Below are 72089 nucleotides of genomic sequence, written 5' to 3' on the forward strand. Positions count from 1 at the left end.
CAGACAAGCCCAGGAGTGTGCTTTTGGTTTTTTCATGATCTTGTATATAGAGTTTCGATAGATATGATCATTACACGGCTAACACACTGAAACATTTGAATCACCTTGTGGTTCTTTTCTCCTCCTTGGTGTATTGTATTGTATTGTATTGTATTACTCTTTGTCACAACAGATTTCTCTGTGAAATTCAGGCTCCTCTCACCAGGCTACAGTGCAGTACCACCCTGTCTTTCTGCCTACAGGTGTATTTGTTTTCCTATCACAGCACATTTTTATACAGAATTTTGTAAGGGACAACCCTTTGTTGCCATGGACTTTTATAACATGTACTGAATGCATGCTACACAAGGAACGTCAGTTTATTGTCTCATCTGAATGACTAGTCCAGACCACCGTTCGGAGTCAAGAGAAGGGGGAGAAAATACTGGTGAGTGTAGGATTTGAACCCTTGTGCTCAGTTTCTCTCGGTTCCTTGGCAGACACATTACTAGACCACCACTCTGCTGTAGCATGGACTTTGCACTGTGAACATTGTGTAGCATGCAAGCATTTATCTTTAGGTAGCATTTTGTCCCCTGAAGAAACTAGAACTGTAAAGATGAGTTATATCCCATGTCTACATGTTTTCTTCCACATCCGTAAGAATAATGTTCTTGGATATTTTCAGATAAGTATTCCTTCCTCTTTGATGTTTTTGGCAGCCACAGCAGTGTGTTTAATGTGCATGTGGAAAAACTAACCTACACGTTTGGCTTCCAGTTAACCACTGAACTCCTGATGTCTTTTTTTTTTAAATTTGAAACAGGTTTGGGAATGCAGGGTGGGAGGGGGATGGGGTGCTGGAGTAACTGACATGGGAAAGAGACAAATTCAAAAAAGAATTATGTCAGTTTATGAAGTGTTCAAAAACTTGGACAAGTGCAGCTATGTTGGCTGTGGGATACATTGGGATTCAGTCTGTTCCGTGAATGGGCACAAAGGTATGGTTCTGTTTTATTGCTGTGATAGTTTGAAACCGGTTTCTTGAGTTTGTCTGCACTTAAGAGTTACCAAACAGCATGGTATGTGTGATATTGCTTTCAGAAATACCTCTGATAATCTGTGGAATGATACATCACACACACACACACACACACAAGCACATGCACACACGACTTCCTACCAGGAAGAGGATCAGTGGTCAGACAGTCTCTCAGGTCCAGACTGTTCCTAGACTAGAAATGAAGAACTTTCAGAAGAAACGAAACAACTAACCTAACAGGAAATGGCCATGTTTTAGTCAGTTTGGGTTTGATTATTGAAAACTTGACCACGGACTGAGAGGTGGGGTGGGATGAAGGGGGTTTAATATATATATATATATAGAGAGAGAGAGAGGGGGGGGGGAGGAGAGAGAGATTTAATATCCAGTTTTAAAAAGGGATAAAAGTGTATGCATGCATAGACTCAAGGATGAAGGAAATAGTGAAGTGGGTTGTTCTGTCAGCAAGATACAGTGCAGTACCACCTTTTTTCCTGTCTGCCACTGTTTTCCTATCAAAGTGCTTTTTTTTTTTTTTTACAGAATTTTGCCAGGGACAGCCCTTTTAAAGTTTTGTTACCACAGAGTTTTTTCTGTGCACCAAATGCATGCTACATGAGTGACCATGGTTGATGGTTTCATTCCAATGACAAGATCATCACTCAAGGTCTAGTGGAGGGAGATAAATTCTGGCGAGTCTGGGATTTGATTTCATGTGCAGCAGGTTCTCTCACTTCCTAGGCTGATGTGTTACCACTGGGCAGCCACTGGACTTTAAGTAGATGTCAGATGAAGATAAAAAAAACTGTGGTATATTTGTTTCTAATAATCTCTTTATTGTATACAGTTTACTCCAGTTCAAGAGACAGTGTTGCTTGTGTCAGTTCATCTTCGGACTATTCAAACTCCAGAAGTTCACCTCAATGACATTATTTAATGTTCAAGTGGAGAGGATCTAATTCCTCCAAAAGTTCACCTCAATGACATTATTAAATGTTCAAGTGGAAAGGATCTATTCTGACTCCTCCAAAAGTTCACCTGAATGACATAAACCAGCCGAGTGCCTATAAGACATCAGCTGACGTCCTGCATAAAGTGTTCCCAAATGCCTATAAGACATCCACTAATGACTTCATGTATTTTGATTTTTCTTTCGTTGGATTTTGGTTCAATGTACATAAAACAGACTCTAAATGGTTAGTTTAATGTGTCTGGATTATAAACATACCATTTAAGAGAGTATTCGTCAGGTAGCAAACCCTTTTTTTTTTTTTCAATACTGATTTGCTTACTGGACCACTTGGAGTGTGCATGTATTTTGACAGAATCCCTGTTTGTCATTGTTGGTACAGTTATTCACTTGCATGTTTACAAGTGTTGTGACTGTCATCATAAACATATAACCTGTTGTATTTTCTTCTACAGGTATAATCTGACTATAAGCATGCTCTTTCCAGTTGTATTTTGTTTGTTTGCTTTTCAGATGTCGTTCTATGGAGGTAGAATTAGACGTTTCTGGTGCATAAAAATTATTAACACCACTTTGACATGCTTGAATAATTATCTGTAATCAAAATTGGGGGAAAAGCTCAGATCCATTCACATTCATTTTCCATCACAAAATAATTACTTCTGTATCTTGTATAGTTTATGTACAAGAATTTAAAAAAAAATATATATATATTGAATCCTCAGAATTCCCTGGCAAGGTGAGAGCACTTTTTCTTCTTAAAAAAAAAAAAATCCCTGGCACTCCTTCAAAAGTTCATCTGAATGACATTATTTAATGTTTTACTCGAGAGATTATCATGTGGAGTACCACAAGCCTTGGTATCTGCTAACTTAAGTGCCTGCAGTGAATGAGTTCAATGATTGAAAGAAGTTTCACCAGATTCGGGTGATGAATGAAGCACATCTGTCAATGCTGCCATGAAGTGTGTTTGTACAGTATGATGATGGTATCAAATAACTGATCGAATGAGTTGTACTATTTGTTGAAGCGTTCCAACTGATTGAATGTGTTGCACTATTTGTTGAAATTTGCCAAAACGAACGCATTTCTGTAAGATGATGTGTTATTTATGAACACTGGTTTTACGCACAAAGTGTATGTTGATGTGCTTTCTTGTTCTGCAGTTGTCTTCCCCAGATCTGTCTCCGTAATGTTGATAGGTCTATGCGACATCTTCATTTCCTGTAATGTTGACATTGGCCTAAGATTTGATTATTGTCCTATGTATCCTGAATTTCAAGCCAACATTACACAAAACAAGACATCACACAGATCTATCGAGACCACATACACACACACACACTAAAAAAAAGACCACACCACCATTGCACTTTTTAAGGTCATTTACTTCAATATGGCGAAAATTGAAAATGGTAAAACAAGACGAAACGCTGCAGATGCCGACAACAGTGGTACATGGAGTAGGAAGTATCAACTGCTATGGAAGAGAAGCCAACAAAATGCATTTAGCAGCAACGCACAATCACGGCTGATGGCGCAGGCTATGTCAATGTATGTATGCAACAAAACAAACAACATGCTAAATAAAACAGGGCAAAACAAAATATTTTGATCTAAACATAGGGAAGGAACTCATTACACTGCTAAAAGTTACCAAGCAGACAATATACAAGCAACATCCTTACAGTTTTCAAAACATATTCATGATATTGAGCAATACAAGTGGGGGTGGGGGATTATAACCAAAACTCCCCTCTTCACCATCCTTCCATCCACACCCTCATAAAAAAGAAAAAGACAAAACACAAAAAAAACAGAAAAGAATCTACTCACACACACAAGGAGGGATGACAATAAAAGTTTGTTTTGTTTTTTAAGACAAATGAGACGACGTTTCAATGACTTCAAATGTAAATTGAGAAACAAGGCAGAAATTTCCTCAACCTATCAACTCCAGTCTTCACAGTCAACTCAAACTGAGGACTGAAAGTGAGGAGAGGAAGTGAAAAGAAAAAAAAAAAGTTTTATTTTTGCTTTGGTTTATCTGATGAAAGTGGGAGGGAAAAAAATGAACAGCCCAAAACAATCTTAGACTTCTTTCTCAATGTAGCTGATGATAGCTGGCGAGAAATACTACAACCCATACTGCAGGCTATTCTTCCTTGTCTCTCTTTTTCCAACAAGTATGTCGAACAATAGTGCTAAACAATGCCCCCATGCTTCCCTCCCTCCCTAACCCTTCCATCCCCCTTTTTCAATGTAATCGTGGTTTTCAAACAGGGGCACTATTCTGCCATTGTTCCCCACCATGCAGTCATGAGTACTTTGTGATCTTGAAGACACCTCTCTCCATTAACACTCACCACTTCTCTTTCAACATGAAATCCACGATCAACTTTTCTTACACTTGCACCCACATTTCAGTGCATTCCCATTTTGTCATATCAGTATATTCTATACTGAATCAATTGCGCTGATACTGAAAAAATACATATCTACATTTGTAATGTTTGTCGACTGAATCCAAATAGCGAGCCAGAACAATAAGAAGCAGTCAACTCAGCTACTGCACCAAGATCATGTCAGTCACCAAATGTTACCACAATGGGGCAAGTTTGAAGTCTAGCACAAAACTAATGTATTATTCTGCTGCCATTTTCAGATACTGGTCTTACATGAATGTTGAACCATATTCTGAGAGATGAGGGCGACTATGCAATATTTTTGGCAAACCTTCAACGAACATAATGAAACAGTCAACAGTGCAATTCTGTGATTTTACTCAAATTTACTATTGATGTGATCGATGGGATGTCATTATCACATTCATGTTTATTGCCAAAAATGTCAATAACATGTAAAATGAATGAGTGACAAACAATTCATCAAAATAATTTGACCGAGCCAACACCTTAGTTCCATTCACCCCCTCCTGTTGGCTTGGGGTGTGAGCAAGGGTCACAATGCTGAAATCATCTTCATGAACTAGCAATATTTTCATGGAAAAACAAAACAAAACTTCTCTCTTAATTTTGTTCATACTGCACTTGACATCAGAGTGTTCATGTTTCACTTGAATTTTCTTTGTTTTTCTGCTCTAAGGTCACACTACCACACACTGATTACGTCATTTCCACAGTTCTTTTCAGAAATTGATTTTTTTTTTCTCTCAATCAAATGCTATCACATTTGTTACAAGTTTACCACAATTTCAAACATATGTACAGACCCTTACTCCAGGTGAAGATTACAGCAATGAGAGGATCAACTCAAGTAATCAAGTCTTCACTATGACAGACATCCAACAAATTCTACACAAGTACACGTTTTTCCCATGCCCATCAATTATGTGGTTAATTTTAACAGGACAACATCTACTGGAAAACACTCCTATGCCCTGATCTCATATCAGTGGACTGAACATTTTATATATATATAAATAAAAAAAGAAGAGAATTTAATCTTAAATAGATTTTAACACACTGGCTAGCAGCCTGCACAAAATCTCATGAAGAGACCAATCCTTGATGATGACCTCTCCTTTGGAACCAAAGCTTTTTTGGAGCTTTAAACTTGTGATTGTCACAAGAACTGTGTCTGAAATTATGGAAAAGAATCCTGCCACCAAAACAATAAATTAGTGTGAAGTATGACCATTTCACTGAAAGATATGAGTAAAGAAGCAAGTATAAAGTACATCTAACAATAAAAAAAGATATATAAAAAAAAAAAAAAAAAAGATTCTGTCCTGCAAAATTCTCTTTGGAAAAAAAGTTTGAAAAAAAAAAAATCAATATCATTTTGCTGCCATTCTGATGTGAGGTCAAGACATCTACGCACATAAAATGAGTGTTTTGATTACCTGCCGTTCAAGACGGGCACACATCTATTTTGCCCGAGTTCTTCCCCTTCCCCATCCTGTTCTTCCCTTTCTTTCTGCCGTTGTCATTTGCATTCTTCTTCCATTTGATGACAAGGGTCAAAACGTTTACCTTTATCGACATTTTGGTGGTGGGTGCTGGTTCGGAAGAAAAAAGAAGGGGGTGGGGTGGAGGGGGGGTAATGAGACTGTTGGGTTGTCAGAGGGCTGTGGGTCAGCAGAATAACACCTGAACGACTTTCAACGGTTGGGGCATCAACAGTCTCCTGGGGCAGGGCATTCCAGTCACGTACTGTTCATGGGAAGGTGTTCAGCTTAATGTCTGCTCTACATGGGATCCTGTCAAAGGTTTGCGTGTGGGCTCTTCTAGCACGTTGCTGTTGTTAGCAGAGGTATGGGCACCTTACTTTTGCAATATCCTGCTGATCTTAAAAAGCATGGACCATCTGGCCCTCTTCCTACAGCATTTCTGGGTAACCCACTGCAGATTGAGAGAAAAAAGATTTATCAAGAAAGTTTGTGGACAATTTTTTTTTCTTTCTTGTTTTTGTTGTTGTCTGGTTTGATTTGTACCTGAAATGGTGACAACACAAAACCTTCACTAGCAAGTTTCAACTGAACTAACTCAAACAAATTACATTTGAACAACAATTTGCCATTGATGTTAATTACATATTTTCCCTTCTTATTTCTTCTACAATGAATATTTATTAGCATGGGAAATCATGTGATCGCAGAGGTGCAAGTAAAGCGACATCCCAATCTTTCATGTTAAGTGCTTGCTTCTATGGATGTATGTTTGAAGTCCTATTGTAAAACAATTGTGTCATCTACTTTCTACCATTGCAAAAGTAACAAATACTGAAAACACATTCCACACACATTCTTTAAAAAAAAAACAAAAAAAAACCCACATGAAACATTTCAAACACAAGCATAAAAAGGGAGATCATCATTTGAAAAAACAGTATCTGGCAATTCAGTCATAGCGCTGAGTAGTGGTATGCGCATGGCTCTAAGCATCATGTGCATGCATGAACGCTTTCCCACAACAAAAACTTGCAACACATGTTTCGACAAATGACTGCTCAAGTCAGAATGTTCAACAAAGAATTATATTTTTAGCAGCTTGCATTTTTTTTAAAATTAAAATACACTGGCAAAACTTTCCCCAAACTTAATGAAAGGTCAGTTCTCAGACTGTTGACAGCAGAGCAGGGTGTGATGGGAGAGAAGTCTCATTGGAGACAAGAGGCACAAACAAAGACCACTTTCTATCCCTCCATATGCCCCACATGACAGTCAAGCAGTTAATACACCACCTCAACACGACCCTCTATACCAACCACCCTCTAACCCCCCTCAAAACTTTTTCAAGGGTTCAAATACCATTTTAACTCTTTCCATACGAATGGCGAAAGAGACGACGTTAACAGCGTTTCACCCCAATTACTTATACTGAAGACGTGAATGTGGACAAAGAATACCACAATTCTGATGACGGAAGCTAAAGGTTGGGTCATCCAGACACCCACTGGACATCCAAGGGGTCTGTGTAGAGGAGAAGAGAGGACTGGCCGTACTGAGTGAGTGAATCGTAGAAAGCAGAAAGTGGGTTTCAATATGAACTTTTTTTTTCAACTTCCACAATAACTATTTACGACTCGCTAAGTCGTGGAGCCAGACTGAGTGAATGGCCCCCGCCCCCGCCCCCGCCCCCAGAGTGGAGACTGCCACCATGTCCCTCCAGCAAAAGCCCCCCCCATGAATATGTGGACACCAAAGACCTTGAAAGGACTAACCCCGAGCATGGAAGGGGATGGAAACTGAGGTCACTATGACAGCAGAGCGTAAAAGAGTCCGACACGAATGAATAAAACTCACTCCCAGAGACTCATGGAATGTGGGAGGTGCAGACTCCAGAGTTGCCAGTCCACTGGCTGTATGTTTCTGGACAACTGCAGCCCACCAGACAGTGTTAAAAAAATGTATACTGAAAAAAGAGAAAAAACCGAAAACTGACAGCATTTCTTGTGACTTATTTATCAAGCTCTCTTTTTTTCTTTTTCAAAAATTCAACTCGGGGGAAAGTTTCGCCCATGTGAATGGAATACAAATTTGTACATTCCACAATACCAACACTTTAAATCAACATAAAAAGAACCCAGCAAAAGAATGAAATAATGACATACTGCAGTAACATAATGTACACACAATGGGGGATCATTCACTCATACTAAAATTACTCCATCAGTTTAGAAAACACTACACAACATTAACAGGATAAAAAACAAAACATCTCCTCCTCCTTGACAAGTACAAGTACACTTTTTTCCCCACCACAACACAAGTGTGCATTTCAAGTGCAAACTACACACAGCAGACTCTCTTGTGATGTGCTGCACACATGAACACTTTCTATGTCATGGCTAAGACAGTAAAAATGTCAATAATCAGAGGTAAATGACCAGAAGAGTTGGTACCAAATAAAAGAGAAATGATACCATTCTATTTTGTACAATGATAGGTGGAAGAGGGAAAGGAAAATTAAACTTATGTGTGGAAAAAAAGTTTTTTCTTTTTAACATTCTCCTATCATTCAACATATTCAAGCCCACCTTGCCTTGTGAAGTGTTGATTATCTTCCATTAGACTTGTATGTTTTCATGCCAAATTTCACATTGCAGCAACATTATATCAAGTCTATGGAAATCTAAGTTCCTAGCTATTAAATGCAAATAATATTTTTTATGAAATATATCCTAGGACTCATTTTGACAAAATAAAGCCGAGAAATGTTTTGCCCCAAAGGAAGACCTATTTTTGATTGAATACAGTCTAGTGTTCTTGTATCCCCGATTAACTCCTACACGAACTCTTTTTGACAGAATACAGTCCAGAACTCTTCTATCCTAGACCGCTATGATAGAACTCTTTTTTTTCTTTCTTTTTTTTAAAAGAATACAGTCTCAAACTATTACATCCAAGAAATCATTTTTGATAGAATACATCTACATCGCAGAATAAATCCAAAACTTTTTGCCAGAACATGTCCTACACTCTTTGCTGGAGTACATGCTAGAACTCTTAACTCTCATGCACAAGACAAATTAACATTAAAAACTGCCAGTCAACCTTCAATGCACACCTACACAGACTGCTGTTCTATAGTGTCAAACAACTCTCAGAAAGTCCTCAACAGTATATGTAGTATATATACATATTGAAACTTAACATTCCACGTTTACAGACAATACACTAGAATACAGATTAATCAAACTGACATTTATCACTTTGATACCAGCTTCCATCTTTTCTCTTTTTTTTCTTCTTACCTCCCATCCCACCTTCAAATCCCACACATCCGCACCCCAAAAACTAATAAGCCCAACACCACCCTCACATTCCCATTTTTTTTAAAAACTGTATTCAGTTTTGTTTGAGGAATGAAGACAAGGGAACACACACAACAATGCAGGCAAGTGTGACAGAATGTCATGCTGCCAACCCCTATATTTCCATACTGATGAAAGATGATGTGGTTATGACAATGCTGCTATGGGGGTCCATTCAGATTTGGGACTACCGGACAAGACTGTACTCTCATAGCATATCTTGGCATCAACCAAAAAGAGAAAGCCATGTGCACCTTTCATTTTATTATTTCTATTAATGCTAATCAGGTGTTGTGTCCCATCAGGCACATATGTCAATACAGGGCTGACATGACTGTGGACCAATAAAAACTGAGCATCCTTGGATGTCTTACTGGTGAAAAGGAGCATCTCCACAGAGAGACATGGAAAACACCTGCCAGGCATGTGACAGAAATACACAGCTATATCACCTCAAAAGATGTGCAACAGTTAATATTTTGTGCCAGTGTATGTCTCAGTACACACAGACATCTAATCTTCACACAGAAGTAAGTAAACATTCCAAGCAGAATAAATGCAAAAAAGTTCTGATACCGTTTCCCTTCTCCACTACATGAATACAATGATTTAGCAATGATGAACAAGGGAAAAACAGTAATGATGAACAGGGGGAAAAATGATCACAAGATAACCACTGAAAGAGAACAGGTAAAAATCACCAGGATATATATACATCTGTACAACACTTAATTAATAATCCAGTTCAAGATTTAAGTATCACAAATGAGCAACGATAGAAAAATATGTTTTCAAATTGTGCTGCTGAGCATGGGGAAAAAATAGGGTACAGGCTGGGAGGGGAAGGTGGTAACTAGTCCATTTAATTAATACCAAGAAACAGCAACACAGTTTAAAAAAAAAAAAAAAAAAAAAAAAAGCTGCACCTTCATTCATAGACTTGACACTTGACATGAACAGGCAACTGTTTCATGTTCTGCTGTCCATTCCATCAGTATTTCGTAGAAAAGAAGAATTCTCCATCAAACAGAAGCTTGCAAATGGATTCACAAAGAAGATAAAATGCTTTCAAAAAAGCAGCGTATGTGGTTGTGCATCAATCTCAAATATTTCACTAGTTGTTGTGGGGAAAAAAAGAGAGGAAATATAAACTTCTAAAATGTTTTGTTTCCATCTATGAAAATTTGGCACTTCAAGAAAAAACATTCAAAGTGATTTCTTCCACAAAATATTAATACTGTGTTCTTCCACACAGTGCTGTTTGGCACTTTTAGAACCTCAAAAATACACTCTTATAACTGATCAGAATTCTCATCAAAACCTACTGCTGCAGTGTTAATACTCCTATCTAGACTGAAGTCGATTTCTTTTAAAAATGTTCAAAAGATAAAAGATATCAATAAAAAATTTTTAATGAAATAAATAAAAAGTTCTCAACATCTTAAAACCATACTACTCAGCAGGAAGTTTATTTCCATGTTTGTGGACCAGGATCTATTGTTAAGATTGAAAATCCCAGTCTTTTAATATGGCCATCACAGCATCAGGGAAGTGAATTCATATCCGCTGTGTCTACGGCTCCTTGTACCGGTGTGAAAATCCACAGAAGTTATGGCCATTTGACCTTCTGCTGTTACAACTTCTTGACACGACAGATAATGAAATTGTAAAAGGAGAAAATAGTCTAACAGAAATGTCATAACATATCTTTATTCTTCCAATTACTTTTGAGGAAAATGAAATATTTTCTTACGTGCTTGGTATAGACATTCCAATTCTTTTTTTTTTTCTTTTTCTTTTTTTTTTTTTCTAATTTCAAATCCAGTCCCAGTTCATGACTGAAATGTAGTGATGTGACTGCTCTTGTCACTGAGACCTTAGACCTCTGAAATATGCCCACTTTGAGATGGAAACATGCACATAGTGTTTGACTGATGTCATTTTACACTTAGCTGTTTTGGATCGCTTAAAAGTTAAACAACTTAATTCAATCATTTCACATGCACATACAAACGTAGCTGCTGTACAAATCATTGCATTTGTTTCAGTTTGTTAGAAAAAAAAATGTTTAAAAAAAAAGAAGTCATTTTTACATTTGAATTCAATCTAAATGTTGCAAACTGCAGTTTTGAACACACATTTCTTTTTCATAGCACCCATCTTTGATTCATTCAAAATATATCACTGGAATGTTTCTGAACGACCAAACATCTTTATACCCCTGCTCACTCTAACCCTGTACATGGACAAAGGACCAAAGGAAACCAAGATTGATTCACATCACCTGTTTAACATTGACTGGCCTTTGTCACAATCCCTGAAAATTCTCATTTTTATCATCTTACCCTTATACCCCCAATTCAAGTAAGGTGTAATTATTAAAGTCCTTCCTATTTCATTTGTTAATTATGTAAATTTCTAGCATCCAGTTTTATTTGAAAATTATTTTGCACGCAAATTTTAACATACTTTGCCACTTGCAATGTGTGTTCACACACCTGCTAATAAAATGGCTTCTCTCTCTTTCTCTCTCAATCTCACACACATTCACAATAATCTTTCCAAATGCAAGTCTCAGCAACAAAACCACAAGACAAACTGAAATACTGTAGGGTGTGATGCACAATTCCATCAGCTTACCAATCCAGTCAAATGCAAGGAAAGAAGAAAAATACCCACACAAGTGCAGACATCAATCAATAAATGCATCTGCAGGATGAAACTACTGGACTGAAAGCCTCAATATTTCTGCACACTCAATGGACACACTGAAATATGGAAAGTTTCAGGTACCTATTGAAACAAAAGTTACATATCCTCCACACACAAAAAAAAAGCAAACAGCTCTTCTCCATAACCCCTGTGGCATTAAGTCAACAACACATATTCCCAAATCAGGAAAGTCTACAAGCTAGCTATCTTGGTGTTGAGATCACAGTGCAACTTCACTAAGAGTAAGACAGGAACTTGAACACAGTTACCATACCAAAACATACAAACCCTACAATTTTGTCTTCACCATATTCCGAAAAGAACATCACAATAATTTCAGTGTGAACACTTCTTCAAAGAATCCAACAATAAAGGGAAAGGAATCACATTAAAAGTAAGCTTGATGACAACAATGATAAAATGTAAAGAGCATCTCAAAGCCATTTGGCATGATCACCGTTCATCATATGCAAGAAGGGGTGGCAGGACAATTAATCCTATATGTCATCATCTATCCTATCTCATCAATACAATATTTACACATTAACATCATTCTCTTCTTCTTTTTTCTTCTTTTTTTTAAAATGTGCTTCGGGAAGAGAAAATTGTATCCGAATTATTTCATTATTGAATAATACAGCTGCCAATATCAGTTTGTACATTTTCACATAATGTGCATCATCATGACAACAGCACTCCAAACTTCAAATACGATTTCAATCAATTTGTTATCCACTAAGACTGAAAACTGACACCGGCATTACCAACAGTCTTCTTCTATCCCCAAAACAGAACCAGGTAATAAATGTTTCAGTTCCAAAGCCATGAGGTAAAGTCACCAACATGTATGATTAGCTAGCTTTCAAAAAGAACTATAACAAAAAGTAATGTCCTGAAGCCTCATGTGTGTGACACCACACTCCACTTTTCTTCCAAGCTGGGACTCTAATTCCACATCTTCCACTGGCTTCAGGATTTCCACCCCACAGAAACTTCCTGAACTGATGCAGGGGGTACAATTTTCCACAGTACTGGTGCAGGTGACATGAAAATAAATACACTGGCAGCATTTACACACGCATGATCCTAGGGAAGCTTTGTCTTATGTTTTCAATGGTCTTACAAGCTGACTGACCCAGGCATGATCATAGCTCTTCTGAAACATGCCTCTGTGCTCCATAATTCTACCACATCCTATAAGGACACTGTGTTCAAAACCTGGACTGTGCTTCTCACTACAAATGACAACTAGGGACAATTATTTGGACATAACTGCTTTGAACAATTAAAATCAAATTTCACATAACAAGTTTCAACAACACTGTGATGTCCAGACACAATAATCAAGGCTTGGAGGTAATCTTTCAAGGAAAATAGTAATGTGGAAATGGACAGATATTCTGCAACCCCAAAAATGAAAAGTTAGATTACTTCAAGCCATGTCAATGTTTTCCAGCTCACACTTTCAGATGGGCACAGTTTCTGTATTTGGCACTGCCCTGAAAGCAAACTAATGGCAGAAAAATAGGTAACATTTTTGAACTTTTTCAAACAGGCCTTTGGGCAACCAGTAACTCTCTAATTAAAAAAACAACAACAAAAACTGAGACTAATATCAGTTTCACACATTACATGCCAGTTCAAAAGCAACAACTTTGTTAATCTTACAACAGGCTTTTATACAGTTCTGTTTAGAATGACAGCCAGAGCAAAAAACGTGCAGACTTTGAACCAAGATGAATATCACAACAATGATTCTGAAATTATGTTTGTAATTTGTACAACGATATACAGATAACCTGTGCACACAGGCAGACCTGACAGCTCTTCAGTCAGTGTTCAGAACAAAGGTCTGAGCTCTGGTAACCTGTAACTGTGATTTTGTATGTCAACTTTCACTGATATCATAAGAACGGTTCTTGAGAAATAAGCAAACATGCTAAAACAGTCTCTGGATTTTAATACCTTGAACACAGTCAAATTTACTTCTTTTTTTTCTAGTATATGTTTAAATGAATTGTTCAATGATGCCAGCTGAATCAAAACAAGTTCAGCAGCAAGAAAGCATTCTTCACCAGTGGAGAGATATACACATGTGCACAAGACACAGCTCCCATTTGTGTCATTCTTGAGAACCCAAACCAGGAATGCCTTTGACCAGAATACCTTTTATACTCATTCCCAAATCAGTAATACTCTTAACCAGAATAGCTTATACTCATTCCCTGACAAGGAATGGCCTTAATTGGAATAGGTTATGTTCATTCTCAGATCAGAAATGCCCTTACCCAGAATAGCTTTTTCCCACTCCCAAATCAGGAATGATGCCCTTGCTCACAATAGCTCATGCACTCATTCCCAAACCCAAAACCTCAAACTGAAAACTTTCAAATTGTGAACAGAATTATATTCGTCCAGTGCTGTTGGTTTTTTCAATTGTTTAAAAATAAATGCTGTTTGAAAACTTGCCAACACACGGTGACAAGCAAAAATGATTTAGAATTTAGATTCTGAAGTTAAATAACTAACTGAACAAAATAAATAAAACATATACAAATAATAAACTCATTGCTGCATTTAACTATCATTCTAGCATAAACAAACCAAATACCTAAATAAGTAAATTACTTAACATAACCTATAAGGTGCATGACATGCATACAAATGTATCTATGTGAGAGAGAGAGAGTTTGATTTTTACATTCCTAAAACTGTTGAACTTTCAAAGAATTAAAGATACACCATTTACATGATAAATTTAATAGAAAAGGCTGTAAAACAATCATCATAATATCAGTCAAGAAGTGTTTAAAAAAACAACTCAATAATATAATGCAATTTTATCACCTACGTACATTATTCAAAAGAAGAAAAAATAAACAAAAAAGGGGTGGGGGAGGGGGGTGGGGAGACAGAGGAAATCATTCAGCAATCAACACTTCAAAGAGACAAACAGCGAAGCTATTCTTAACACCATAAGCTTCATCAGCAACTGCAAATGGTTATCAAAAAACTGTGGAACACATAACAAACTGAAAATGTTCAACAAGGGACGCAATCATTTTGAGCTGAAGTGCTGAAGAAAAGAAAAAAAAACACAAAAAAACAAAGACATGTCATGAACTGCTGCTCAAAGTAGAACTCAAACTGGAGTGCAAAACAGAAGTTTGAAACACAACTGCATGGCAAAATAGCAATTAACACACTGGCAGTAAATAGTTTTTTTTAAATAATCCAGCTTGAACACATTCAAAGAGTTTCTCTGGCATCACAGGCTACCATTATACTGCTGGCTCAGTCCAGACCAGTCTGTCATGTGCGCATCTCAGATAACAACAAAGTTTTGTTAAAAAATAACAAAAAGGCAATGCAAGAGCTAGACATCTTGAGTTGTTTTGGGGTTGCTTTTTTTCTCTCTATTCTTTTTTTTTCTTCTTTCTTTCTTTAACATGTAACTGATTTCTCAGTTCAACGTTAGCTACTTTAGAAAATGAAGTTTACACAATCTTGGATAACCTGTGAAGTATGAAGTTTACATAATTCTGGATAATCTGTGAAGTATAATCATGACTTAAAAGGCCTCTGATCAATGATATCAGAAGCAAACAGCTCACACCATCTGCCAATAAAACTAATAATGAAACATATTTTGAAGTTCAGAACTTTGCCAGCCAATGTAACAGATCACAGTCACAGATTTTCAGCTCCACTGACAAGTATCACACTCTTCTAATCCATCAGCAAGAAAAGTAATCAATCAGTAACACTGAAAGTCCAACAGGTCAGAAGAATACTTTACATACTGGGGCACACAAATTGTACTGAAGCAAAAGTTCATGACTTCAATGTTTTACTTCTCATTTCAACATTTCTGAATTCTTTCCCTTGTCTAGTCACCTGCAAACACAAAGAACTGATCACAAGATACTCAAACATAAATGTTGTGCCATTGTTATCACATGATATTCAAATATATATGATGTTATAAATGTTGTGCCTTTCTTCATCTCTTTCGAATTACCCTATAATAACAAATGAAATCAAAGTGATGCTGTCAACGCTTACATATGCAGAGAGAAAACATTTTCGAAGAGACGGTTAAAAAGGTGCACGTCACTTTTTAGTGTGTATGTACCCTGAGAGGGCCTGCCCAACATGATTGTGATTGCACTGGTCTGAGTACAAAATAGAGGTGCGCTTGTACTTAGCAGTATACAGCGACAGCCAGTCTGTCAGCTTTCACCTCTTTCAACTCAACAGGTGATGCTCAATGTGCAATTACATTTGTAACTGTTAGCAGACGTCCACTCACCAACCCACACATCCCCATTCTGTTTTTTTCCTATCCCTACCTGCTACTGTTATTCTTCATGTAAGTACATATTATGATATGTATGTGTAATTTATACTTGTGTATAAATATATGCTTATTCCTGTTTTTAAAAAATTCCAGGCACAAGAAGCCAGTATGTAGATTCATTGCCATTATATTACCATTAATTCTGCCTTTTTTCAACAGACTGTCCTGGCTTTGCTCTCAGCATCACTGTTGGATGAGTTGTAGAACAAACTGCTTCTGGGTACCTCAAAACCCAGAGTTTGGTTGCTTAAAACAAGGAGATAAAATACAGTCGCACAGGTAAAAAGCCCATCCAAAGGAAGCCAACATGAGACTGGGAGGTGCAGCCCACAAACACTTAAAGAAGAAGCAGCCACAATAAATAGATGCCAACTGCTTGCAAGTAAAAAAATGCAAATAAAACAGACACCGTCAAAAGTCTGTTATTTATCCATCACATCAGAAGGTAGCTTTCTGACGAAAGGACTGGCACCATGCTGTAAACCCTTCCCTATGCTTAACAATGTGAATAGATCAATAGCACATATATATCCCCGAGTGGTGCTTACAACTGTGTATACAAGTCAGAATATATGCACTGTAATAAGAATGCAAAGACACCACTGACATACAAAAACCTTGACATCCTTTTCAATGATAGTAAACAACAGCACTTACTTTAAAATTAAAAAAAAGAAAATAAAAAAACCATAATGAAACCAATCACACAATAAACCAACCAGTTGCAACACATTCTAACATAAAATGCTAAACCAACCAATACCAGTTTACTACATGGTATCACATTAAACTAGCCTAAAAATGTCACTGCACCAAAAGCTAAAAATCAAATCAAAATGTCTCCAACCAGTATCCTTTCACTCTCTCTTGGCACTTGAAGCTTACTGAAAAAAAGCAGTTCCAAACATTTAAAATTCAATCTGCCTTCACTCTATCTCTTGGCACATTAAACTTACTGAAAACAAAACTATACCAAACACTGAACTTCAAACTATCTCCAAGACACATCACGCTAACAATATAACCCATTTCACACTGCCTAGACTAGACTGTTCTCGTCATGTTTCAATGCAATAAACCTGTAAATGTATGCACAGGTCCAGTCCTAGAATTAACACAGAAGCCATCGTTCACAGGTATGTATAATACACACAGGAACTTTCACAGCTGTAGATAAGAAGATACACAAGCAATAAACAAGCCAGAAAATGGGAATCATACTTGGTGACTGAATTTCACATTGTTTGTGAGACAAATGTTACCCATTAAATTTCACCACAAACCTTTATTCTATTACTATTTCAAGCTTTCCAGAAAAATCCCAATGTCTTATCTGCATAATTCTCCTCTCTACTGAACAGTAAATTTATTTGACAACCGAGGTTAAAGGTTTTCTATTTAACAAAAATTGATTTCCAGGAAAATTGTTTCATTATTATCACTCATCTCTTCAACAGAATACCAGATAAAACAGCAGGTGTGTTTTTCCTTACCATGAAAAAAGGCATCGAGTTGATACTAAGGGTGAAGGGGAGGTGGGGATCAAGGGGAGGGCAAGAGACATCTATACAATCTAACTGAAATGCTGATCACTGTGTTCCTGCAGTGTAGTTCATCTGTTTTAAACATTTGTTTTGAGTAAGCTTTCACTCAGAATGTTAACACTTCAGATATGACATTCGTCGAACTGCAACAGGACAAACTCTCCTCACAGACCACCAGCTGAAAAAGACTGTCACAAGCACGTCCTGGTCCTTTATTACTCCTGTTCCTCAACATGACAAGGTAACCCAGACGTCCAAATCGACACGTCTTGGCCAATCCATATCTGCAGCAAGTGTGCATGTACACCATTCTCAAAACTCAGTCTGTGCATCTCTTCTAACAATGCAGCCATCAGGTGTGTAGCACAAGACGTCACACGATGAAAACAAACTGATGTCACACATTACTTGAAAACAAACTCTATTCAAAAGGAGGAGTTTGTATTATACTCCATGTCTGGTGATACATATACTTACCATGTCAAACTGATGCAAACTAGGCCTATCAGTTTGCTCTGCTTGGCCAAATTTCATGCGGCTAACTGTGAAAAGACGACCCGTCTTAAAAGGACAGTTTGAAACCAACTTGAAGTGATGTTTCTCCCCCTGTTCATTGCTGTGACATTTCCAACAAAGGACATCTGAAACTGATCCTGTCAGACGATGAAATGCATGCCCCACCAATACCATGGCTCTTTCCAGGGGACAATTTTCAACCACCATTCTATAACCTGTCCAGCTTAAACGTGTCTTCTGTGGCAGGATCTGTGACCATGCTGGGGTCTGTCAACATCTGAAGTCCGTCCAGGTCTAAAGCGCCCAAGTCAGCCTTGAAGGCTTCATCACTGGACAGAAAGTCTGTGTCAAAACCGTCCGGCATCCCAATGATGGCATTGCCCAACTCCTTGGCAAAGTCCAGTGGTGTTCGACCAAATGCATCGTCAGCACCTGCAAGCACACCATAGTTGTCAGAGCCTTCTCATGAGAAAGAATGAATTCATTTACTGAACTGTATGGTACTGCATTGTACTACTACAATGTGCTGTAGTGATACGTTGCATTATTGTGCTGTGCTGTGTCATGTATGCTTGAGTCTTTTTCCACCAGGAATGAACAGAAGAAATAAAAAGGGCTGAATTTCCTGCTAATGCAAGGCCTCTGCTACTGGCTCTGAAACAAGTTTTACAACTATACATGTTTGGCTAAATGCACTTACCATGCAATTCCAGCCAGTGTACTTGCTCTGTTTGACCGAATTTTGTGGTACAAGTTTCTCCAACTCATTCCTTTCTTTTAACAAGAGGCAAAGCCCTCATGACTCACTTCTGCTTTGTGCTTTATCCAGTAAAGGATTCATGAGGAGAAAAAAAAAGAGATTAAAAAATCGTTAAAAAATGTTCTATATTAAACATGATATATATATATATATATAAGCTTGTGGAAGAGAAAAATAAAGAAAAACAAAATGTGAGTGGGATCGAACCGTGCATGTTCAGTTCCAAAGCAAGCAGATTAATCCCCACTGCTGCGGCACATGTGACATCACTCAACTAAATATAATACTTAAAGCAATGTTGTTGCTTTCTTCTTCGTGCGATAGACGTGATTGTACTGGACGTGATATAGCCATTTAAATCATATTTTTTGAGTGTTTTATTATGTCTCAATTATTCTTTTATTTCGGTGGTAAAGGAGAGACGTTGCCATCGCTTCAAGCACATTGCAACACATGGCAGATCTCTAGATCTGCATGAACCAGTTTACAATAGGCTGACGAAGAAACGATCGATTCAATTTTTCTTTATGTTCATTCCAGTTAATTCAGTGTTCACTTTAGGATATTTGTATGCAGTAAACACATCAATAGTGTAGTTAGTATCACTGTATGTGTTCTGTCCAGAATTTTTATTTCTTTCCTTTTAACTGTGAAAAAGAAAAATGAGATCATGTCTTCTCACCAGACACAACCTACCTTCCAGCAATTCAGTGGGAAGCAGTTTTTAGAATTTTCGGATTTCTGAACGAACCTTAACAAAATAAAACTGTTAATGATACGGAAATACAGCTTAACTCGGGAGAATTACAACCTATTATTGGTATGACTGAAGATTTTTTTCCATACTATGTTTAAACTAAATTTGGTAATGGCAGTATTTCCAGAGAAAATGGCAATGTTAAAGTTTACCATGGACACACAGACACACACACACAGACAACCAAACACCGGGTTAAAACATACTCACTTTGTTTACACAAGCCAGTCAAAAATGACAACAAAAGGATGGAATGAAGGTAGTGTTATATCTTAAGGAAAAAACAAGAACAAAAAACCTGTAGACATGAGAAACTACGTGATTTTGGCAATAGCTGAGGGCATATATTTTTTTTTACTGTGAGTTGATAAAACTTTACCTGCATGAAAGTTTGTCATCACAAGTCACTGGAAATGATAAAGTTTTCGGCTTTTTACATTCATTACCAGATGTTTCTCTTGCTAAATCAATGTCTTCTCTTTTACCAAGTCCATTAAGTAATTTTCTTCATGTGTACTTTTATCCATTTCAAATATCCACCTTTGATTCTATCCGCCATTACTACCTTGTTTCCCCCAATTCACCAATCACTCCCCCCCCCTCCTCTCCTACCTTTTGAACAATTACATTCAAATGTGAAATATAATACTTTAAAAGAAAATATCTACAATCACCAGTATGTGTGATGGGATATTAAACAAAACTCCCCCTCCAAAGTGAGGCAGGATTCTTGTCTGCTGGTCCTTACTACATTTTACCCTACTCTGCACACTGTAGCACCATCTTTTCATCAAATCTAACACTGGAGACACGACACAGCCCCAGTGATGGTACAGCATGTTCTGCAAGACTGCTGTCCCTTCCTGACCCACAGAGTGTCAACCTGGGCTACAGAGACCACAGTACAGATGGTCCTCAGCTCTGAGGACAGTCTCCGCTGTACTGCCCACTTTATCACAGCCTTCAACACGCCTGTTTATTCAGAACAATTGTTCTTTTATTCAGAGCACCTGACAGAGAACACCACACTTTTCATTGTGGATTTTCTGGTTTTATGTGTGGCCAACATCTGTGATACTGTTCCATGACTTGCATAAGAATACCTGGAACATTTATGTTCTTTTCCCATTTTCTGCTGGTGAAATGGGTTATTCTCAGCGAAGAAGCCACATCCAACTTCAGTGCTTTGATCATCAATTGCTCACAGCCATCAGATGATGTTCCTCTGTGGGGGTGGCTTCAGGCCAGCCAACACTGACGGTTCACTGTGCCATACTGGCCCTGGCAATGGGGTGAAATGGGGCCTAGGGATTTGGGATTATGTTTATTCAGGTACTGAAACCCTCCCATTCATAAATGTATGCAGTCTCATTTAGACCTGGTTTCACCTAAAACAAATTTATTCTCACACAACTTCATTTTTTCACCCACAAACAAAGTCTGTACCACTATGCAACATTAGTGTAAACTGACTGACAAGGGCCTTACCTGTCAGTACAATATCAGGTATCTTGTTGCTGCCAGACGTGGGTACCATTTGAGGCAACTGACCAGGGATGTACCCCTGACCAAGGTCAAGGTCACTCAGCTGAGACAAGCCCTGCAGCATTTCTGCACTAAAGAAGTTGGGCAGGGGCTGCTGCTGAATTTGTTGTTGCTGTTGCTGCTGCTGTTGCTGCTGCTGCTGCTGTTGTTGCTGCTGCTGCTGCTCTTGTTGTTGTTGTTGTTGTTGTTGCTGTTGCTGGGAGGAGAGCTGTTGGAAGTCGATGCTACTGCCCAAGCCCTGCATGACAACCTGGGAGAAGGGCAGCGAGGTGTTCTGGGCCATCATCTGACTAGAACTCATGGTCTCCTTGCTCAGCACCATCTGGGACTCCATGATGGACGTGGGTGTGTTGTCCTGTGGGCAAACCAACACCACCTCATCACTTCTTTGGTATACTTCAGCCTGTGTATTGATATAAACTATACATCTTTCAGACATTGTTACACTTCAATCAGTGTACTGATAAAAACTATACAACTTTTTAGACTGTGGTACACTTCGATCTAAGTACTGATAAAAACTATATACAACTTGTAGATTTTGGTCCTCTTCTATGCGTGTACTGATAAAAACTACAACTTTCAGGCTTAAGTACATTTCAACATGTACTGAGTGTATTGATAAAAACTATACAACTTTTAGACACTTGTACACTTCTGTCTGTGTACTGGGGAAAAAACACTAAATAGTTTCCTGATTTTAATACACTTCATACCGTGTTTTGAAAAAAACTACACAACTTGTAGACTTCAGCACGCTTCTATCTGTGTAATAATAAAAACTAAACTTTTAAGCTCAAAATATGTTTTCCATTTTTCATCTTGATCTCAAAACTGCCATAATCATTTCAAAGAAAGAGATTAATTAAAACCAGGCAAGAAAAGGAAAAGAAATGGAGAGAAACAAAGCTAATTGTTGATCAAACAATGAAATATGTCATTTTAAAAGTGGAAAAAAAATTTTTAAAAGAGGAAATCATTCAAACTGAGAAACATGAAAACCAGTGGGGGGTTTTTCAACAGCTTCAGAGCTTAAAAAAAAAAAAGAGAGAGAGACGCAATTAGCACAAACAACAGTAGATGAAACAAAGTCTAGCTTGTATAATGTTTGGTAAACGTAAATTATCTGTGGAGGTGGAACAAATTTCTTTTCAAAATTATAAACTGTAAAGTTATGTGGCAAAAGTACAACATGGCAAGAAATATTTCTGAATATTATCTGATCAAAAATATTTCTAAGTAACTACCGTAAAGTTTGGGCTGTAAGTCGAGACTTTTTCTCCCAACTTCAATCTCTGCGGCTTATACAATGATGCGGCTTATTTGAGGATTTTAACGATCCCGGGAGTGTCACGTTCTCGTCTATTCTTAGCTGCCCTTCAACTCACCAAAAAGGAAATTTCTGTTCATGAATCTTTGGATAAGATTCAGGTTAGTGTGCTAACTGTTCACGTTTTAAAAATGAAATCCGCACACATTAAAGCCTTCAGATCAGCATTCAGTTCTAACAAGCAGCTTTCAGAAGTTAACATGCCCACATGATTTATCTCAACACTTTTACAATGCCTGGCAGGTCTACATACATTGGCCATGAAGAAAATACCCACAGTATTTACACACTTCATCTGCTTCTTTTGCCACCCATCCTTTTAAATCAAAACAAATATCTCAGATTCAATTCAGTAGCAAGCACCTTGGCTTTGCAGACATCATCTTACACTCCTTAAATCAACCAAAATAATGTCACAATCTTAGGTAATGTTGTCTAACACTCCTAAAAACGTTAACAAAAATTATGTGGTAATCCAGAAGACAGAAACCCTTCATGACCCCTCACCATGTTGAACTGCTCAAACTGGTGCTGTAAAGCACTGGTCTGTTGCTGCTGCTGCTGCTGCTGCTGCACATAGTAGGCATCAGCAAAGGGAGAGCTGTTGAGGTTGGAGGGGGGCGGCAAGCCGGGTGACTGGATCGGGGAGTTGGAGGGGGCCGAGTGAGGGGAGGTGGGGGACTGGCAACCCTCAGCCACACTGTTGCGATACTGGGTCATCGACGGCTGTGAAAAACATCATGCATAAACAAAAATGAAAATAACAAAGTCATTCAAACACAAATCTTGTGACAGTTTTGAAGTGATGGACCAAAAAAGAATAAAGGGTAGTCTTGAAAGATTTGAGACGTTCTTCATTACACATCTTATGACACAGTTTTAAAGTGGTAGGTTATAAAGAATGAAGTGAAGTCTCAGAAAGATAAATATGTTTTTTTATCACAGGTCTTGTCACATAGTTTCAAACTGGTGGACTTTAAAATAACAAAGAGAAGTCTTCAAAAAGTAAAGACATTTTTCATCACAAATCTTGTGACAGTTTCAAAGCAGTGGGCTATAAGGAATAAAGTGCAAGTCTTAAAAAACGATTAAATTATTCATCACAAATCAAATGACATTGTGTTTAAAGTAGTGGACTATAATGAATGAAGCGAGGTCTTACAAAAAAAAATAATAATAACAACATTTCGAAGTGGTGGACTTTAAAAGAAAAAAGAAGTCTTAAAAAAAAAAAGAGATATATTTTTCATCATAAAATTAATCATGTGACACAGTTGCGAAGTTGTGGACAATAAAAGAACAAAGTAAAGTCTTTAAAAAAAAAAAAAATTTTAAGACATTTTTCATCATAACAAATCTTGTGACATCATTTTGAAGTGGGTGCTGTGTGGATTGGATTATTGTTGTCGTCATTACCTTTGATGCAGTGTCTTGTTTCAATTTGTCATGTCTGTTTCTTTGTTGGATCAGCCTACATATTTTAATGGATTATTATGTTGTTTTTTAATGGAACTATTGATATTGTAAAGCGACTGAAGCAAAATTATTTGATCAGGAGCTATGTAAATAAAATTAATATTAATATTATTATTCCCTTAAAAAATTCAGTGATACACTGAGACAGTTTGGTCTTCTACACTATGCAAATTCTAAAACCCAGTATCATATGGGTTTTCTGTGTATACAGTACACATTAAAATAATAAAACGCTCATCATTCTGTGCCAATAAATACACAATCACAAGTGCAAGATCAATGTAGGTCTTCAACTGAAATATATCTTCTTTAAAATAAGAAAAAAAAAGAACAAATCTTTAGAATTAAACAAAAAAGTCTTGTATGTACTTCATTGTACTGTATTCCTATTTGTCACAACAAATTTCTCTGAATGTAAGTAGGGCAGCTCTGCCCAGAGAGTGTGTGTCACTACAGCGCAGGGACACCCAAATTTTTTTTTTCATGTTTTATGCCTGCAAGAGTATTTGTTTTCTCATCAAAGTGTATCTTTCTGCAGAATTTTGCCAGGGTCACCCCTTTTGTTGCCATGGTTTCTTTTAAGTGCTGAAAGTGCATGCTGCACAAAGGACGCTGGTTTATTTGATGAGGAGAAAATACTCTCAAGTGTGTGATTTGATCCTGTATAGGCAGATTCTTTCACTTTCTAGGTGGATGTACTATCAGTTGGCAACCACTCCATCCAACAGAAACCACCTTTTTCAAATGCAAAACAAAAATGCCACACAAATGCATTAATGTATAAAAACATCAACAATGTGAAGTGCAGACGCATAAACTCACACCGATGCATGTGTACCTAGCCCAAAACTTCAGTCACTAAATTAACTTGTCCACACCACCTTTTGTTCATGTAGTCAGAACTACTTAAATACTATTAATAAAAAATTTTTTAAATAATAAAAAAATTAAATAAAAAATTAAAAAAGCCTAGTAAGGAGGAGTAGGGGAGAGGGGGAGGCATTATCACAGTCCAACAGATTATTTGTTCCCCCTCAGCCATCCTTTTCCATCATTCCCTCCCTCCATCCCTTTCTCACAGCACACACTGTCAAGTGCATTATGCAGCCACCAACAATTTCAATCAACCACCATTTTCACCCTTTTCATGCACCCCTCTTCTTGAACACTATGCTTTCAATTCAGCATTATATGATATGAATTTATCGTTTTAAATTTGTAAGTCATACCAGCAATAAACAAAAAAAAAAAGCATCTGTTACAGCAAGTGCATTAAAAACAGACGTTCCAAGGAAGAAACAACTGCAAAAAATGAAACAGCCAAACTATATACAACAATAAGATATGTTATTAAAAAGGCTGAAAATTCTGAAAGCAACAAACCATTAAGAAAAAACGAATAAAGGTTAGCCTGAATGCAGTCACTAAAATTATAAATTGGCTGTTATAGTGTTGAGCTTCAAGTCCAACATACTGTAAAATAAAAACAGGACGAACACTCACAGACAGAATGAAACAAAGAGTGACAGAATTCGGAATAAAATTCAACCATTACAAAAACAAATGTGAATGACTCAGCGTGAGTAATTATCAGAAGTTCTAACACAATACATTGTTGCTATGCTTCTACAAAAAGAATAACAACAGCAACAACAAAAAAGCAGACCATAGCTGCTCAGGAAGTCAAGACAAGAGAGACAAAGCCTTGCATGACTCAAGTGTGCCATTTACTAAACCAAGCACAGTCACTGTCTGGTGTTCTCTTCTCCCTATAAAGGATGAACTGACCAGAATGTCTGCTTTATCCTCCAAGCATTTAATGGTGAATAAACATAATCCACAGAAACAGTATATCTGAACAATGTTTGAATATTCAAGTTTTTACATTGTACTAAACACTGTAATTTCCAGTTGTTGCCATTGCCAAAACCAGCCTCTTGGTAACAATTTTCACTAGACACATCAATAAACACCTCCGATCTGATTCAGTTGTTAACTGCGATATCTTAACATTCTATGTGGCTGCACAAGTGTAGGAAACCAGGGCTGCTCTCAACTTAGGCACAAAATGCATCTTTTTCCTTCTTTTTCTTTCCACACAATCAAGGTTTTGTGATCTGAGCAGTGGAAGTGGAAGAAGGCAGATACCTCTCCCAGTGCCAATGGCCTCATATCTCAAGGCCTCATCAGCTCAGTTTTATGCCATGGTCAGGCATCTGCTGCTCTTTTTTTCACATGGATATGTGGTGTAGCATATATACTTATCAGTCCACACACTTAAGACACCTCCTTCAAACTGAAACAGGTCAATTAAAAAAAAAAAACAAAAAAAAAAAACTTTGGCATTTCATGTAGCCAAACTAATGCAAAAAGAAGCTATATGCACCTGTATTTAGTATGACCCTTTATTCTTCCACTTCTTGCTAAATCTTTCCTTGTTCTATATTTGGCTGTATATGAATACTGAACCATTGAAACAATATGATCCAATCTTGGTAGAATCTATTTTCCAACTTATAATAATGTTAATCTTCAGAATGATCACTTCAAAACTATGCTCATCAGTCTGTTCTGCAATATATAAGCATAACTGGCTTTCAGCAAATATCCACTTCAAAATATTGAAATTACCGCTGAAAAGTTTACTAAGACAGCTGGCATGACCACTCCATAAAATGGTCTTCCTGATACCTGCCATTCTGTCAGGTTTGGTTTTAATATCAACTGTGACTGCAAGGTAAATGCCAGTGTTATAGTCTACCAATTTCGCATACACACACACACACACACACATACACACACACAATCGACTGAATTAAAGACCATTTACAAAGACTCACTTTACTTAAACACACACAAGTCAAAAACCACAAGAGCTGCTCCATGAATTTAACACAAACAAAAAAGACAAAACAAAAACCCACTGAACCATCGAACCACCATCAGACAAGACAACAACAAAAAATAATCAAGGGAGGTAAGAACCCACCTGCTGCTGCTGCTGCTGCTGCTGAGAAAACTCACACGCTGTTATATGCACCTGAGGAAGCCCCTGGGATGACATACCTGCAGGGGGAGAACCCACCTGCCCTCCCTGCCCCACCGAGGTGGAGGCTGGCTGACCACTCTCCGACCCCATCCCCCCCACACCCACCCCACCAACAGCAGGAGACCCCACCCCGCCACTTTTGGCCACCCCGGCTTTGGTAGCCGCCAACTGCTGCTGGTGGGGGTGGTGGTGGTGGGGATGTTGGGGGTGGTAGTGGTGGTGGTGGTGGGAGCCCCTTTGACGCTGTTGGTGCATGTGCAACATGTACTGTTGGGCGATGCGGGGGTCCAAAGGCAATCTACTGGGGTCCACCTACAAACCAAAGGGCGGGACACTCACGACACGTGGGAGAGAGAAACAAAACCAAATACAGTTCACTACCAAAGCAGAGGAGGGAAAAAAAATTAATAGATAAATAAATAACCAGGAAGCACATATTGCTGAGCCACAGCACTGTAAACCTGCAAGCAAACCTTGGTTTTAAAAAAGAAACTAATCAAAACAAAGCTGCTGTTGTTGTTTTTTAAACAAAAGGCAAAAAAACAAAATTAAAATCAAACACTAATCAAACAAAAATAAAAATATGCATTAAGTCTAACTTTCTCATGATTCACAATATGCTGCTATTTTTTGTAATTTGCCCTCTCCTATTTGACGTTTATTTTAAACACCACCTCAGATTTAATACTGACTGTATTACTTCATCTTGAAACAGGTTCATAAGGTTATATCGTTTGATTATCCTAGACAACTGCTGATCTAACAATACAGAAAGGGGTGTTGTCACAAAAAACATTGACAGTAACAGACTTAGGTTAAAGGTTAAAGCACCCATCGCCTTTTATGGCCATCAAGGCAGTGCATTCATATTCACTGTGTCTAGGGCTCGGCTTAGTAAGGTAGGGTCCATTCCTCTCCCTCTGCTGTTTTAACTTTTGACAACTCAAGTCAGGTACCCATTCACACACCTGGGTGGGGTGAGTAAAATCAGGAGTAAGGTGCCTTTCCCGATCGACACAATATCATGATACTGACACTGAAGTATCACTGGTGAACACTGGAGTAGAAGTCCAAGGCTTAACACATTCTACCATGGTGCCTACTTGTCAACTATTGTGCAAAGAAATATCCAGCAAAAGGCTGATCTGTTTACTCTGTTCGTACAAGCCAGACAGCTCCACAACACCAGGAATGAATCCAGATCTCCAAAACATTTTTAAAAAGGGAGGATGGGGGGTGTGGGGTGGGGGGGGGGGGCAAGAACTAAACCAAAGTATCTGGTTTGCTTCTTTGTGAAGCAAGACAAATTTAAATCAATAAATAAACAATGAGAGAAACTGAAATGACTCTTTGCTTCCAAACAATTTTAAGCAGTTCTGTAATGTGAAAACAACATTACAAATATATTACAAAATGTATCTAATTCACTTGGTCCAATGATCTTGTTTTATACCAATTTCTTCTTTTCTTTTCATTAACTTGCTCTTTTTCTCTTGTACTGCCTGTTACTGCTAAGTTTTCATTAATATAAACTCCAACTTATCAATGGGAACCAAACTTCAATTTATACATCTCCATCATTCAATTCACTGTTTACATTATTCAGAAAGCATACTCCAAAGTTGTGGGGTACAATGTCAAAGTTCAGGAAGAGTATATCACCTTGTCATTTATAAACTGCTTCAACTTTTCCTTCAAAATTAACTTCTGAAAAGTAATTACATGTGCCAACCAAGCACCCAGCAGAGGTAGTTCCAGGACTTTAAATGACATGCTCCGATTCAGAATGGGAAACAGACCTTATGGCAAAAAATTAAAATTTTAAAAATATATAAAATCTGACAAATTTTTTAAATCAGATTTCTAGAACTTTAAAAGAATAACCTAAATACAAAAAAAAAACCACCACTTAATATTACTAATATAAAATTCTTAAAAATCTAGAGGAAGAAAAAAAAGTACCTTGAATAAAGCATCTCAGATCTTCTCATCTACCAAATGTTGTCTGCATAGCATACAAGCCACTACCGAATACCATCTTATACAAGTCCACTCTACAGCACAATGAATAGCATTCATCAACTCACAACAGACAAGCAGATTTAGATCTTGGGTTGGAAAACCACAAGGATTTGAGTCTTTTTTTTTTTTCTCAGGCACCGGTTTTTGTTGTTTTTGTTTGTTTTTGTCAATTGTTTTTCAACTTGTTACACTGCACTATTTTTTGTTTATTTATTAGTTCTTTACCTTTTTATTTTACACTGCATCCCTCACAATATCAACCAACAAAAAACAACTGAACCACAAACAAAACGCCAAACTTTCTATAGGGGACGGCAGGGAACAACATGCTTTTTAAGAGGCTTGGAGCACAGTGTCAGATGTTATGCATTTGTTTCAAACTTTTTTTTCTCTTCATTGCCGTAATTGAGACAGAAATATATTCAGAGTGATAGCTGGAAGATGCTAAAGAGGTTCGAGTTTGGATAGAAAATATTGGGATGTTTCCAGCTTAGAGACGAATAAAAAAAAAATTCCAATTTTTTTTTAAAAAACAGTACTGACTATGAAAGCCTTCAGTTTGAAAATAAATAAAAGAAGAAATATTAAATTGCCATTATCTGAATTAACTACAACTAAAGAATACAGAAAATATACTATTATTAATTTCCACCAAAACGAAAAATACAACAGGAAATGTTTCAAACAAATCCAGACAAAATAACTTTCATTTGGGAGGGGGCAAAAAAGTCGAAATCTGGATTTTAAGCAGTTTAGTGTGTTCATTATGTATATTCTCTACCTCTCTTCCATGGGATGGTAGTGGGGAGGGTGGGGGGATGACAATTGTACGGGACAGATTTAACATGTAAAGAACTAGTTGTACCATGTAGCTGTACATACTAACATTGAACAATTCACAAATTCATGCACAGATGTAGCTTGTACATGCACACACAGACCTATGTATCTAAATCTACAAACACACACACACAAACTGTTTTATTTACAAAATTATTTTTCACTCACAACTCTTTAATACACTCCACAAAAACAACATGCTCAACAGCAAATCCGACAAAAACAGACAAGTACAGGTTTCAGTAATTAAAAAAAAAAAAAAAATCAGTCTCAGACAAAGCAGAAATCTACATACTTTGCCTAGTTCTCTATTACTGCCAAACTCTGGTTGTAAATCTAGCAAATACACACATACACACACACAAATGCAAGCACACAGACACACAGAGAAAACTCACTGGTGGTGACAGTGGAACCTGCATCTGCTGTGTGCCATTGTTGAGCACAAGAGGAGATGGGACTTGCTGCATGTGCCGACGGCGCTGGGCCGGGGACTGCTGACTCTGGGCCGGGGGGTGCATGGCCATGTGGTGGTGGGGGGAAGTGGGGGACAGGCTGGAGGGGGACCCGTTGCCCCCGTACCCCCCACCCCCACCGTCCTCAGGGTCCACAGGGGTGGTGAGGGGGGAGGGGAAGTGCAGCACAGTCAGATCAGGCAGGGAGCCAGTGTTGTTGGAGACAGGAATGTGTGAGCACATCTGATCTTGTTCTTGAGATGGGTAGATGCTGCGGGGGGGAAAAAATCATAGAATCATACCTACATCTATAATCTATGCATATCACTGCAAAAATGTCATTAACACTGCTTGTTGTGTTGTTGTTTTTCTCCACAGGGTTCTCACACTACACTATTTAACAAAATTACAATCTTTCTTCAAACTTTCAAATAACATCCTTAATCCCAAATTCCAAGATACGGTTTCAATGCAAACTCACTGATCAGAAGGAACAAAGGTAAGTGATGCCCAAGTAAAGGGAACTAACTTATACTTCCGTCAGAAACTAGAAGTGCTTAAAAATCCTTGCTTATTGCACATAATGCTGTATGAAGTACTTTAACCAAAGGAAAATAATTACAATGAATCTTCTGAAGTTGTATGAACATACTGAATCAAAACAGAAAACATGCAAGAAATAAATGCATGCTCATTTTTCACTGCTGACATTATCAAATATACAAATTCAAAAAATGTACCATTATAAAATACTGCTGAGTCAATCATCTTTCCACACAACCAGATGCAATAAACATCTCAAAAGTAAAATATTTTTCATCAAATCATATCAAATCAGTCAAACTAAAAAACAGAAATGATCTGTAACACTCATATTGCTGGGGTTTTTGAATTGGATGAAGACAGCAATTATTATACTTGTTAGCCTGATACAGCATTAGGCTGTATTCAGGGCTCGCACTTGGATGACAGACAACAGTTGGTAGCTTGCTGACAGCTCCACATGCAGTAATTCCCAAAACAGCTTAGGGAAAACACATATATTCTTCGGTCAGGCTGGTTTTTTGGTCATTTTTTCTTCAACCACCAAGGGAAAAATACAGCTCCCTCCAAATTAAAGAAGCAAAAAACAAAAAAAAACAAAAAAAAAAAAAAGAACACACACACACACACACACTCTCTCTCTCTCACTTGATATTTGGGACTTCACAGGACTTAGGTCGGGAAGATGCCACCATTTTCTTGGGGTCCCCCCAGTACCCTTTCATCTCTGGGGAATCCTCACCCACCATCTCCATGACTGAAAAATATTATCAAATAGGGAGACATAGGTTCAGTGCCATCACCATCAAAATGAAAGAAGACGGCAGTGTAACAGATTCAAAACAAACCAAATACAGTGTAATACATTCGCAACAAACCAAACACAATGTAAGCACAACACACACACCCTCTTCTTCACCCCCCCCCCGCCCCCCCATGTAAAGGGTGGAGATTTTTCCAATCTCCCAGGTCAACATATATGCAGACCTGCCAGTGCCTGAACCCCCTTCATGTGTATACACACGCAGAAGATCAAATACGCACGTTGAAGATCCTGTAAACCATGTCAGCGTTCGGTGGGTTATGGAAACAACAACATACCCAGCATGCACACCCCTGAAAATGGAGTATGGCTGCCTACATGGCGGAATAAATAAACAAAACGGTTATAAAATGTTAAATGTTATGTTTGTCTGAGTGTGTATGTTTGCGTGCCTGAAATCTGACTGAATGGCACAGGAAATGAATGATGAGTGCCCAATGGCAGCTGTCAGTCAGCTCTACCTCGGTAGGCAGCCTGTTGTGTAAATGACCCCATGTTTGTAAAGCGCTTAGAGCTTGGTCTCTGACTGAAGATAGGCGCTATAAAAGAATCCATATCAATCAATCAAAAATCCCCTGGCAACGGAAAGCACTCTTTTTTTTTTCTTCTTTTTTTTTATAATTACATAACTCCCTGGCAACTAGCAGGTTAATCACGTCTAAAATTGAGTCAAGAAACATTCATTTTAACCCAGACTTATTGATACTACCAAACAAACACACAAAGCAAGTCTCAGACCTAGTGAATCAAATGATTCTGGGGTTAATCACTGAAGTGACTGTAATTTCATGGTAAGTAATTATGCAGTTAATACTGAGAAATAGTAACTACTGTCCTCTCTCTCTCTTACAAAGAAGAATATGAGCAACAGTAAGATTTCTCAATAAATAAAATACATAAATAAATAAATAAACAAAGACACAAGCAAGATAATTCTTACTTTCTATAATGAATAAATAAAAAGCATGAATTGTGGTATGTCAGTGAATAAGGAACACTCTGTGTGTGTGTGTCTGTGTGTGTGTGTGTGTGTGTGTGTGTACATGCATGTGGTGTTTCCTTGCAAATCAACCACTTTGTCCGAACATGTAACTAAAAAAAACTGTCTTAAAAGAGCACTATGTATGACAAATTCGGTAGGAATGCTTTGTCTATACTATGTTCTTTCTTAGGTTGTCTTCTTGAGTCCTCTTCATGAAAAATCGGTAAAAAGAGATTTTTTTAATTCTTAAAGACAAAAAAAGGAGGATAAATCTTACTTCGTCTGTGAGTGGGTGGTGTGGTGGGTGAATGTCCGTACAGGTCCCCGGCGTTGGTGGCAGTAGCTGGTGCAGGACCCATAGCACTGGTGTGCAGAGCCGAGTCAGAATGTGTCCTGAAACCACACAGACACACAGCAAACCTTTATATCATCAATCAACTTTCATAATCTCACTTGTGATATAATCTCACTTGTGACACTCAGTAAACATAAAGATCAAATAACACATCAAGTTTACTGTGAAAACACATGACCAACAATGAAAACTTTGTGAAGGGGCTAAAAAAATATAAAAAAGGTGAAAACTTTGGCAGTGAAACCACTTTCTCCCTACATATTTCTTTCTTTCTTTCTTTTTTTTCCTCACTGCCTCATTGCAGTGAAAGCTGTGGGAGAAAAGAAAAGAAGAAGAGAATCAACCACCATGAAAAAAAAAGCACACGGCTGCAAAGAAACTTCTTTTTTCTCTCTTTCTGTTACCTTCTTTACCCTAAACCCTCTACTATAACCATCACTTCTGCTTCTTCTTTTTTTGCTTTTTTTTGGGGGGTAGAGGGGGGTGGGAGGTGGCAAGGGGTGTATGTGTAGGCCTCAGACGCTTGCATTCCATAGAGTATGCTGTCCTTCCAGGATGTTTCCAACCCATTAAACGCTTCATGGGTAATCCATCTCACAGCCCACAAGGCAGCAGTCAACACATAACCAGGTGTTACCAAACCAACGAATGCAAAGAGACCCTCTAATACTTGCAGCTATCGAACTGGATCATCACATTTAGTGTACAGCTGTGCCTTGACTCAAACTTAATATAACAAATGCAAGTGATGCTAAGTTTTCAGCATGTACTGACTGCTGACCATTGGAAAACTGCAATCATATAATTTCAGGTTCAGTGGCAAGATATCCATCCACACAAACACTACTGATATAATTTAAATGATTAAGAAATAACTGCACAATTCAGAAAGGAGGGGGTGGGGGCGTGGGGGCGTGGGGGGAATCCATCACATCATTCATTCACATCATTCTGTTTACATTCTGCAGACAGAGAGATCTGAAAGGCTAAAGGAACTGGTCATATCATTTCAGCAATATCGTTGCCAATCTGGATGACACTAACCTGCATGATCCCCATCTTTGACATTACCTAACACAATGAAAAAAAACTGTATGCATTGGCGGGATTCACTGTGCCAAACTATCTTTCAGTAATCAAAAGGACTGGATAAAACAAAACTTTATTTGAACACTCTCAACTTTGCTCTTAATAGGGAAGTAGTGCAAATCCATGTCCATCGGATTTTCATCGGGATTCCCTGTATATTTTTTAGCGAGAACCGTGTGCACATGTGCATCTCCATTGCCATGAAGAAAGGCAGTACACATCCAGAAACCCCCATGATGTCATATGACCTTTTTTGTCACTCTGCAAGCGATGAACTGTTCCCAACGAAAGCGTGTGCACTATCTCCCTATTATCTGCAACACAGACACACCAACACACATACAGACACAAACACACACCAACAGACACACACTGAAATCACGGTAAATTTGTCTTCTTCTTTTTATTTTTTATTATTTCTTTTAATTATAACAGCCACTTTAAATAATGGTGGGCCTGTTAACGTATCTAAGTATATGAAATAAAATTTTAAAAATACAAAAGACTGTTCCTTACCCTTCCATCCTAACCATGTTTTCTCACCAAATAAAGTGTAATTGTTGAACCAGAATTAGAACAGCTTAGTCACTTCCTAGAAAATCTCTATATTGGAAGGTATGACAGTACACTTTCATGTTCATGTGTGAAATGTTGTTTACTGAAGTACTATTTATTACTACTACCCCTGAGGGCATCTTGCATGTAGCTATTTCACCACTGTTATCATTAAAATTAGGCAACAAAATGTACAATGAGGGGAAACACAAAGACATTTTTGCATATTTTTTGTTCCTAATACGACAAGCAAAGCAATTTATACATTATTCCAAAATTACTGCACATAAACATGTCATGGCAACTTCATACAAATACAATACTCTCTCAGACTGTACACATGAAGAGACAATGACATCATCATCAGTCCACCCCCCACACACCCCCACCCTATCCCCCCTCTCCTTCTTCCTTCCTCCCCTCACATGCCTAAATTCCCTCACCTTTCCGTCAAAGAGTTCCCAACCCCATCCCACTTCTTCCAAAAATAAGCCTGCACTCATATGACAGACAACCACCCCCTTCAGATATGACAGATCTAACACCATCTTCAGATGTTTTCGAAGAGACTTTCTTTTTTCTTCTTTCATTAAAAAAAAAAAAAAAAAAAAATTCCCCATCCCACCTCCTACTCAATGAACATAGGGCATTGTGAGCCACAAGGGGCAGTAGTGACAGGTATGAAAAGATGTGCACCTGAACACTCCCAGTGTGTCCTGTAAGCAAGGCCAAGCCTACAGGGCAAAGACAACCTAGGTCAGGAGACACAACCTGTAAATTGGATGAACCCATCAAATCTTCACACTGGCTCATTTGTTATCCTTGTACATATATACAAAAGTTGTCTGTAACACGCAGTGCATGTGCCTGCTGAATGTGAAGGTTCTCTCTCTCTCTCTCTCTCTCTCTCTCACACACACACACACACACACACACACACAAACGCTAACACCCTTCCCCCTTTTTTCTCTCCTCACGTTCTTCCTTCTTTCCCACCCTCTCTCTACAAGGAACAATGACAAGGGTAACCACTGAAAAGTGAAAAGCACCAAAAAATAGAGACAGTGAAAATATGGCTACATGAAGCCACAACTCCACCTGAACACATTTACATTCATCATGAAATACACTTAACATTACTGCAAATAACCAAATGAGCAAAATCTTGGGAGGGTAGGGACAGGGGAGGGGGTTCAATAAAATCCTGAGGCAAAACAGTAGGGCAACAGGAGTAAGGTTACAATGGTTCTGTTGACAATGTGTTATTACAAACACAGATATGAAACGCCAATTCAGGACTAGTCCGGATTATTTGATAAAATCCATAATCAACATTAACAGATATCAAATGCACTCTTTATTACAAGATCAGTCTGCAAGGAATTAATATATCATTAGATTTTTCACACACACACACACACCCGCCCACCCATGTGTGTGTGTGTGTGTGTCTGTGTTTGTATGTATATTTTTTGTATGTATATATGTATGTATAAAATTATCTTTTTTTTTCTTTTTTTTTTAAACAACTCTGAACTGAATCCCTACCACCCCAAATCTTTTCAAAGACCGAACATTGATCAAAATGTGAATGGTACTGCAACTCTGTAAATGTGACATGTGCATAAATTAAATAGTGCATGAAATCAACACCTGCAGACATATCAATATCTACATTATCCTCTGTTAAGCAAAACTACAAGCAATACTTAAATAAAAAAAATAAAATTAAAAAAAACCACCACCACCAATGAACCAAAATGTTATTAACATGTATAAAATGACCTGCACATATATAGTCGGTCTAGCAGGGATGTGATTTTGTCAGCTGCTAAGCAACCAATGGCTGGCTGGCAAGAATGACAGCAGAACCCGAGTCTTTTTTCATCCGTGATGATTTCTGACTTGCATCATTTAGAAGACAAAAATGTTGCACGAAAACACTGCATGTTCACTTCAGTTCTGATAATCCTCACCAACTGTCCATTCCATTTCAAATTACAGACTGCATAATCTGAAAGCGTATTACAAACAGATCTTTGCTAACATCACCTCATAAGTATCTTTTTGAACAGAATTAGGCAGATGAACTGAGCTGTTCAATCAAACTATTTTACACTTAAAACCATTTCTTCATCTTCTTTTTTTTTTTTTTTTTAACCTTCATCTTACAGAACAGAAGTAAGCAGATGAACAAAGCTGTTCACTCAAATTATTTTACACTTAAAAACATTTCAGTTTTTAACCTTTATCTCACTGAAGAGAAGTATGCAGATGAACAGAGTTGTTCAATCAAAAATATCTTGCACTAAAAACCATTTCAGTTTTTAACCTTTATCTCACTGAACAGAAGTAAGCAGATTAACAGAGTTGTTCATCATCAAAAGTATTGTACTCTTAAAACCATTTCAGTTTTTAACTTCTATCTTACTGAACAGAAGAAAGCAGATGACCATAGTAGTTCAATCAAAAGTATTTTACACTTAAAACCATTTCAGTGTTTAACCTTTTTGACAGTTCTTTAAAACAAACATATAAACGCCCAAACCAAAGACATGAGGGATGGGATGGGAATGAAAATGGGGAAAAAAGTAATATGAAAGGAAAGGAAAGAGGAAAGGAACAACAGGGAGGACTGCACTGTCTTCATTAATTTCTCCTCTCCAACAGTTCTCTTGTGTGAGCTGTTTATTGCTTTAATTCTCCAGTTCACCAATTTGCTGTCACTACTCTTACAACTAAAACCATCATCATCATACAATAATGGTAATGATATAAAAAAAATTATATAAACAAAGATACAGATAATCATCATCATCATCATCATCATCATCATTATGACAATGATGATGATGATAGCAACAAAGTAAATCAATCAAGGAAATCAATAAATACATAAGTACAAAAAGAAAATAAACTTGAAAAAAAGAAAAGCTGTCAACCATCTTGATTTCTCCCTGTACTTAATGTCTTTTATCATTTTTATGCCTACATTATATTGAATGCAATGATAAAGGTACCACAGAGCTGTGTACAGTAAAGAAAAGAAAGGGATAGCTGCACAGTAATTCATGAAAAGATGCCTGATAGTAAAGATGGACAGAAACAGATAGACAGAGACAGAATAACCTCAGAAATCAAACTATCTATACAAAAATTCTCACTTATTCTGTTTGTGTTAAATTGTTTTATGTATCTATGTTTTTCATATGTGAGTAAATCTAACAGAAATCCTACAAAAAAAATACAAAAAAAACTGAAGAGGTGGTGGTTGTATCAATGAAAGTATGTGCGGTATAATGTGACAGTGTGTGTGTTTGTGAGAAAGACAGGAAGACAAAGAGACATTGAGTAGAAATGAGAGAGCAGCAGACAGACTGTATGATATTAAACATATCCATGGGTGCTGATATCTCTGCAGAGATACATGGAATGCATGCACAATACACCTAATCTATGTATGCTTATGTGCATGTGTGCGTATGTGTATGTGTGTATGTTCACACATGTACACATCTCTCCATGTATTTGTTTATGGATGTGACTGCCTACATAATACATGAATACTGAATACATGAAGATTATGCTGATTAAACACAACAAAATATTCAAAGAGAATTTTGAAAATAAATCAGAACACCACAAAAGAAAAGAACAGACAATTTTTTTTAATCTGTACTGTAAATATTTCAAAATATGTCTCAAAACACTCACAACCAATGGACTCTCATAGAGTCTCACTACCCCCAATCACCCTTTTCTCAAGAGCACATAATACATCAATCATTTCATTAAAACTGTGGGACAAAATTCAATGGTAATGTCAGCATAGTTTGCACAGGAAGCGATTTGGAAATGAGGACGGGGCATAAAAGGGGCAGGCAGGAGATAAAAATGACACGTCCACACAAGACAGTCTTTCCCAGAGAAGCCCGGCCACGCCACACCAAACCAGACAAAGACAAGACGTGTGTGGGCATCCACCAATGAAAGACATGTCCAGACAGGCGTAAACGGCACCTCACAGAACCCTCACTTCAATACACACAGATGAAAAGAAACCGATGGAGCGGAACAAGAGGGAAGGGTAAGGAACGGGCAAAAAGGTGGTGGTGGAGGCAAAGGAGAGGGAAGGGGCAGACGCAGTAAATGATTTCTCAAACCTAGGAAATGAATTCAAAACAGATGTCTTCCAGCACACACACACACACACGCACACACACACACACACACACACACACACACAAACACACACAGAGCATGGGAGTTGCTGACATAATTCCCATGTCACTTTTCCCTCTGCCACACACAAAAAAGAGGGAGAACTGAATAAAAATAAAATAAAATAAGAGGTGAAGAAGACTAAAGAAGGGGCAAGCAGCAATGGCAGAAGAAGGCTTTTGCATACAAAAAAGGATTGGGTCCTTAGGATTAGATGAACCAGAAGCTGATACTCTGAAAAGTAATCACCTCACCTATACAGGCGTGATCTACGCCCACCACAACACACAGGGTAACCCAACATTAGCCTGTGGTGAACACATAGGAATACATGGTGACAATTTCACAGCCTACTAGTCTGTAGTTGTACAACATACAGAAGCACAAAGTCTAATTTGAAGCAACATTACAAATGTGCTGTAAATTGTTAAACTTTTATTATGGAGAGGATTTTTTTTCCTAAACACACTTTCACTCAAATCAAACATTCTGATTACCATACTCTGACACGCTTCAATCACACCACATCATACACAAACCAGAAGATGCTGATGAGCATGGCACTCACACATTCCAGCAGAGGGCACTATTTTCATTCTCTCTGAAGCCAATATGACTCGTAACACTTGTCTTTAAAAAATATTTTTAAAAAGGCAGAACGTCAATACTGTATTTTTCCTTCCTTTCATTTCTGACAACCTATTTTTCTAATCTATCATACAAGGCTGGCTATACCCAGATTTATTACACACTGGCAACTTATCAATCAATCTCCCACAAATCTAAAGGCAGCAGCTGTGAGAAGAGGTGCTGATGAAAAATCTTAATGAAAGTGAACTGCAGCAATGTTCTCTTTTCCTGTCTTCTTTTCTATACATGTTTTCTTATTTCCCCCAACATTAACCCATTCAATCCTGGCGAGTTTACAACCTCGGCAGGCCTCCATGCCATACTGATGCAGGAAAAAAGCAGAAAATGTACTGTTTCTTCTCCAAATTACATGTAGACACGAACCAGAAATACTGCAGAAGTTAGTTCCTTTTCCTTACCGTTTATGCATATGTAGGAATGTGAAAAACAGTTTAAATTAGTCAAATTTTGACGCCAGGGCAATGCTCATTCGCAGGGTTGAATGAGTGAAGACAGGCAGACAGCCAGGCATGATTGATCAGTATCTCCCTAACTACATGCCACCCAAATCAATTTTCCTTTCCTGTCCCATTTCACTCCCCACACAACCTTCCCTTCGTCCTCTCTTACTCACCCTTTTTTTTTCCTGTCTTTCTATTTTCTGTTCAAAATGTAGCATACATTTTTTTTCCACATTTTGTGGATACACACACACGTACATGCTCACGAATATGTGTAAACAAACACAGCAATGTTTATGCATGTGTAGCTGCTTTCAAGTTTGTTCGCATCAGATACTATATGTTCTTAATTAAGTTAATACATTATTCATAATGCAAAATGTCACATATGGGGACTGATAAAGTGGTATCGTAATTGAATACAAGTGTTTATCCCAAAAGTGATATTGCACTGTGTACAAGTATGAAGCAACAAAAACAAAAGTAATGAACACCGGAAAAAAGGATAAAAGAGCTAAAACGTTTTTTTAATGAGAAAGAACAGTGCAAGTATATCCAATACAACAAATAAACACTGATAATCCCACTTCTTGTCTTGTTACAGTTAACAAAACTTTTAAAGGATGTGCTTTTCCCTTGACACTGAAATACATAACAATTGGAAAAAAAAACATTTCAGGAAAAAGTAAAAAGTACACTTTCATATATATCTAATTATCAAATGAATCAGAAAAGAAACACAATGTAACACAATTCCACTTATTTTAGTTATGAAAATGTATGGTTAACATACAATCTTTTTCTTCACAATTCCATAAGGCAAGTTAATATCTAGATTTTTTTTAAAGTATATTTTTGGTGTTAAAACTGTATTGATATAAATATGTACAAGGATTCTCTTTTTACCATTCCTATCTTCCTCTCCCCCTTCCATCTAACATAAACATCAAATGGCTGAGTGATGTAGACGAAGGGCAGGTTTTGTTCCCTTACTCAGATAAAAGTGCTGCACAGATCAGCCTTACCTGCTCTTGAGCACACTATCTAGATTTCAGCTTGAGTTTCCAGGTATGAACACTCTCCAAATTAAGTGTAATTAGCATGTATCACTAATCAGCCAAAGACCTACTGGCCACCACTGCCGATTCATGCAACAAAATCCCATGGAGGTCTACATTCTGAGGTCATTTTCTCCTTTTGTGAAGGATGAAGCCTTAGAAAGTTCAACCAGTCATGAACTATGTTACTCTGAGGTCAAGGCCAAACTCAAAGCCTAATTTCATTGGCCAATTATCACATGCATCAATCAACAGAAACAGCTGAGTACAAATGCCTGTACATAAACAAATTATCATCTTCCAACTCCCCTCCTTCCATACCTTAACTCACACTTTTAACAAATTATACCTTTTCTCTCTGTGCGTGCATGCGTGTGTGCGTGCATGTGTGTGTGTGTGCGTGCGTGTGTGTGTGAGAAAGAGTAAGAGTGTGTATGTGTGTATGTCTGTGAGTGTGTGTGTTTTCATGACATGATAATGGGCCATATACACCACTTTAAAAATTAAACATGGTTCACAATGTGAATTTTATTGAAATATTAACAAGAGGGCATCAAACTTGAGTATATTTAAAGTACGTAGTTGTACTTGGAAATATATATGGTTATATTTGTTATACATGTTTAACAGTAGTAGTTGGAAATACTGATACAGATCACACAGCCACCCCTCTCTCCCTCCACAATTTCTTCCACAAACACACACACACCCACACACTTTACGTGAATGTTAAACTGTTCACACAACACATTCCCACCTAAAACAAAATTCCCCACCCCTCTTTTCACTCAAGCTGCACAGATCTGTTAACATGCTGGTGGTCACTCCTCTTGCCCTGAAAACCTAACTGTGCCCAAGTGAACATTTGCCCAAGTGAACATCTGCCCCAGTCTATAATTATCCACACTGATAATCTCATCAACTGACAAATACTGAAATAGTTATTATGGTCATCACCTGATAAAAAAAAACAAGAGAGGCAAGGCCTTCAAGACTCACTTGTGATACACTTAAAAAAAAAAATTTTTTTAATCTACTCGTTAAAATGTGTTCTGTATTTGTTATTATAAAGCTTCGGGTTAAAAGAAAAAGAAAGAAAAAAAAAGTCCTAATGGCAGATTCGAACCCCACGTGTTCAGATGAGAAGAAACTGTCTTATCCATTACACTATAGTGGCTCCTTAACTGACGTTCAAAAATATAATATTTAAACATGCTTTTTTTAAAGGGCGATAAATCGATTGCGGTATTCGCAGTGAGAACCCTGTTCAAATCATATTATTCTGGTGTATCTTGGGCATTCAAAAAATCTTTAAGGACAATTAAAAATTCTTTTAAGTCCAAGGTAAAGGAGACGTGGCACGGCAATCACACTGCAACATTTAGCAGTTTTCTCTGGATCTAGATAGATGTACAAGTTTAGTTACACCTGGTTGACACGGTCGATTCAATTTCTCTTTTATGTTCATTCTAGTTTTATAGTTTTAAAGTTGATATGAAAATTTAGTATTTTGTTAAACTAATAACATGTAGAGCCAAGTACAGGTACTTCTAAACGTTGTATGAAGTGAAAAGGACTTCATTTTGAGAAAAGTCAAGACTGGAAATTTTTGCGTTTCATCAATTCAAGGGTATTAACTCTCATGGTTTATTATTTTTAACTGTGAATTCCGACTGATTCATGGATATCTTTTTGGCAGTTTGGGGCATAATCCAGTAAGTGATGAGGCGTTCACATATCTTTCTCTGATTAAATATTTAACAGTCTCCTTCTCCAACTTTTCATCACATGTTATCGTGTATTGTTGATTGAATATAGGATTGAACGGGCAGGTCAACAACTTGAAACAAAATGGCGTCGTTCACGTTCGCGAAGAATATGTGCACGCGCTTTGAATATCTATAAATATGTGTACGCAACTGATTTTTTCCCATGACCTTCAGGGCTCAGCCAATAGATCTATAAAGTCCACTCACTGTATTGATTTTAGTATTTTCCGAAAAAGACCAATGGGGCGAATGAACATAGTGAAAGCCCTGTACACTGAGAGTAAAATACACAAGCTTTTTATGTACTGAGTATAATTTCAAAATGTAATGTTTAAGATGAGAAAGATCAGTTTAAAGCAAATTAAGTCCCCTAGCATTAATTACAGATTAATTTCCCTTTTTTTACTATCTGCACCAAAACGTTCGCAAAATAAATATAACTTCCATGCTTAGCAAAAGAAGTTCCTGTTTGAACAAAAAATTATAAAAACGACTGCTCTTGTTGTTGTGTCAGAATACCATATCAAAGTGCCAAGTTTAGAGAATAAAAAAAATATGAATATAACAGTAAATGCAGTTTGCATATAATTTGGCTCTTTTTTTTTTCTTTTTTTTTTTTGCGCCCATCCCAGAGGTGCAATATTGTTTTAAACAAGATGACTGGAAAGAACTGAATTTTTCCTATTTTTATGCCTAATTTGGTGTCAACTGACAAAGTATTTGCAGAGTAAATGGCAATGTTAGAGTTTACCACGGACACAAAGACATACACACACAGACAACCGAACACCGGGTTAAAACAGACTCACTTTGTTTACACAAGTGAGTCAAAAATGAAACTATTACCCATACACATAATTATCTGCCCCAGACCACAAGAGAAAAGCTGTCTTGTGCAAAATTTAAACCGAACAACTGTTCAAACCCTATTGAAATAATATTCTGCTAGCATTCATGCTAATGCTTTCGATCATTCTACCACCACCCCTCTCACTTCACATAACAGTGATATCCTGCAGATAAACAGGCTTCAGTATTGTGGTAAACATAAAATTATGAACTCAAAACAGTAACAATAAAGAAAGAAAACAATAAACAAGGAAAAATATGGAGCGAAAGCCACTGAAGCAATCATTCATCAATTCTCTGGTGAAGGTGATCATATGCGCACTAAAAACATGCAGCATGCTGGCAAGTTGATACTTCTATGAATCTGGCAAAAACATACATTCAACTTCAAGGGCTTACCAGTACCACTTTCATGCTTTCTCTAAACTTGGCAATGTATGTTACTGCAAAGAAAAGCCCAGTGCTTAAATTTCATTTCACTTTTTCAATGCTTGCAAGTTTGTATGCATGCACTGCAGTCACAATCCACTGTTACCAATATCTGAAATTAACTCAGCATGCATGAACTTGGAGATAATAGCCTTTTCATCAATTTCAGAGAACTCAGCATGAGAATCAATTGTAACTTGAGAAATACTGACTGAGCACAATACTTTCAATAAACCTGGCAATCATGCAATTTGCTATTGTACGCAATGGCTACATGAGGACCATGCTGAGTGAAAAGCTATTTGTGCAATACTGAAAATGAATATGTATAAATAAACAACTGACTTCTATGGGGTGCTGCTTTTTCAACATAAGATTATGTATGCAATGTTAATGAACCTAATCTAAGGCTAAGAGTAAGAAAGAATTACATCTTCTCTCCCCAAAAAACAAGCCACTGCATCAGTACATGTCATCACATAATGTGAGGCTGATGCCACATAGTTCTACAACTAGGTCATTTGTTCATGGAAAAGGCTTACTTATGAGTCACATGGGGGTGAATGCTATTAGACAAGGGTCTCTAGTTCTATGTAGCATTTATTCCGCAACATAACATTCCACAGTGATGATTATGCCCCCCACTCCCTCCACAGGAAATTTTACTATGGCTTGAACTTGTAATGAACTTGTTCATGATGACTGCTCACAGGCAAAGGATATACATGGGACTTACAAAATGTTTCAATTTTTATTGTTTGCCTTGCAAGTTGCATGCTTCAGTTTTGTTACTCGGACTGTGAAATAATGAAATGAAATAACAAGTCAGGGTGTAGCTGTGTATAGGAGGATTCAGGATGAGTGAATGGGACAAATGCTGTGGAGATCTTTTCAAGCAAACCAAAGCACTCTGGATTTCCATTCCAACTGTTAACATCCAATATGTTCCATTATTGGAACATTTTTTTGGGGGAAAGACTGTTCGCAAGCTTGGCTCTGAATGGGGAATGGAAAGCCAAGATGGGTGGGGGCTGGGGGGTCAATGGGAATGAGGAGGTGGGTTGGAGAATGGAGCAAGATGTTTTCTTCTTCTTTTTTTCCCCCCCTTTTTTTAAATTATCATCCTTATCCTGAAACTGAAAAACCCATTCTAATCTCACAAATACAAAAACCTTCCATAAACTTATTCAAACTCCCAACTCCTCCAATACCATACATACATACATGCCCAAAACATGCAAACGATTCCTTCCTTAACAATAATAATGACAATGCAAACCATTCTTCTCCTCATTAATATAAGTTAACACCAACTGCGTACCATCCACACAACCTACTACACACAACACAACACAGACAGAACAGGTTAATATTTCTTTAGGCTTGACAAGCGACTTGGTTACAAACAACCCAGTAAATCCTGTCCACCTCCCACCCTTGCACACTGTACAACTATCCCTTCACCGAAGTCAAAGCAGGAGGGAAGAGGAGGGGCACTCACCGTGACAAGGAGACTCCATTAAGATACCGATACATCCTGGAAAGGGCACAAAAAAACACACCAACCAAAATAAAAAAGCACAACAACAAAAAAAAAGAAAAACTAAACAACCAACAAAACAGGATGCCAACACAACAAAGTCACTGCCAAAACTTTCACCAAGGCGATGTGAGTGCTCATAGAACCCGGGACAAAAACCAGAGGAAAAAAAAAAGGGGTGGAGTAAACTTCAAAATATGTTTTCCTTTTCATACAGTATGCATGCATGAATGTGTAGATATGGAAACAAACAAGTAACATAGTATGTAAATCATATATTTCTCTTTTAACACATGTAAAAAATGTAAATAGGTAAAATAAAGAAAAACTGCAACAAATAAATGAAAATCAAATAAGATGGGCTTGGAAATATGTAGAAATGTAAAAAGGACAAAAAAAGTAACTCTTTCAAACAACCAAAAAAAAAGGAGAACTTCAAATACAACAAATGAGTTGTGAACACTCACAAATGCTTTAAGCAGTTCCATCACAACCCCAGTCTCTTAAGTGTCAATCTGCTGACTAATTCAAGAACGTTTTCTCTCTCTTTGTATTTGAAACTGTGGTCATGCTTCAGTTTACACTACTTGATATATTCTATGTCAACAGCTTCATGTTAGTTTAGAACTTTTCTCATGATAAAGAAATCCTGAATTTCAAATTTATCTTTCTTATGAAAAATGCTTCTGCACATGTGTGTGTGTGTGTGTGTGTGTGTGTGTGTGTGTGTGTGTGTACATCCGTGTACACAAACCATATGTGTTCATATATGCATGTCTGTTGAGTGTGCACACGCACATGCACAACACCGCAAGCAGGTACATGCGTGTGTGCATGCATGCGTGCATGCGTGCGTGCGTGCATCTATGTGTGAGACAGGGATTTTACCTAAGCATGTTTGATCAAATATGTGTATACATTTACAATTCAATTTTTTTTTTCCTGTTTATACTCTTAAAATAAGGTAGAGAGCATGTATAGACAAATATGGAGGGGACAAAAAAAGGTAACTTTAAGAAGTGATAGAGAACTTCTGTGTTATTACTTCTTGTCATATTCAGCATTCATTTCTTTTTTCCTTTTTTTTTCATATTGTAACTTATTACAACATTCAATTTCTTAAACTTCATTTCAGCTCTCATGTCTTATGCCTTTACACCCCTCGGCCCCCGATTTATCTAGCTGGATTCCTCACAAACATGAATACATGAAATACACTTATACTGCTGTAATACTATCACACTTATAATACTATAACTGATGTTATGCTATTGGCTATAATCAAAGCAATATTTTTTTTCAAACAATGATAATAATAGTTTTTTAATACCCTCATCATATTTTAGAGGTCTGTTCTGTTAAACAAAACAGTAAACAAATCTTATCAACATTGAAACATTTCCGTCTGTGACAAGAAACCTCCATACCAAGTTAGTGTTCTGTGTGGTTTTCAGTGCACCACAAAAAAAAGGAGAGGATAACTGACTGAGTTTGTATGTGCAGGAATATCTGTATGTGTACATGTCAGCTAGCATACACTCTCAAACAGCTGTATAAATTAGGAACAAGAATTACAAGTGAGCAAAGGACCAGCCAAGCATCAACAAATAATTTTGAGAACACTTGAAATCTTAATCAGTTAATTGTATTGTCAATCGAAACAAATCTGTCAATCGAAACAGATCTCACCATTTCTTTGTTTGATAAATAAATAAATTCAGTTTTTAAAAACTCTGAACAACAAAGACTGCATGATATTCTGAAAAGTCTTATGTAAGTTACAATGAGTCTGCTAAAGCAAAACAACCAACTACCTCTCTGTACCTCAAACTCTCTGCTCTTGTTTAGTTCAGTTTGTCTCCAATGATTTTTTTAATGGTAAAGTTTACTGTGATTTTCTATAAGCTAGTAACCTAAATACTCAGTCTGAAGTAATGATTTTCTGTTTAAAAATAAAACAAAATAAAAATAAATAATTTCAGGTCCATTAACTTTCTTATCTATTCATTATATTGTAACTTCTTGAAAAAATCTTTTCATTTGCATACAACTACAAGTAAGCAAAGATAAATGACACAACTACAAAAAAAAAAAAAAACACCATACAGACAAGAGACAAAACAACAAAATGGTAAATTTTTCCTTTATTTTTCACCCATCAGGCTACTCAACATTTTCAACAGCATCCATAGCCCATTTCTAACAAGCGCTAATCCTATGGTATAGATAATTAAAATACCCCCCCCCCCCCACCCCCCCTGCCCAAAACCTAACCAGACCAACTCTCAAACAGTGACACACACAATGATGATACATGAACACACAAATGTGCACACACACACACACACACACACACACACACACACAGTTTCTGTATCTAAAAAAATCATTTTTTTAAATTATTTATATAATAGAAAATATTTTTTTCAAAACCACATTTACAACTTTGACAACCATCAGTACCAAGCATGACAACCAATGGCAGCCTTCCAACAGGTCAACTGTTCAAATCTCCAATTGAGTGCTTTTGATTCCTTTGTCAAGCAACAGACCCAGTCCCTATTTAGATCAAAATCAAGACAGTGGAACTTGTCAGAGTGCCAAATATGTGAAAGGAAATCTAAGTAAATGAGGCAAAGACAGTTTAGTACTGGGCTCAATCAGGTAAGGAATATGGTTCTGTGCTGGGAATTGGGAGTTCAGACCAGCAGATCAACTGTCTTCTACACCCACTTCTTTCTGTGAAAAAGGTGTAATGAATACAGAACAAAAGCTTTTCCCAACGTCTGCCAAATGCCAATCAAGAGATTAAAAAGAAAAGGAAAAAATATCTACCTGAGTCTTTTAACATTTATCTTTGTATTAACTTATTATGAAGCAAAAGTGTGAAGTTTAATTAAATCTTTTTTTTCTTTCATGAATGAACACAAATCAATCCTAAAACAGAAAAATGGAGAAGTAAATAAATCCAGGTTATCAACTTATCCTCAAGGGAAACACCACATCAATTTAATTATCTATTTAATTTACACTTTTTTTTCTCCTTTCTTTTCCTTTTGCCATTTTGGTAGACATACACAAAAACAAGCAAAAATCCCCTTTGTCAAGACAGGACTCCTGAGCCTGCTGTGCAGAAAAAAAAAAAAAGTTTAAACTCAGGCAGCTCTCCAACAGCTGATCGTTTCACCTTGTTGAACAGCCTTTTACACACAAGCTTTAGCTAGTTTAACCAATCTGGTTCACTGTCTGTCTTTCCAAAAGATTTACGACTGTGAGTAATGAGAATTACTTTCAAACATAGGCAGCAGAAAAGAAAAGATATATTAATATGAGAAGAAAAACAAAATGTCAGAAGAAGAAAAAACAACAAAATGAACTGAAATGTAAAATACAATGTCATTAAGTCATGATATGAATGTTAATTAAGCCAAAGATCATATTAGATTTAGAGTTATAATGGAAGTCCCCCACATGCAAATCAAGCTGTTATGATCAATAAAGAAAAGGCAAATAAGCACCTTAAGCATACATTTTTACATGTGACCGCAGTAAGGCATGCATTATATCACTTACTATAAAATCTCTTTTTGTTGTTGTTTTGAATGATGTCACAGAAACAAAGTTACATACACACAAGCTCACACACAAGAAAAAACAAGAACAAAATATGACAGAGACTGCTCTCTGAACCAAATTATTTCTACTGGGCAGCAGTAATTTCTCCATTTCTGTACAAATGTCAACAATAATTTTTTTTCTACTTTTTTTTACCTGCAAACAACATATCCACCTAACTTAAACTAGTTTTAGTGCCTTCCAAACATATGAAAAAAATTAAGCGAGGACGTGTGTGTGTGTGTGTGTGTGTGTGTGTGTGTGTGTGTTCCTGTTTCTGATGGCTGAAGAGGACTGACAAAAAAATCATGATATAACAGTGATCCATTTTTGGCTGCAAAGCTATATGAGAACAGTTCGTGTTTTCCTTTCTTTTGCAACACATCCTGCCTTCAACCAGCCTCAAAAGAGACATTTATGCAACACCCTGAAAATGCATCTGTGATGTAGATTACACTCAACAATGTGGTCCCTGCCAAACTCTATGTAGGAACTAGTCACAGCTGCCTCCCCCATCCCCACTAAAAAAATAAAAATTAAAAAAAAAACCACAAATGACAAAACAACAGTCCCACAATGAAACTCTGCCACCTGTGACTGGGATCAAGTCTACAATCTCCTAAGTAAATATCAGTCCAAGAAAGCAACCACCGTGCAACATCTTGGTACCCAAAGTTCTTTTATCAGTTTTATGGAAGCAACTCGTATACTCCTCACATTCTGGATTTTCAGGTCTTCCATACGTGTCACACTGCCTAAGCTCTTGATCTAGGAAGGGAAAGCTAGAGAATGGTGAGTGTGGGGGTGAAGGTATAGTAGAGGGGAACCTTCCCAATCCAATAAAGACTCCAAGAGAAGTGACCGCAACATCTTGAATATTAGGTCAGTCAGTCACATGGCATCCCATTTTGAAGGTGTTTATACATCCCAAACCTGCTTTGTCAAGAATATCTATGCTGGCACCTTCAAACTTCTTCTTTTTCTTCGTTCGTGGGCTGCAACTGCCACATTCACTCGTATACACACATGTATAAAAGTGGGCTTTTATGTGTATGACCATTTTATCTTCAAACAATTTATCTTCTGATGCTGGACATTGGCCAAACTGAACATTACAAATTGGTGTGACTATCTTCAATCAACAGCGGCAATGAGACAGCCCTTGCTGGATTCAAATCATCATCAATTAATTGTACTAGCCCACCAGCGTCACAGTCTGAGAGGAAGTCAAACAGTACAAGTTGTCTGTCCTCATCAACACTCTGGCATTATCTAGGCTTCTGGTGACTAATGGATAAGCATCAGAAATCTTGAGGTTGTAAATGACACAAGAAAATAATGTCTTGTGCACTGCTGCAAAACATCTTTAGGATTTTTTTTTCTTTTCAGAATTTCCTCAACCACTTTTTTCTCTATAAACCAGACACAACAAATTGATGTCAAGTGTTCCTGATGTAATATAATCTCCAATCAAGATCACACATCCCGTGCAGTAACTGCACCAACTATAACTTTAACACTAAGGCAGTAAGGGTCAGAAGAAAAAAAAGATTATATCTGTATTATTCTTGTAGTCGTACATGATAAAGCCCAGGAAAAAGAATTCTCATGACTGGTTTGAGTGTACGAGCATGTGCATAAATGCACACACATTAATGTACTTTTGTGCATCCATGCAAGTTAGTCTGAGAGTGAGTGTGCATGTAGAATATTTGACAGAACACAAAACATGAAAAATGCTTCATGCATTTATGACTGATTGAGACTGAACCCTGTATCAAATACCCATGAAAAGAATAACATTCAGATAAAGAAATAATCACTGAAAACAGTACAATGAGAGACAGAGAGAGAGAGAGAGAGAGAGAGAGAGAGAGACAGACAGACAGACAGACAGACAGAGACAGAGAATATGTGTGTGTGTGTGTGTGCGTGTGTGTGTAAGTGTGCGCGCACCTATGTTGGGTGTGTGTGTACATGCGTGTCTCTTGTCAGAAATGTTGAATCCAGAAAAACAACAATATCTAAACCAAAAGAACACACCAAGTAATATTCTGTAATTACAAAGAATGAAACTAAAAATACAACAGAAGATGTATGCGAGAGTGATTCAGTGACAGAGAGAAAACAACAGAGATTGTCAGTATCAGAGCATGTGTGTCCCCACACCAGTGTGCATGCATCCATGCACTTGTCAACAAGTCATGCCTATACGATCCTTGTTGTGTGTGTTTCAAAGCAGTTTCCTATCTTTTGGTAGGCACATTATCTGCAGCAATTGAGACCCTGAGACAGAGCCGCCCAAACAGCGCTAAAATCAATATATCGCCTCTCTCTTCAGCCTGCAGCCTGGGAAAGGCTGTGCTATGTCTAGAACCTGCCTCCAGCAAGAAATAGGTCACACTGCTATTCCACGCTCCCAGGATAACCACAATAATGAAATTATGTCATTTTACACTCTGAAGTAAAAAAAAAAAAATTAAAAAAAATAAAAAATCTTCAACACACAATAACAAAAAACCAGAAAAAAAACAAAAAAAAACAAGGAGGTACTGACATTATTTTGAGATAAATATAATGTTCAAAGTTCCCATTGAAACTCATAGACATTCCTCTTTCCTACTACAGAAACCAAGCATAGGTGTTCCCCCTGACCTTTCAAGGGAAGATATTTTTGTAATCTGCATTGAGCTGTTTGTTGAATCATGTGACAGTAATAAGAAAAACAGATGCATAAAAAACAGACTAGTCAAGAAATTCCAAGGGCACACTACTTCTATTTTTCTCCAACTTTGTGTCATATCATGTCATACTCACAGACACTGATTCTATTTTTTTCTGCAAGAAATTGATTTTATTTCTACTGCAACCATCCATCCAAGTGGAAAGGAACCTACATCAACAACAAAAAATAGCAGCAGGACTCCCAACATAAAATACTGATTCACCCTTTCGGGTCATCTTTCGTAAGAGATGTTCCCTCTTTTTGGAAATAAAGGGCAGACACTTCACTATTTATAATTATTGACTTCATGGCTGGCAGACACTGTGAAACACTGTAAATCGTATGAAAACTGCAGTGTTACTATCAGACTTATTGCCATGTCGCAAGCACTCCACCAGAACACAGTGACATGCCTGTGGCTGGCTGTTTAGTCAACAGAACAATCATATCTTTGAGGAGCGAGCTTGCAGGGTCCACGAGGGGTGTGGACCAATAAACACGAGGCATGGATGCACAGCGCAGGCTGTTTAAAGGGGTATCAACCTATGAAATTTTTATCTATATGGATACTTTTAAAGTATCTATGTTCTATCCTTAAAGATCAAGCTGTAAGCACCTTACACAGTCATTTGCACAGCTGGCTGCCTAACTTGGTAGAGACCACTGAGGGCTGCCTTCTGGTGCTCATCATGTTTCATGCATCCTCCAGTCAGGCTTCACACTCACTCCCCCCCAGCCCCTTTCTCTCAAATGCACACACTAAATTTTGCCAGGGGCAACTCTTGTTGCCATGGGTTTTTGTTGTTGTTTTTTACATGTGCTGAGTGCATGCTACACACAGGACTTTGGTTTGTTGTTTCAATCAAATGACTTGCCGGATATTCTAAATTATTCTCTCATGTATCTCATTTGCAAGATGATAATGAACAGTGGGTTTTTGTTCGAAAGCGCATCTGACACAAAGAGTCTTGCAGCAGGATGAAAATGCAGATCCAAACTTCAGGATGGCAAGATTTCCTACAGTTTGTTAATCAAACACAAATGATCATGAAGCACAAATTTTTTATGAAGCATATGCTGATTTTTTTTTCTTTATGCTCAATACCAATGATTAGGAAATTATTTACATTACTTTCCAATTTTGTCTGATTGTGTCATTTGGTGACTTACCTGTATGAAATAAACACAATCCCATTGATGTGCACTTCTTTTGAATAATCATAACATATTGCAACAATATTTTTAAAAGATGTAGTATCACTGTATGATGCAATGTGCTATCTGCCGTTATTGTTATTTTTGTATAGCTGAAATGTTAGCAACTGCAGTCCAGTTTTGTCAGAATTTTGCAATTGCTTCTAATCAACAACACTAATTCAACTGATACATTTATCACACATTAATATAACACTTTATAGCTTCTTGTTGTTTGTTTTTGTTTTTGGTCATAGCAGCTTTAAAAACAATGAATAAATAATGAAACTGCATGATTCCCCTAAATTCAGCTGATGACCATGAAATCAAGGTAGCCAACCAATCAATGCTTGTCATTTTAAGAACACTCCTGACATTAGATTTGTCTTGCCCCTAATTCTATAAACATGTAACCCAAAACAGTATTCCAAAGGACCTGAATCAACCCATGAACAGAACTGTAACAAAATGTTTTCAATGCTCACACACTTACTTACAAAACGTCAGAACTACCATTAACTGCTTTCCCTTGAAAATCTTTTACAATTATTGCTTTGGAAATTGCCTCAGACTCCAATCCCCCCCCCCTCTTAAACCCCACCCTGCCTTCCTCCCATCTCCACACACATCATACCCTTCACAAATTCTCAACCCTATCATGTACTTAATTTCTCCTCTTTCATCATCCAACTTCTCCCAAGAAAATGTTAACTGTTATTCTTATGCACACACACACACACACAAACTGTACAAACAATCTAACACTGTTCAAAGAGAAGAAGGCTTTTGTGTCACACATGGAGAACGCATAACCCAAATCCAGAGAGAAAAAAGCAATAGCAAAAAGTTGCTGGGTTTTTTTTTGTTGTTTTTAAAACAATAAATTCAGTAATAATTACCTGCCTTCAGTTTATTTACCCTGTAAAGTGCAAGACATTCGAAGACAACAAACCATCAACCAAGTTTGGTATCACTATCAGTTACTTAAAAAAATTGTTTATCTGTGTATCAGCCAGCATTTATCATTGGCGCAGGAAAAAATATCAAACAATTACACATGCAATTTGAATACTTGATTTAAACAAGTGAAGCCAAAATAAGATCAGAATAAATTATAAAGCTTAAACATTCAATACAAAACAAAGTTCAGGAACTCTTCATCCCTAAATCAAATCTGGACTCACCATGGCACCACGGTGATTACTGCCTCTTATCAGCTTGCAAACAGGTGAATTAAATCTCAAAACTGGTTTGAATAAAAGTGCAATACTTTGCATGCGAATAAGAAGTACAAAGCTGTGCACCCTTGTATCAACTCATTCTGAGCAGCACATGAACACCAATAGAGGGCTTTAGACTGATCATACTACAGGACAGGTAAAGATGACATGACATTCTAATCTTCTTCTCCGAGCATGACAGTAACTTGAATAAGGATAAATATATCATCAGCACACACTGTAAAATCAGTTTCCTTGTTCTTTTTGGCTTATCATCACACATGTACACACACTCAAAGTCAAACACAGCAGTCAGCAAATGGCAGACTGAATGATTCATAAACATGCAGAACAGTCAGTAAAGTAGGGCTTCAAACTCTATATGTAATAAGTAAAGGACACACAATTAAATGCACAAATGCAAATGCACACACACACACACACACACACACACACACACACACACACATTCAAGACCCTTTTTCTCTCCATAAACTGGCCTCTGAATCTTCATGATTAATTTACTTTGAAACAACTCAATAAATATTTAGGTGTATTCCGAAATTTTGCGATTAACTCACCCAACCATGAGGCCATCTTAGCTAGAAAAATCTTCAATTTAAACAGTTAAGTCCACACATGACAGAGTTCCTTAGTTCAACACAAAACATACACCCCGAATTTGTAACCTTGGTAACAACACTGCTGAACACCACAACAATTATTAAGGCAGGTTGATGGTAACATCAAATCCACTTATCACCTTCAAATCAAATTTGATAAATTTAAAAAAAAAAAAAAAAAACCCAGAGAGGAATCAAATATGCATCTAGTAAGAAAACACACACATAAATAAAGGAAAAACCACCTAACAGCACTGCAAGGGGGCTGCCAGTACACATTCCAAAGTTATCACTACCTAATTATCCAATTAAAGAACTTAGCAAGCATACATCACAACTGAAAGAAAAAGGGGAAACAAAGAGAGTAACCAAAAAAAAAGAGAGGGTGTGGGGGAGGATTCCTGGCACAAAATTTTGAGGAGGATGGGTGACTACTGTTTAAAATGTAAGCACTAGACATCCTTCCATGGTAACAAATGGCATCAGTACCACAACTGTTGGCTTAAATACAATTTGAAAACAAAATTTCAATGTGAATACATAAGAAAAAAGTCAGCTGAAAATAGTGATGAGAAAAAAATACAGATACCTTCATTTTCTAATGAAGGCTAGTCCTATTAGTTGGGAAAAAAAAGAACAAACAACCAACAATAAACAACAATGTGTTAGTAGTTTCCATGTTGTAGTCTGAAAGTTATCATCACATACAATTACAAGCTGAGTTTTCTTCAATTCTGTTTTCATTCCCCATGCCTACAAATGACTGCAATTCTGAAGCATTGAAAAAATACAATACAGAGTACACAATACTCTAAACAAAGCAGGACTTTCTACAACATACAAGCCATCATACACATGCAAATGACACACGAGGGAAAAAAATCATGTAAGTACTGATTACAGACGCAAGGATGCCGAAGTGACCAACACAACAGCATTATATAACAAATTTGTTACAAAAAATTTTTTTAAGACAACCACACAAACAAATCAACTATACAGGCAAGAATTCCTACCTTCGCCAGCTTGTATCTGCTGGAAGTGGCAGGTATGCTGCTGGTCCATAGGGAGAACAGTCAACCTAGATCTACAGTTAAGGTGAAAACATCCAAATTCAAAATCTTCAATTCCTACCATCAGCACTAGTGTTTCATTCACCAAAATAGGCAAAAGTCAACAATGTACCTTGTCTTATAATGTTTTGTCTGTGATCTAGAACTTTTCTTTTTCAAACTGACACATTCTTTCTTTATTCTCTTGTATGAGAATGTGTGACTATCATTCTTATCAGTACAACTCACTGAGTGTTCATTATCACCGGCAGATCAAAAGTGCATTCTTCTTCCCTTTTCTCATTCACAGAGAGATCTTTACAATTTGTTAAAATGAATAATCAACAAGTTTGAAATGCCACAATGCTCATTACTAAAGCCCCCATCATCAACATCACCTTTACACCACACTGCCTTAGTAACAGTAACACTAACAGTTGTTTATTTTCTACCTAAAACTCATTATGTAAATATAACTATAATCATTAAGTGATAAACAGTATCACTGTTAGTTTCTCTAATAATAATAGTTATCATATGTCTGTTATGTCTTTTGTCTTGAAACCTACAAAGTAATGTAATTTAAACTCTTTTTGTGTTTGTTCCCTTTTGAGTATGTGGGGTGGGTTTTTTGTTTTTTGTTTTTTGCTGTTTTTGTTGTTTAGGTTCAAAATTTCTGTCACAATTCTTTTAACAATAACAGGAGTCTCTGTGTGTGTGTGTGTGTGTGTGTGTATGTGCGTGCGCGCGCCCGTGTATATCACTATATGTGTGTGTGTGTGTGTACACATGATCAGTGCACAAGAGTACACCTAGTAATCACATTGCAAGATATTCATGTGTGTGTGTGTGTGTGTGCGTGCACGCGCCTGTGTATATCACTATATGTGTGTGTGTGTGTGTGTGTACATGATCAGTGCACAAGAGTACACCTAGTAATCACATTGCAAGATATTCATGTATACTCTTCTCTACTCCTTTACTGAATTTATAGGTCATATATGTGGCAAGTATTTACAAATTTCTTTATTTCGTACTGTCACGCATAAAAGATAACATTATTTAATGATAAAATTTTTTTTAATGAATCCATGGACACGTGTGGTTCTATACACAAGTGCAAAACAAAAACAAAAAATAACACATACATTTGTACAAACACAGGCCACTGAGAGATGGACAGAGGAGAGAGAACTTTGCATATGTATAACTGTAATGTAAATCATCAATACACTAGTAGTTTGTGATTTTTTTAAATTTTATTTATGCTGTTGAAAGTAACATCTACTTCGGACTACTAGTGAACTAATAGTGATAAACCAGCACTTTCTTTTTTTGACAGCAGACGTGGTGCTGTAAATGAATCTGTCTACACACTCCTTGAAAGTAATGAACCTGAAACTAGTGAAAGTGAAACTGAAAATAATTTCTCTGCACAACTCATCTAACAGTTTTCTGTTCACTATCTCATCTGTTTCTGGCTACATCTGCTACAAACACATGTCAGTAATGCAACATAACAATCAAAGCAAAGCAAGTCAAACCACAGCTGGGGACAGTCTTACAGAAATTTTTCCTTATATATGTGTACATACCATCTCCAGTTTTCTATAAAATACAAAACAATACTTTCTCTGTGCTTTGCTTAACTAAGTGATAACAGCCAGCGGTAACAACATATGGGTATTTCTAACTGTATCCTGTGGCCAACAGTTCTGATTTAATAAGGATACACGTTTATCAACTGGAAAAGGCCTCTGTCGGTGGGGTCCAACTCCAACAAGTTGGCGTTGCCTGTCAACGCGATGATGAATGTTAGGTCTTCCTTGTTTGATGTCTTCCAAATGCTGTAAGGCGGTCTGCACAGGCAGAGTACAAAAGAATAACTATTCCATACTAATCTGACACGCCTACGTGACTGTCATCTTGTGTTTCATCGAGAAATTTATTTCCATAAACTTGAGTCGTCAAAAAAATAAAAGAAAAAAATGAATTGACACGACGCCATTTTTGAGCACATGCGAGGATGGAGATGGGGGGTGATGTCACATATAACTTTGTACTCACCTGTAAGTCGATTCCCTGGTTAGCACCAATCTGGTTGACATTTGGTAATGAACCTCCTCTATAAGCACCGAGACTGGGGGAGATAGGTAAATGCTGTTTGGGATGTGCGACCTGAAACGGAGAGCAAATATAAGTAACAGTATCAAGAGTAGCCTACCCTGTATTTCACACGAAAAACCGATAAAACCCTCACATGATGTAAAATACCACAACAGAGTCACAATCACGTTATACTAACCGGTCGAGTCGCACTATTGACTTCTTTAATAATCGCTTCAAAGGCTGCAGTTTCCTCTGCTTGTTTTTGATTGAGCAATGCTATTTTTTCGCTAAACTTCCTAGGGGTCGCCATGATGGCTGGATCAGACAGCCTTGTTATGATTTTGGTCGCAGAATCAGTGGTCCAATCAGGTTGGACCTACTTGTCATGTGATATGTGGTAGGTGGCAGCACAACACAAATGGTTCTGGAAGCGCGGTAACAAAAATGAGAAGAAAATAAAACACCACCAAAGGGTTCTTTCAGTTTTTATATTAACCTCGTAAACACGGCTCATATATCTCTTGTCCAAGATGATAAAATAGCACATTGAAAAGAAGACGTGGCCTTCTGACGTGGACACAGAACATTCAATGGCGCTCCATCTCTCTCTTGTTCGCTTTTGTCAATGTAATTTCAGACAGCATGCATCATGATAAGTTTCAGTCAATACTTTAGATGTTTAACGCATGATTTCATATACTATAAGCATCATCTTGTCTTTCCATAGCATTTCAGTTTCAATTTCTCAAGGAGGCGTCACTGCATGTGTTCGGACACTTGAAACCCTTATACGCTACACCAAATCTGCTGGGCAGCCGATGCCTGACCAACGCGCTCAGTCGATCAGGCCTTAATTTTTTTTTTTTTTTTTTTTTTTTTTTATAATTCATGCATCTATTATATTTGTGTACCTATCAGAGTGGATTTCTGTTACATTGTTTTGCCAGAGGACAACACTCAAGATGAAGTTGCGATGTTTTTGTTTTTGTTTTGTTTTTTGTTTTTGTTTTTTTTACGGTGCGCCAATTTCAAATGAAGCCGGTTCGTGCTGCACGGCACACGACAGAACCTCGGTTTGTCGTCCTTTCCGAATGACCAGACGCTCAGTTTTGATTTTCCAGTCAAACTTGGGAGAAAGTTCGAGAGCAGGAATTGAACCCACACCCTCACGGACTCCGATCGGTATTGGGCACTGGGATGAGCGTCTTGAGTCACTCAGTTCTGCCACCGGCTTCGTCCTTTTTATCTCTCCTATTTGTCTCTCCATATACATGCAGTCAGTATTTGAAGCATCAGGTCAGGTCAGGTCATTAGATCTGCTACTGGTAACCTGTAATCCAGTACAACCTGTTCAGGGTCGGGTTGCCGGCGACTAAACCGGCACTCCCACCGCTCCCTTCCGGGACTGGTGAGGCGGGTGGCTAGACACCCTTATGGCGATCCATAAAAGGGCGTTGGCTCAGGAGAGCCACTGACGGCCATCTAGCTCCACCGTGCTATGTGCATGCCACACGCAGTTGGCCCCCGGGGTGTGTCTACCCATGCATGCGAAGTCTGGATCCGGCAGAATCTGCGGAAGAAACCTATCGGTTCAATGGAGAGGAAGGCGGTTACAGCAACGCACTGTGGAGTGCAGAGAGCAAGATGAGACACCGAAAGGATATCTTGGTCATCCACTGCATCCGTGCTCATCCTCCAGTCGTCTCGACTTAGTCTTGCCACTGGAAATTGGTGGACCCGGGCGAGAGAGTAAGGTCGACGTTGCGCAACTCCTCTTCACTTTAAACAAACTCATCGCGCAAGTCATCAGTCATCCAAAATGACCTTTCATCCTTCATCATTTCATCACCCCCAAGTCCTGTGGCGACAGGCGAGCGACGAAACGACAGGTGTGGGTACACTGGCAGTCGCAGCCGCAGACCTGCACACAGGCGGCTCAGGCCATAGGGTCGTTCTTCGTCGACAGGAGCAGCGATGGAGCTCGGCAGCCGTCTGAGCGTCTGAGCGTCTGAGCAGCCCTCTTTAGGAATGCACTGCTCACCTCCCTGGCATGAGGAAGGGGCTAGAAAAGGTGCCCTAAAAATTGCCTGCTCCATATCACCCTGGCCAGCATACCGCGGCTGGCGGGGACCCTACATCAGCGGTCGAAACAACAAGAAAGAAAAGAAAAAAACAAGGATCGTTCCTCTCACCATTGGTGCTTGGAACATAAGGACTCTCCTGGACAGAGATAACGCGGACAGACCCCAAAGGAGAACGGCACTAGTTGCATCCGAACTCGCCAGATACAATATTGACATCGCGGCCTTGAGTGAGACTCGGCTTGCAGGCGAAGGCGAGCTCTGTGAACAGGGATCTGGTTACACCTTCTTCTGGAGTGGACGAGGAAGCGAAGAGCGACGTGAAGCTGGCATTGGTTTTGCAGTAAAAACAGCACTTGTCAGCAAGCAAGCTGGAATCCCAAAGGGAGTCAACGATAGGCTTATGACCATGAAACTCCCACTGGCATCTGGCCAGAAGCACCTCACCATTGTCAGTGCCTACGCCCCAACCATGACCAACCCGGATGAAGTGAAGGCGAAGTTCTACGAGGACCTTCACTCTGTCATTGCTGCTATCCCTAAAGCAGACAAGCTCATCATTCTTGGGGACTTCAATGCTAGAGTTGGCTCTGACTACATCTCCTGGGATGGAGTGATTGGAAAGCACGGTGTGGGCCACTGCAACCCGAATGGATTGCTTTTGCTTCAGACCTGTGCAGAGCACGAACTGCTGATAACCAACACAGTTTTCTGCCTCCCTACCCGTAACAGGACGTCATGGATGCACCCTCGCTCAAAGCATTGGCATCTCATCGATTATGTCATCGTCAGGAAAAGGGATAGGCAAGATGTACGTGTAACAAAGACCATGTGTGGCGCCGAGTTTTGGACAGACCATCGCCTTGTAGTCTCGAAGCTGAATATTCGAATCCAGCCCAAGAGACGCCCCCAAGGCCAGAAGGCTCCAAAACGGCTCAACATCGCTAAGCTGAAAAACATCACCATCAAACAGTCCTTTGTGGAGCTGCTGGAAGATCGTCTGGAATCTGCCTCTCTGGACAACCAGAACGTGGAGTCTGACTGGAGGACCCTGCGTGAGCTGATCTATAGTACAGCTTCAGAGACCCTGGGACCCATGACCAGAAAGCACAGACTGGTTTGATGAAAACTGTGATGAAATCAAGCAGCTTCTGGGTGAGAAACGCCGTCTGCATCAAGCCTACCTGAGCAACCCAAAGTCCACATCAAAAAAGGATGCGTACGATGCCATCCGCAGGACTGTTCAGCAAAAGTTACGCCAAATGCAGGATAAGTGGCTGAGTGACAAAGCTGATGAGATCCAGGGATATGCTGACAGGCACGATATGAAGAGGTTCTATGATGCCTTAAAAGAAGTCTACGGCCCCACATCCTCAGAATCATCCCCCCTCCTCACTGCAGATGGGAATACCTTGATCACCGAGAAGGAGAAAATTCTCGAACGCTGGGCTGAGCACTTCAACAGTGTCTTAAATCGCCGTTCCTCCATAAATGATGAAGCCATAGACCGTCTCCCACAAGTCCCCATCAACGAAGCACTGGACGATCCGCCAACACCTCTTGAGACCCAGAAAGCAATCCGTCTGCTATCCAGTGGCAAAGCACCTGGCTCAGACTCCATACCAGCAGAGGTCTACAAGGATGAAGGCACTGTGCTGACTGAGAAGCTCCATCAGCTGTACTCACTCATGTGGAAAGAAGAGACGATCCCCCAGGATTTCAAAGATGCATCTATCATTCACTTGTACAAGCGAAAGGGGAACCGGCAAGCCTGTGATAACCATCGGGGCATTTCCTTGCTCTCCATCGCAGGCAAGATACTTGCCAGGATCCTACTAAACCGCCTCACAGCACACCTTGACCAAGGTAATTTGCCTGAGAGCCAATGTGGATTCCGCAAAGAGCGCGGAACCACCGACATGGTGTTTGCTGCAAGGCAGCTGCAAGAGAAATGTCAGGAGCAAAATGCTGATCTGTTCTCCACCTATGTCGACCTCACTAAGGCCTTCGACACCGTGAGTAGAGAGGGACTGTGGAAGATCATGGCCAAGTACGGATGCCCTCGGAAATTTATTTCCTTGGTCAGCCAATTCCATGAAGGCATGCAGGCTCGAATCCAGGACAAAGGCGAAACATCTGCTCCTTTTGCTGTCACAAATGGTGTCAAGCAAGGCTGCGTCCTGGCTCCAACACTGTTCAGCCTCATGTTCTCTGCAATGCTTACTGATGCCTTCAGAGATGGCGATGTTGGAATCGGCCTAAAGTACCGAACAGATGGCAAGTTGTTTAACCTCAGAAGGCTTCAAGCAAAAACGAAGGTCATGACAGACATCATCAGAGACTTTTTGTTTGCTGATGATTGTGCCCTCAACGGTGGATCTGAAGCTGACATGCAACTCAGCGTCGACAAGTTTGCCACTGCCAGCAGGAACTTCGGCCTTACCATCAGCACGAGGAAAACTGAAGTTCTCCATCAGCCAGCCCCAGGGAAACCCTACGTTGAGCTCAACATCACAGTCAACGGTCAGAGACTCAGTGCGGTGGAGCGGTTCACATACCTTGGCAGCACACTGTCACGAAATGCGACCATCGACGATGAAGTGAACGTCAGGATTGCAAGAGCAAGCGCAACTTTTGGTAGACTCAATGCAAATGTCTGGAACAGAAGAGGCATTAGTCTTGAGACCAAGCTAAAGGTCTACAGAGCAGTAGTTCTCCCCACACTACTGTACGCCTGCGAAACTTGGACAGTGTACCAACGACATGCCAAGAAGCTGAACCACTTCCACACAACATGCCTCAGGAAGCTACTGAACATCAAGTGGCAAGACAAGACCCCAGACACAGAGGTGCTCGCAAAAGCCACCCTTCCCAGCATCTTCACCATCCTAATGCAGTCCCAGCTTCGCTGGGCTGGACACGTGGCGCGCATGCCAGACCATCGGCTGCCCAAAAGGCTCTTCTATGGCGAGCTGCAACAAGGGAAGAGATCACACGGAGGTCAGAAGAAGCGCTTCAGAGATACTCTGAAAGTCTCTCTGAAAGCGTTTGATATCAACCCTGACTCCTGGGAGGAATCTGCAGTGGACCGTGACAAATGGCGCGCTGCTGTGCACAAAGGCGCCAAGTTGTGCGAGGCCAACAAGACTGCTGCAGCTGTTCAGAAGAGGCAGGCCAGAAAGTCACGGGCAAACAAGCTCCCTGACAATGGTATGCCTGTCTTTGTCTGCCCCAACTGTCAGCGAACATTTCGTGCGCAGATTGGACTATTCAGCCATCTGCGCATTCACAGATAGATTCATGAGCATCCTCCCCCCACCCCACCACCACCCTCCCCCCATCCCCCAGCTGGATGACAACGATGGTCATCATCGATCTCGATGGACACACACACCATTTGAAGCATGCAAGGGAACATAAAAAGAAACGTTTAGGCCAAATGGCGAAAGTAGCTAGGCCTATTATATAAAAATTTTCTGTATATTTTTATCAGAGAGTCCGCATATTCAGTTTCAGCACCGTGTGTCAGCACTGGCCTGATTTTGGCATCAAAATGTTTCCAGAATAAACATTAATTCATCAGGCTATCTATTTTACGTAAACACCAGTACTTCAGTGAACTGAAAGAATTTCAGTAGGCCCTAACTCTGTCCTTCTCCCGATTTCTGCAAGTTCTTGTAGTGCTCAGCTTAGTAGTAAAGTGCGTTTCAATGTATTTATAAACTAGTAAACATATATGTTATTTTAATTTCTTCATTGTCATAGTAGGCCTGCTATCTTTCACTGACGTCTACATGGCAGGTGACCGTGCCTTTCTGAAACCCCGGCAGTTACGTTTGCTTTTTCAAGGTTAACTTTTATGTTTCAGATTCTGCAAGTTTGTGCAATTGTGCTTGTAGGGGGGGGGGGGGGGAGTCTTATCTGTTGTGTCACAGGCAGGAGCGAGTCTAGACTGGAAGCGGTCCAGCGACTCTGCTGTGACAACCTCCTGGGGCAGTGTATTCCATTCCGGAATGGTTCGGGGAAAGAAAAACATCTGTTCTGCGTCCTGCAGGCAGGGATGTCATAGTTGCAGGTGTTGTTTTTCCTGGAGCTCAGCCTGCTGTCTGATGGTGTTGGTAGGCAGACTGAGTTGATGGAGATGAGACCATGGTGGAACTTGTAAAACATCTCCAGGCGATATTTTTTCCGTCTGACTTGTAGAGGGTACCAGTTGAGGGAGCTAAGAATGGAGCTGACACAAGACGTCTGTCGATGTCAGTTTGTGACACATCTTGCTGCTCGGCGCTGGACCTTTTCGATGGCCTGGATGTCACTTGCTGTATAGGGATCCCACACAGATGCAGCATACTCAAGGGTAGGTCGAACAAGGGCTTCGTACGCAGTTTCCTTTGTCTTCTGGTTTCCTATCTTCAAGTTGCGCCGGAGAAAGCCTATAAGGACTTGTTGGCTTTGTTGGTTGTAGAACTGATGTTGGATCCCCAGCGTAGGTCGTCTTGGATGTTCACACCAAGATATTTTGTGGTGTTGACGTTTTCAAGCGGATGGCCATGGGGTTTGTAGTTTGGTGTGATCTTTTTCCTCTTTCTACTGACACTCAAGGTGGAGCACTTTTGTACGGCCCACTGTTTCTCCCAGATGGAAAGGGAAACTAGGTCTTCTTGGAGTGTTTGCTGGTCAGCTTCCTTCTTGATTATTTTGTTGCACATGGTGTCGTCTGCAAACAATATGGCTCTAGATTTGATGGTATTTGGGAGGTCATTGATGTAAAGAAGGAAGAGACAAAAGAGTTGAGGACCGAGCCCTGGGGAACACCCGAGTTGACTGGAATGTATTCTGAGGTCACTCCCTCCACCACAACTGCTTGCTGCCTGTCCTCAAGAAAGCTTTTGATCCAGGTGTTGAACCGACCTCTAATTCCATGGTGCTGTAATTTATGGACAAGCAGGGCTTGGCTGACCTTGTCAAAGGCCTTGGAAAAGTCGAGGACAATTGTATCCATTTGGTTTCCTTTTTCCAGCTCAGTTGTGGTTTCGTCAATGTATCCGAGCAGCTGTGTTTCACAAGATCGTCCTCTTCGGAAGCTGTGCTGTTCTGGGCAGAGGATACCATTGCTCTCCAGGTACGTCATGATGTGGCTGGTGACAATGTACTCCATCATTTTGCAGGCTACATACGCGAGGGAGATCGGTCGATAGTTCTCTGCCTTGTAACGTTCTCCCTTCTTGAAGACAGGTGTGATGTAAGCCTGCTTCCAGTCGTGTCAGTGTTCCAGTGTTGAAGGAACCGTGGAAGAGCAGGGTAAAGGCTGGAGCAATCTCCTCAGCAACTGTCTTTAGGAGCCTGGTTGTGATGCCATCAGGTCCACAGGCTTTGTTGGGGTTCAGTCTGAGAAGCAGCTTTCTTACTCCTTCCTCTGTGATGTTGATGTCGCTGTATGTGGGGTAGTGGGGTAGATCAGGTGGTACGGAGCATCGCTGGTTGAAGTCATCAGCTGTAATGTCTTCCTTGCAGCCGAAGACAGACTGGAACTGTTTGTTCAGGACTTGAGCTTGTTCCTCTGGGTCAGTGATAAGCCTTCCTGCATCTTTGAGAGTAGAGACACTAGAGCCTTCGGTCCTTCTTGCTTTAATAAAGCTCCAGAACTTCTTTTTCGGTGCGATTTGGCCTGGGGTGTCTGTGATGAGGTTTTCTATATACCTCCAGTAAAGACGGCGAAGGCGTTTCTGGACAAGCCGCTTGAGAGTCTTGAATCGCTTGTGCACCTCTTCATCACCAGATTTTTTCCACTGCTTGTGTAGTCGGTCTCTCCTTCGGATCAGCTTTATCGCCATACTACCGATCCATGGACGGCTTCGTTTACTATTTTAAAAAAAAAGAGTAAATTTTTGTGGGAATTGTTCAGCGAGGGCATTTTTCAGACCCTGGCATAGCTCTGTCCGTATCTCTTCAATGCAGCTGTCTTAAGTGAAATGGACACTAGATGGTCATTCAGATGTTGGGCTGCCTCCTTCAAGGGTCCTTTACTGGCTTCTGTGTAGATTGGGATCAGTCTATGTGGCTGGCATTTCATTGAAGGGTAGATCTGGAGTTTCATGTATGTTGCATCAAGGTGACCAAGTACGGGGAGTGTCTCAGTGCGTTGCACCAGGTTTGGGTGGTTTGTCAGGAACAGGTCGAGGAAATGTTCTCCTCTAGTGGGTTCCTGCACCATCTGTTCCCAGCCCAAGTGATTTACAACGTCCATGAACGTGTGGTGGATGCTGGGGCATGGAGCTCCTTTCTTCAGAGTTTTTGAAGGCCAGTGCCATCCAGGGAGATTGAAGTCACCACCAACCACGATGATGGAATTATTGGTGAGTGAGGCACGATGATCTGATTCACTGAACGCATTCAGGCTATCTGTATTTCTTGTGTGTGGATGGTAGAAGGAGCACACCAGCAGAGCGCTGCATCCCTGCAGCTTGATCTTCACCCACAGCATTTCGCACTGTGTGGACAGTTCCGGGACTTCGAGGAGGTGAGGTCTTCAGAGATAGCAATAAATACTCCTTCTCCAATTCGGCTTTCTCTGTCTCTTCGATATAAGGTATACCCAGTGGTGAAGATTTCAGCACTTGCGTGTTGCGGGGTAAGCCATGATTCAGAGCCAAGGATGATATCTGGTCTGGTACTCTGGGTGAGGTTTGTGAATTCTGCTGTTTTGCCAACAACAGACTGACAGTTCAGTGATTCAATACGGAGCAGGCGTCTTGGATGTCAGTTTATCTTGTTTGCTGATGCGTGTTGGAGTGGACGTGTGTAGTGGAAGAAAGGCACTGTCAAGGTTTAGGTCCAGAGACTGACCTGATAAGCTGGAATGGTTGGAGCTTAGCCCGTGCAGATCAAAAGCAATGGAGCTGTAGTTGGCATTGGCACATATAACACAGTGCCATGTGATGCTACTTTCTCCAAGTGTCGTATTCTCTTGTACTGATGTTCTGGCATTCAAGGTGAAACCACTGTCCGCATGTTTCACAAGCAACACCCCAGGTGTCCCAAGTAACCGACTGATCACAGGTACCACACGGATTGTGTTCTGTGTCGTCTGCTGATTCGTCAAGTTCAGACAGGTCAGCAGATGAAACTGAAGTTTGACTTGAGGCGTGGCTCGCCATGAGGACACTCAACAGAGCAATACAAAAAGCTACTAGGTGTCGTAGGCAGCAGTATTTCTCAAAGTGAGGGAAATCGTGGGATTGCGAGAAATCGTGGGCTTACAGGGTTCGAGGCTCCGTTTCGGCATGGTGTTGTGTTCTTGGGGAAAGGTACTTTACTACAAGTGTGAACCTGACTTCAGTTGGAGCAGGTTAAAATGGCGGTAGGCGAGGACTGGGCCTGCCTTCCTGTGCTGAGCCCTGGACACAGTATTTCACTGCCTCGATGGCCGTAAAACGTTATAGGACCGCTGGGCAGCAAGAATCATGCAAGTGTTTTTTTCAGGTTTCCGGAGATATACCTCCTAAACGAAACTCTTGCACGGCTTTTATACTTACCATCAGTTTAGACACATATAACATCTCAACTGATGCACAGTATACACAGATCCACGCTCAGTATAAACACGTCCACCATCTTCCTTTCCCTCTCTTTGAACCCCTTTCCATTTTTTTCTTCTTCTTTTTTTTAAATGAATGACTGTGATTCTGTACCCGTATTGCATTGTATTTATGAGTGACTCTTTTTCACAACAGATTTCTCTGTGTGACATTCGGGTTGGTGTCGCTGAAGTGCAGCGTTACCTGGGTTTTTTTTTGTTTTTTTTTTCTTTTCTCCCTGAATGCAAGTATATTTTGTTTTCCTGTCCAAGTGGATTTCCTACAAATTTTTGCCAGACACAATCCTTTTGATGCTGTAGGTTCTTTTACGTGCGCAAAGTGCATCATGCACATGGAACCTTGGTTTATCATCTCATCCAAATGACTGACGTCAAGACCACCACTCAAGGTGTAAGTGCGGATGGCGAGTGTGGGATTCGATCCTGAGCACTCAGATTTTCTCGCTTCCTACGTGGGTGCATTGCCATTTGGCAACCACTCTACTTTAGTTTCACATCATTTGGTCAAACTTTCGTGCAATGATGTGCTTGCTTTCTAGGGTATGAGCATGAGCTTATGATATTTTCCCCTATACAGATCTTTCTCCATACTAGATAGGATCAGTTTTGTTTTTCTGTTGGAGTGCTTGTCATCTTTTAGAAAAAGACGATGCCGATCGAGGTCCCGTGGTATGGAACATATATATATATATATATATATATATATATATCATTCATTCATTATGCCCATCGCTCCTGGTGGAGCATAGGCCATCGACGACCCCTCGCCATCGCACTCTGTTCTGGGCTGTTCTGGCCATTCCAGTCCAGTTGGTCCCTTGCTGCTTCAGCTCTGCCTTGGTATCGGTATCTCTCTCTCTCTCTCTCTATATATATATATAGTGCATGTAAAAGAACCTATTGGGTCTAGGGCACCAGGATGTATCAACACATCGATCATGAGCTGTGCACGTACATGCAAAAGACACATCACAAACACACACACCTAAGCCGACATCAGTAAATTAATTACAAGTATTACGGACCTGAATCTTTCCTAATGGATCCACTGCCAATAGGACACAGAAGACACTGTCGGAGAAGTGTTCTTGAAGTCCTTCAACTTCAAATTTGTCATAAAATGACGAATGCATATGACTGGCAACAACATACAGTTTCAGTTTTCAATGTAGTTGCATCATCCACACAAACAGATACAACCTACATGTGTTTGTTTTTATTTGGATGACATAGTTTATTTGATTAAAAAAAAACTTGTAAAAAGCAACAATGCTAAGTTGTTTACTTTCACTGAGTTATTTTTAGTATTGATTAACACCAGTTTGACAAATAACACTGCAATGCTATACTTTAGAACTGAAAATATTCTCTCTGTCATCAGTCAGTAATTTAGTGCAAGAAAACTAAAAAAATATTCTATCTGCAGTCAGTCAAGTACTTGCACATGGAAAATATTCATAAATATAAATTCTTATTTTATACTTTTCACTCTATTTTTGTTAACGTCAAGTTTCTCGAATTATTATTTACACATTAACACTGTTTTCACTCTTTTACTCACACACCATGGACACAAACAGAAGCATGCATGCACACACATGCTTGCACACACACAAATCCATCATCTTTTCCCATAGTCTTTCTGTATCTCTCTCTTGTGGTCTTGCGTTTTTAATGGTATTATTTGTTCTCTCGGTCCAGGACTATCACTATACTGTTGAAGCATTTACTATTCACAAGAACCTATCACTTTCTGGCCTTCACCAGGCCACCCAGAGCAGAAGGCTTTGACCTTTGGCCATTTTAAAGGTTTTCTTTTCTTTATATAAATAATTATTCTACAGAATTTCCCCATGCACAATGCCTTTTTGTTGTCTTGGGTTCTTTTACGTGCACTAATTGTATGCTACAAAAGGGACCTTGGTTTATCATTTCATCCAAAGGACTAGTGTCCAGACCACCCACTAGGTCTAGTGGAGTGGGGTGACAATACTGGTGAGTGTGAGATTTGATCCCGTGCGGTTCGATTCTCTCATTTCCTTGGCCACTAGGCCACCACTCCACTTAGACATGAACTCATAACAGGCTTAAAGTGAAGCAGAAATCAAAACTGAGATCTCAATGGGATCAAGGCATGAAAGGCAACTGAGTACAAGACATTTTTTGTTCAGTTCAGTATGTCTGATACCTTCGATTGGTGATACACACAGAAAGTCTCAACAGTCAGTCAGTCTTCATTCTAGAACAAGACAATACACAGCCAAAACATTTGATCATTTTATTAATCTACCTTAAAGATTTGTGGAAGAACAATTAGGCCATGCATAGTGTTCAAAATGCAGCGTACAAAGAATTACATAGTGCATAGAATGATTCTATATATTTAGTATAGTTAAGGCATGAAAACTAATCTTTAACTGTTGAAAGCATGGTGTGTGTATGTTTGTGTGTGCACATACTTTTATTTAAGTATATAGCTGCATATATGAACAAAAGCAGAAAATGGTTAAGCATCATCTGATAAAACACATTACATGTTTGTGGATTGCTGAAAGCACTGCTGACACAGATCAAGAGGTAAAATATGACGGAGTGTGTAGCAGAAGTTGTTATTCACTTTATCAACACCATGAAATACTTGTTAACTTGCTTCAAAATAAAGATAAAATAACAACGAATGCAATTCTTCTTCAATGATGTACATATCCACACATGTCTTTTTGCTAATAAAACACACATACACACATGCATACACACATACTCACACATACACACAGAGTTTCAGTTTCAAGGAGGTGTCAAAGAGTGAAGACTGACCAGTTCATCTGCTGTATAGATGAAGTTACAGGAGGTAATAAAGGAAGTGTTGTGGCAGAATCGGTCAGTATCAGTAGCTCAAGGAGGCGTCAATGTGTTCGGACAAATCCATCTATGCTACACCACATCTGCCAAGCAGATGCCTGACCAGCAGCGTAACCCAACACACTTGGCACTGGACTACTGATGAGTCTTCACCAGTGATCAGGGTTCAAGGCCCCGTTTCAGCACAGTATTGAGTCCTTGGGAAACAGTTTATTCCTGTTTTCTTGACAAGTGTGAATGGGTACCTGACTTCCGTTGGGGAAGGTTAAAACTGGGGAAGGTTAAAACGGAGTGAGGAAAGGATCAGTTCCCCCCCTACCCCCCCTACCCCCCACCTTGCCCCCCCTTACCCCTTCCTGTGCTGCTGAACCCTTGACAGAGTTGATGTGAATTCATGGCCCTGATGACCATTAAAGACTATGGGACCTTTTATCTTTAACTAAAGTTATAAACTTGTTAGTTTGGCCGTGAGCATCTTCAACAGCTCCCTATGGCAATAATTATAAAGGTATTGACTGGTCTTGCAACAGAATGCTGCACAGTTTCAAACCAATGACAATCAATGTATACAATTGTCTTCATCATTACTGAATTATATAGCACCTATCTTCGATCAGAGACCAAGCTCTAAGCGTTTCACAAACACAGTCATTTGCACAACAGTCTGCCTACATGGATAGAACTGACTGACAGCAGCCTTTGGGTGCTCAATATTCATTTCCTGTGTCATTCAGTCAGCCTTTCAATCACATTCAGTCAGGCTTTCAATCATGTGCACACATGCATATGAGGTGCTTACAGTGGAGCAGTATTGGTTTGTATGGAAAGAAAAAAAAAAGAAGAAGAAGAAAAAAATCACATGAATAAAAGCTGAATTAAAAGAATGAAACATGAAAGGATCCAAATGAATAATAAAAAAAAAACAAACCCCACCTCTGACTGTTTTAACTCCTGGAGTCTTCTTCATCAAGAAGCAGAAGAAAGGCAAAAGAAAAAAATATGAAAGGCTACGACAAAATCCTATGACTGTTTCATAAACCAAATACACTGAAAATATAAAATTCCCTGGTAT

The 72089-nt window shown here is 38.9% G+C and overlaps 1 protein-coding gene across 4 annotated transcripts; it reads right to left on the minus strand.

The window, feature by feature from the left end:
- Positions 1–3358: 3358 nt before the first annotated feature.
- Positions 3359–58811, minus strand: LOC143282065 (CREB-regulated transcription coactivator 1-like). Of its 4 annotated transcripts, XM_076587521.1 has the most exons (12): positions 58674–58811; positions 58436–58546; positions 58102–58227; positions 56333–56397; positions 45901–45936; positions 33261–33376; positions 31827–31935; positions 30579–30906; positions 27259–27630; positions 23301–23519; positions 21407–21818; positions 3359–18833 (listed from the first exon to the last, which is right to left on the minus strand). In XM_076587521.1, exons 1-12 carry the CDS (start codon positions 58785–58787, stop codon positions 18610–18612), a joined length of 2232 nt encoding a protein of 743 aa, XP_076443636.1. In that variant the 5' UTR covers positions 58788–58811; the 3' UTR covers positions 3359–18609. The 4 variants fall into 4 exon arrangements, with proteins under 4 accessions (XP_076443636.1, XP_076443632.1, XP_076443634.1 ...); XM_076587517.1 differs by lacking the exon at positions 45901–45936 and having other exon boundaries at positions 58674–58787; XM_076587519.1 differs by lacking the exons at positions 45901–45936; positions 58436–58546; positions 58674–58811 and having other exon boundaries at positions 56333–56403; positions 58102–58125.
- Between the last annotated feature and the right edge of the window lie 13278 nt (positions 58812–72089).

This window comes from Babylonia areolata, chromosome 5 (assembly GCF_041734735.1).
Source record: "Babylonia areolata isolate BAREFJ2019XMU chromosome 5, ASM4173473v1, whole genome shotgun sequence".
Lineage (NCBI taxonomy): Eukaryota > Metazoa > Mollusca > Gastropoda > Neogastropoda > Buccinidae > Babylonia > Babylonia areolata.

Bases quoted from the DNA above. Each gene is read 5' to 3' on its own strand.
- LOC143282065 (XM_076587521.1), bottom strand. From the start codon at position 58,787: ATGGCGACCCCTAGGAAGTTTAGCGAAAAAATAGCATTGCTCAATCAA. The intron at 56,398-58,101 runs GTATCCTTATTA...CTGTAGATCTAG, and splicing joins CTTTTCCAGTTGATAAACGT to GTTGACTGTTCTCCCTATGG. The intron at 27,631-30,578 runs GTGAGTTTTCTC...TTTGGTTTGTAG, and splicing joins AGGTTCCACTGTCACCACCA to GTGGACCCCAGTAGATTGCC.